The sequence below is a fragment of the Pelophylax lessonae genome (genome assembly GCF_965119305.1).
Source record: "Pelophylax lessonae genome assembly, chromosome: 7".
In the NCBI taxonomy this organism is placed as follows: Eukaryota; Metazoa; Chordata; class Amphibia; order Anura; family Ranidae; genus Pelophylax; species Pelophylax lessonae.
In genome coordinates this window covers 294936866-295008954 of record NC_138774.1, presented here as the reverse complement: position 1 = coordinate 295008954, position 72089 = coordinate 294936866, and the positions used below count along the sequence as shown (strand labels likewise).

At 47.4% G+C, this 72089-nt stretch overlaps 1 protein-coding gene across 1 annotated transcript; it reads right to left on the bottom strand.

Moving 5' to 3' along the window:
- Positions 1-25292: 25292 nt before the first annotated feature.
- On the bottom strand, positions 25293-56751 carry LOC309560135 (uncharacterized protein). The gene is made up of 7 exons (XM_082263681.1): positions 56048-56751; positions 47387-47464; positions 43291-43402; positions 38854-38993; positions 36901-36986; positions 36671-36822; positions 25293-25764 (listed from the first exon to the last, which is right to left on the bottom strand). Exons 1-7 carry the CDS (start codon positions 56744-56746, stop codon positions 25598-25600), a joined length of 1434 nt encoding a protein of 477 aa, XP_082119807.1. The 5' UTR covers positions 56747-56751; the 3' UTR covers positions 25293-25597.
- Between the last annotated feature and the right edge of the window lie 15338 nt (positions 56752-72089).

Below are 72089 nucleotides of genomic sequence, written 5' to 3'. Positions count from 1 at the left end.
ATTTGTAGAAGATGATTAGGAGAAGAGCAGGGACTGGGAAAAAGAGAAGAGCGGTATCTGATTATCAGGAAACAGCAGGGACTGATGGGTAGAGGAAATGCTGGCTGATGAGCAGGAGAGTGGAAAACAAGTACAAGAGAAGAGCAAGATCTAATAATCAATGAATAGTGGGAAATTATGGGTAGAGGAAACGCCAAGAAGACAAGAGAGAGCCTTAAGCCCCGTACACACGAGTAGAAATTCGGCAGGGAAATTTCGTCCGACGACCAATCTGCCGATTTTCGGCTTGTTAATATGGTGTTTCCGACAACCGACTCCGACTTTTCGGCCGAAAAAATCCTGGTGTGCAGGCTATATAATTTTTGTCGACCGTCAAAACACGTCCGATTTTCGTCTCATTAGTACAGATTTCGATGGGGAAAAATCTTATGAGCAAGAATAGGCATGCTCAGAGTTGAAAGAACACAAAGCAATCCAACACATGACGTCACTTCTGAAGTAGAATTCTGTCGTGCGGGAAAATCTGTGTGCAGTCTAGAGCACATTCCAACCAACAGACACCACTCTGGACAAAAGACGGACGACCGGTTGGCGGAAATTCGTTGCGCGTGTACGAGGCTTTAATGGCCACAGGCCAACAGCGAGGTATAGGAAGGGAAGAAGGGGAAAAAGAGGGACTATTGACCCAAACTAGTATTTGTCATGAAAAGCATCCCCACTGATTAGGGTTGAAGTAATCCATGTCGTCAATACTCTGCAGCCATATGGCATGAAATCTCCGCTCAGATCTTAGTAACAGTTCTGTTCGCATCAATTGTTTTCAGCTCAATTTTCAAACCTAGTTCCGAAAAAGGGGGCTTGAAGACCCTCAAAACACAATGACATGTTTTATGGCCACTAGAGCAATGAAAAAGATGGAAGTTTAAAAAAAAAAAAAAAAAACCTTCCTCCAGACATTTGCATTCACGGCTCTCAAACATAGATGAAAAATCTTTTAAAAGAGTTGCAGGAGGCAAGTGTATTATGTTAATTAAATCTACCACCATGCAGTCATCCTAAAACTTTGTCTGAAGCACAGTGATACCAACAGCTCATTTTTTCCGGTCCCTTCATACTTCTGGATAGACTTTGTTCCTGCAATCCACGTAGACTTATATTGCGCTCCAGGCATTATTTTGGGAGATCCTCATCTCCGAATGGTCACCAAGGAGGTTAGTTTAATTAACATATTATATTGCTGCAATTTTATTTTTTCTGCAAGTGTCTATGACTTTTTGATAACGTAAGGCACATTTTTTCCAAATCTTGCCAAACAGCACAACAAAAATAAGTATGCTTACTAAATTTTGGAATCTTACTGTACGATCGCTTTACCAGAGGATGAAAGGTATGGCCAACTTTCCTGTTGCTGCATTCCAAGCTGACCACGCAAACTTAGTGGAAAACTAACACATAATGCCAGGTTACTGCTAATGACCTGAAGGAAATGGGACAGACTGTACTATTGCTGAGATGGTAACTACAGATTGATCATTACAAAAAAAACCCTGTTTGATCAGTATACAATTATCAGTCTAAATCACATGTGCAAACACAGGGCCCATAGGCCAAATACGGTCCGCCAGGCTATTTCATGTGGCCCTTTCATCTCTTCTGCAGCTGCCGCACCCCCTCGTCTCTGCCCCCAGCTTGCGCCCTTCTGTGCAACAGCAGAACCCCCTAATTTCCATCTCCCCTGATCTCAAAATTTAGCGGACCCTGGCAGCTGACTCCAACCATTCTCTGGTCATCCTACAGACCCTGCACTTTCTGCTTCCCAGCACCAGCCCCAGCACAATTAATTATGAAGAGCATCTGCAATCGCTTGATTTATTCTCCCTGGAGAAGAGACGCCTGAGAGAGGATATGATAGCAATTTATAAATACCTCAATGGTGATCTCAGCATAGAAAAAAAGCTATTCAGTCGAAAGGATTGCATGAGGACTCGAGGACATACAATGCAGAATAGAGAAGCGTTTTAACCTCAGGCAACGCAGGGTTTTTTTTACTGCTAGGGCTACAACATTGTGGAATTCTCTACCCCAAGAGGTGGTTTCTGCGGGAAGTATGGCTACTTTCAAAAGACTCTTGGAAGTACATCTCAAGGATCAGAACATTCAGGGGTATGGGAGATGATTACGGCCACACACACCTACACGGGTTGAACTGGATGGACTATTGTCTTTATTCAACCTCAACTACTATGTAACTATGTAAGGTAAGGGGGGGATGCATTGTGATGTAAGGGACAGTGGGGGGCCTCACTTCTGATGGTGGGGGGCTCTTGACATCCAATATAAGGGGGGGGGGGGATGCTCTGGACATCTCGTTTTGCATACATTACCAGGCCTTTGAGGAAAACCATAATGCTGATGCGGCCCGCAATGAAATAGAGTTCGACCTCCCTGGTCTAAATAATTCTGAAAAGGGGCCTCCTTGGCAAAGCACCCGCTTTTAAACCCCTTGAGAAATAGACAATGAAAAATCCCCAAGTGAAAAGAGAAAAAAATTGCGCTAAAATAATATAGACCCACAAAACCTAAAGCAGCAACTCAGCTGTGAGATATGCGCAGTGTAAAGGTAAACAGTTGTGTAAAGAGCTGCGCTGGACACACATATGAATAGTGTTATATTAAAAAAGATCAGCAAATCTAGGACATTCAAAAAGTAATCTGATCATCCCAAATAAAGGATAATCAGTCCTTGTAGATGAACACAAATAATTAACAACACACCCGTGAAAGAAATGTTGAAAAAAATATAAATGTAGAAAAATAATTCCTCCAGTGTTAGGATATTAAATCACCACAAAACAAGTGCAACCTCCACCTGATAAATTGCACACTTACCGCATGTTATGGACCTTCACAGAGGGTCAAACGCACTTGTGGCTAATGGCCAGCCGGGGCCTTTGATAGTGCCGTCTGGGTGGATGGCCTCATAACCTCCTCAAGATTCCAAATGGATCAACACAGCAAGGAAGGATGTCCGGATTATCCACAAAGCATTGAGGGCGAGGATCTTCCCACACATAGTAGATCTCATTTTTGGTGCCAGGATTGTCCAGTACAGCTCTATCTTTCGCGTGAGAAGTAACAATCACTCAAACAGTCAGACTTCCTCACACGGGGCACCAAATGTTATGGCTAAAATACAGCTAAAATACAATCTCACTTATTCCTTTATTCCAGTAAATCTGCCATTTTATGCTTCTAGCCTTCTCCTTCAGAGGAAACTTCAATTACGTAAACCCACTTACTACAATTCCCCACTTGAAAATGAAAAATCCCTACTTGAACATCAAGGTCTGCTCATATACCACCATATCTCCACAATTTTTCCTTTTTCTTGGAGGACACATTCTACAATCCCTCTTCACACTACCTACACCAGTGATTGTGGATACCAGGAGACACGACTTTACACACTTAGGTCATACCCACACCCTACCTCCTCCCAGCTGGGTGTTGTTGGTCCCGTTCCTTCAGCTCCCGGACCAGGCTTTCTTGCCGCCGCTGGATGGGAGTGTTGTTCTGCTATCCAGGCTCAGCCAACCTACATGCATATGCGCATCTACCTCTGAAGAAGTGAGAAGTTCGCTTGCGAAACGTGTCGTTATTAAAAGATGCCTATTTTCAATCATGTAACAATATAACTACAATTTTTAAGCATGTATAACATTATGCCTTTACCATTGATTGGTCTGGTATATGTTTATTTATTTTGTATATATGATGATCTTTTCTACGCTTTAAATAAATTGATACTACTTTTACTTTTCATCCATTGGCCACGTGTTCGCCTCATTTAAAGTGGAGTTGCGGCCTATTTTGCAACTTTAGTGATTCCTGGAGTGCTCGCTATGCTGATCAACAATTGGGCATTTTCAATATTTTTCAGGGGTCCCTTACCTTATTTTCAGGGCATTTTTTATTGTACTTCCTCCTTCTCCCCCTTCTGTGGCCACGGCCACCGACATCACTTCCCCTTTTGCATTGCATCCTGGGAGCTGTTTGTCTTCACTTCCAGGAGGCTGGAATCAGGAAGAACTCCCAGAACACTCCCTGGAATCAGGAAGGAGGACACAGCGGCTTCAGATGCCAACGTCTAAGATGGCCGCGCCCAGACAGCGTTTTTAAAAGTAAGATTTTGACTAAAATCCAATACTGTACACCATGCAAGTATGAGAATAGCTGTTCTCTAAAGGGCGATGGATTAGTATTATAGGGGTATTTTTAGTTAAAAAAAGGTATTTGAGGCCGGAACTCCGCTTTAAAGTCCCAGGGCAACTCTCTCCTTTGTATATATGTGTATTTAGGGATGGAGGTCTATCACTCTAGGAAATACCGGATCTTTTTAATATTGTTGCTCATATACCACAGCCACAATGCACAGCTCTCACCTTCATTAAGCATCAAGATAAGAAATATGTGGAGATCTCACCATTGCCGTGGCCAGGGTACTGAGATTACCAATTTTGAGAATCAACATAATGTAAAAGGACCAGTAAAGAGGTTTTTAATTCAGGTTTACTTTAGTAAAAGACATTTACAAGTAATAGAGTGTACTTACTTTAAAATTATTTTCTCCGTGTTCACTGAGAGAGACAACTGTTGATTGAAGAAAAACAATATACAAGTGGGTTATGCTGCCACTGCCAGGAGCAGAAGAAATGAGAAGTCACCAGCACTCCAAGCAATATCCATTTCACTAATTTGTCCTTATTCTAATATGATGGCCAATATTTCGGGGCCTCAAGGCCACATGGTGACCACGTGTACTAAAACCATGCATCTTGTAAATTCCCCAAAAAATCCATAGCAACCAGATGACGATCTGCGATGATGTTATACTGTAGTTCAGTGGTCTCCAAACTGCTGCCCTTTGCTTGTCCTTATCTAGCCCCTTGGGTACTACTCCTCCCACTGACACTGCCCCATTCTTCCTAATGACACCGATGGTGAGGTATAACTCCTCCCTATGACTAGGCAATATTTCTCCCACTGCCACCAGCAATGGGGCACTTCTCCTTCCACTGGCACAAACAATGGGGCACTATTCCTTCCACTGGCACCAACATTGAGGCACTATTCCTCCTCTTACTGACTACAGGTGCTATGTATTTTTTATTCTTATTTTGTTGTCTCCCTCAGTTTGTAAGTAGGAGTTGTTTGTAAGTTGGATGTTCGTAAACCCAGGGACCGCCTGTACAATCAAAAGGCTAATGCCTCGTACACACGCAACGATTATCGGCCGACCGATCGGCTGTCTTTTGTCCAGTGTCGTTGTGTTGGTTGGAATGTGCTCTAGAGTGCACACGAATTTTCTCGGCCAACAAAAATCTACTTCAGAAGTGATGTCATGTGCTGGTTTACTTTCCGTGTGTTTTTTCTTCTCTGAGCATGCCCAGTCTTGCTCATCAGATTTTTGTCTGCCGAAATCTGTAATGACTGACGGAAAATCGGCCGTTGTGTTGACGGCCAACAAACATTTTATAGCCTGCACACCAGATTTTATTCGGCCGAAAAGTCGGAGTCGGTTGTCGAAAGCATTATACTAACAAGCCGAAAATCGGCCAATCGGACGTTGGCCGAAAATTCACGGCCAACTATCGACGCGTGTGTACGGGGCATAACAGTCTTATGGGGGGTGCTAAGCCACTTGAGCACGATACCAATACTGGGTCAGGCTTCCTTTTGAAAGACCCTCGATTCTTCATGGCATGGATTCCACATTCTATAGACATTCTTTTTCTGGGCCTCATTGACAAGATTACACCAAGGTATTCTATTGAATTCAGATCCAGTGACTGTCCTATCTTTGGGTTTCAGCAGATTTTCTCATAAATGGATTGTTCGCAAGCTTGATAAGAAGGAGACAGTTGAGGGGATTATTGTGAAAATGTAAGAAATACAAAATAACCATCATTCCCCTTCGGTCTGGAGCTCCATGCAAGATTTTGCCTCATGGGGTAAGGATTTTAATGAGAAAATTGAGGAATCAGTTCATAACTACACGGGAGGAGCTTGTGAATGATCTCAAGGCAGTTGGGACCACAGTCACCAAACAAACTATTGGTAACACAATACGCTACCATGGATTAAAATCATGCAGCGCCCACAAGGTCCTCCTCCTCAGGAAGGCACATGTACAGTCATGCCAATAAACATCTAAATGATTCAGAGAATGATTGGGAGAAAGTGCTGTGGTCAGAGGAGACAAAAATAGAGCTCTTTGGCATTAAGTCGTATCGCCGTGTTTGGAAGAAAAATATTGACTATGACCCCAAGAACACCATCCCTACAGTCAAGCACAGAGGTGGAAACATTATGCTTTAGGGCCATTTCTCTGTAAAGGTACAAGTGGAATTTTCCACGTTGAGGTGCCAATGAATGGGGCCCATGTATTGTAAAACCTTGGATGAGAACCTTCCCTCAGCCAGAACACTGAAGATGGGTCGTGGATGGGTTTTCCAGCATGACAATGACCCAAAACATGCCGCCAAGGCAAGAAAGGAGTGGCTCAAGACGAAGCACATTAAGGTCATGGAGTGGCCTAGTCAGTCTGCAGATCTTAATGGAGTCATGGTCAATGGTCATGGAGTGCCCTAGCCAGTTTCTAGACCTTAATCCTATAAAAAATTTATGGAGGGAGCTGAAACTTCGAGTTGCCAAGTGACAGCCAAGAAACCTTAAGGATTTAGAGAAGATCTGTAAAGAAGAGCGGACCAAAATCCCTCCTGAGATGTGTGCAAACCTGGTCACCAACTACAAGAAACGTCTGACCTCTGTGCTTGCCAACAAGGGTTTCTCCACCAAGTACGAAGTCATGTTTTGCTTGGGGATCAAATACTTATTTTACTCACTGAACTGCAACTCAATTTATAACATTTGTATCTTGTGTCTTTTCTAGATTTTTGGTTGATATTATATCAATAAATGGAGCCACCTATGATAAAAATTATAGACCCTTATTTCTTTGTAAGTGGGCAAACTTACACAATCTGCAGGGGATGAAGTCATTATTTTTCGCAATGTATTGTAACCAGTGGACGCCCCCCCCCCCTATCCATGCGTCCAGCCCCCTAATCTACATGCAGGGTGCTGGACACATGGATTCCAATGGGGGTTTTTTTTTTTTTTTTTCTTTCGAAGCATGCGATTAGAGCCAGAGGCTCTAATAGGCTTCAAAAAAGGGTGGGCTCGGGGTACAGAGCACTGCGCCCTGAGCCCACCCAGTTGTGTGACAATAGCGAATGAATATTCGCTACTGTCACATGGATTCTCCTTCTGGCCAATCAGGAAGCGGGTCCTGAGACCAGTTTCCCAATTGGCAAAAAGGAAAAGCCATGCCATTGGCCAAGGAGGAGGAGGATGGAGGAGACTGAGGGGGAAGCTGCTGCCGCCGCCTGCCCTCTACATGTCCAGGGTGAGTGAGCCGGCGACCGAGGGGGTATGGTGTGCAGGCTGGTGTGGTCCAGGAATGGTGTGGTCCATCTGCCGCCCCCCAGTCCATGGAGCACCAGCCACCACTGATTGTAACCCTGATGAAGGGGAATGTTTTATCACAAACGTGTTGGCTGTTTATATGACCAAATTAGGACTCTTTCATCCTTGGGGTTGGTGCTCTTTTTTATACTCCTACTCTTATACTTTATACTATGGTATGAGCAATATGAAAATGGGTTTTGCCAAAATACTACATGCAAAGCGAGAAAAAAAAAAAATTTCCGATAGTTTCAGATATACAGTAATTGAATGCTAAATATGTTACCACATTACTAATATCCCTCTACATCAGCCTGTTGAAAGCTGTGGATAATATGATGAAAGAGAACAGACGCGCAATCAAGGAAGTAGTTTGGTCTTTTATTAAAAATTAAAACAACCTCCCTTACGGGAGAAAAAAAACTTTTTTTTTTTTTTATTTGGAAAATAAAAAAAGGAAAAAAAAAACTGCAAATAGTATTGGATTAAAGAGGCAAGGAATAAGCATTTAAAACACCATAAGGCTACATCATACAACATAGTAAGGGGTCTATATAATAAAGAAATAAACCACACGCATTACTCGGAGGGGCTGGTTGTGGCCCTGGTATACAACATACACACCCTCTAAATAAGCAAACTAGAAATAGTTCTGTAAATGGAAGATCGGCAAGAAGTAGAGGCTGCTAATCTGCAGCCACTCAGAAACCATGATAGGATGACACGGTAGAATTATAATGCAATCGTTATGTAATAGGGCCACTCATGATGCAAGAGTTCTGTAAAGGGGCCACTCATGATGCAATTGTTCTGTAAAGGGGCCACTCATGACGCAATGATAAAAAGAGATCACTTGTTTTAAAGAATAAGTGCACCTTTGAGGAAAAAAAAAAAAAAAAAGTTTGTTGCTGTGAAAATAAAGCAACTTTCCTAATTCTTATAGCAATGATCGAAACAGGACCTTTCGCCCCCAAACTGGTAAATTCTCTTACCCCCCACCCCTCCTCCTTTTTCTGAAAAGCTATGTAAAAGTAATTAGGACTGCAGCATTTAAAGCTGAATTCTGCTCCTTTGTAAAAAGGGAAGGCGCAGTCCAAGGAGGTGCATGGCATCTCCTGGGCTCATCTATATTATATTTACATCGGACAGATTTATTGTCCTCCCAAGAGACGGCCATCTCTGTATTTCCAGAAACCTATGTCTGATGCTTCAGGTCTAAGTATCTTCAACATTAAAGTCGTGCAACTGCAATGCTTACAGCTCTCCTGCCCAATCACAGAAGCCTTTGTATTATGTGAACTCATCACTCTCTCAATCAACATGGACTATTTCTAATCCTTATGCTGCTAGCATCCCAGCATCCCAGGAGAGGGTTCACAGCTGAGCCAATGCCTGAGACAGATTCCAGGCAGTAAATGATACATGAATCATCTGCCCTTACTCAAAATGGCCACAGCCAGAAATGCCAGGGGGCATTTTTCAAAATGATTTCTCAGAAAAATAAAGCATGGAGACATGGATAAATGGGGGTTTGTTTTAAATACTAAAAATAAATAAAATAGCGTTTTTGATTTGTGGTGCCCAGATGCAGTGCAAATCCTCTTTAACAAAATACAAAGGCTTCTGTGAATGGGGAGCAGAGCTGCTCTATGTGTTTCACTTCTCTCAGATCCCCGGAGTATCTCTCCAGCAGAGCCATAAACCTGTCAGATATAAACAATAGAGATAAGTTCAGGAGGTGTTATGCACCTCCTTGGACTTAACTCATAGTGTGCCTTCACCCCCCCCGGAATTCAGCTTTAATAATGCAGTAAGGGCTACTTTCACACTCGCGGTGGAGTGCGGTGCCCTCGTTCGGATCACTTTTCAGAGAGCATTTAGCAGGTGGCGAGGAGGTGTTATATCACCTCCTCATTGCCCGATTTGACCCCAAAATGCTGCTGAACTCAATGGGAGAGTTTGACAAGCGGTGCTGCTGGTCAAACTCTGCACCCAGAGTTAAAAATGCAGCAGCTGCAGCACGTGAACAGCCCCGTCCAGCTATTATATACAGTCTAGGTGCGTGGCCAATAAAATTAACTCAGCCTCCCATCTAAAAAGAAAACCCAAGGCTTCGCTCACACATTTAGCTGAGGGGGCATTAAAACCAGGTGGTTGAGCCGCAGTTTTCCTGCCAAGGTTGCCCCCCCTGTAAACTAACCTACAGCTGCTCACACGCCATGGCCACGAAGCTGTGCTTTTAAAAGTGCACTTATTTCTTAAAATCTGTAATGTACATGAGTGACAATGGCCATTCACTCTTTTTTAGGAAAAAATTTCAGTATTTGTTAACAATAAAGGGTACGGATTTGGAAGACTCTACATTGCGATAAAATAAATATGGTCTGTAGGTGTCAATATTACAACCTAACCCCTAGGGGGCTGCAGTTTTACAAAGACACAGGATCCTCAGGGGCGGAGTTTTCTTAATTTTTCATTTACAGTAAAAAGCACGCCATTCCAAAGTGCCTGCACCCCACCTCTGCTTACTGGTTGTGTGCCCTGGGATCCACAAAACTGGGGCATCCTGTAAATCTACACGATGTTAAAAGTTTTTTTGGTCCATGATCCCTCCCCCTAGGTACTTTACTATCAGCCTATCGCTGCGACGTGCAGCCCTACTAACCAAAACACATAAAAAGGAAGAAGGGTGCAGAGCCAACAACCAGAAAGCATGGCCAGCACTGTAGAACTTGGTTTTGGTCTTGGGAGGCACAGTGGGGTGCAGTGAAGTAGAGGCAGGGTGCAGGCATCAGGTTTTTATATTAGCTACAACTTTAGACATTTCCCACCACTGCAGGTTTGCTTTAAGATATAAGACGCTCCTAAAGTATATATTTGAGAATGTTACAACTTTTAGCACACATGAAAGAATTTTAGTTGCGATTGCTGAGTGCGTGAACTACCTGTATATAACCTCAGCTACATACGGTATACAGCACTGTGTTCTGGTAGTGGGACAGGGACTTCCCGTTTCACTCCCAGAACAAAATAGAGAGTCAGGCCGATTGTTGCTCAGCCATTCACAGGCAGCTTTGTATTCTATGAATGAATACAAAGCTTCCTCTAGTTAGCTGAGGCAGACAGTGTGACGTCATCCGTCTGCCTCAGCCAATCAGAGGAAGCTTTGTGCTCATTTATAGAATGCCATGAATGGCTGAGCGGGACAATTTTTGGTTCCGGGAGGGACTACTGCCGAGACACAGTGCTTCAGCAACACTAGGTGTCCCTAGCTCCGCCTCAGTCCCCACCTGCAACCTCCTCGATGACGTTACACATCCCAGGAGGCTGCAAGACCAGTCACACAGTGCCACCCCATCTCACAGTGGGGAACCAGCTGTGATTCCTCAGGAAGTCATAGCTGGCTTCTTCCATATACAAGATGGCTGTGTCCAGGACCTGCAGCGGTAACAATAACTGGTTGCTGGAAGACAGTGCTTGTCTCCAGGGACTGGTAAGATCCTGGATTTTTAAAAGTCAGCAGCTATGCACAGCACCAGGCGATCTCGCACATGCGCAGCGGTGACCCTGCCGTGATTCCTCAGGAAGTCACAGCTGGCTCCCGTATTCCAAGATGGCTGCGCCTGGGACCTGTAGCGGTAACTAGAACTGGCTGCGGGAGGACAGTGCGCAACTCCAGGGAGTGGTAAGTTCCTGATTTTTAAAAGTCAGCAGCTACAGTATTTGTCACACAGCACCAATCAATCTCGCACATGCGCAGCGGGGAGCAAGCTGTGATTCCTCAGGAAGTCTTGGCTGGCTCCAGTATCCAAGAGGGCTGTGCCTGGGACCTGCAGTGGTAACCAGAACTGGCTTCAGGAAGACAGTCCTTGACTGACTCCAGGGACTGCTAAGCACCCTATTTCCTCTAAAGGAGAACCCAGCAAAAATGGTAAGTGTGGGTTATAAAAAAAAAAAAAAAAGAAGGAGGGGGGGGGGGTGATTTTCCACTTTAAAAAGGGGTTGAAGGTTTCTATTCTATACACGAAGGTAAAAAACCTTCAGTGTGCAGCTCCCCCCTCATACTTACCCGAGCCCGTTGGCTGCCCCTGCTGTCAATCACAGCTAGTGAGGAGGGAGCGGGGGGCAGAGTCAGACGAATCTCTGAGTGGCTTGGGAGCGAGTATGCACAAGCTGCTTGCTCTGGGAGAACTCGGCAGGGGGAGGAGCCACGAGAGACGGGAGGGGACCCCGAGAAAAAGAGGATCGGGGCTGCTCTGTGCAAAACCATTACACAGAGCAGGAAAAATAAAACCTTTAATATCACTTTAAGTTTGAATTAGGATCCAAAAATAATCAAAACATAAAATAATAAATACATGTATAATAATTTGCATTTGCAAACTGATACTTTTGTGCGTTTGAAGCGGATTTTGCATGTAGACCACAGATTTATCCCCCGTTCACACCCAATCCGACTTTGAAATCGTGCAGCTTCACTTTAAATAGAACAATTTCAAAGCCGCATGTCAGTGCGACTTTGGCTGACATCCCACGTTTAATACAGGACTCATCGGACCCCCCCCCCTTTCCCTAAAGCCTATAGTGTACAACACATGTGTCAAACACAAGGCCTGCAGGCCACCAGGCCATGTCATGTGGACCTCGAACCCAGGAAAAGAGGTGGAAGTGAGATGTGGACATTCAGTGAGAGAGATGAACCGTGCACACCCCTAAGCCTTGTACTCTGTATGTAGCGTGCTCCTCAACCCTGCACTCTGTACACAGCACACCCCTAAGCCTTGCACTCTGTATGTAGCGTGCTCCTCAACCCTGCACTCTGTACACAGCACACCCCTAAGCCTTGCACTCTGTATGTAGCGTACTCCTCAACCCTGCACTCTGTACACAGCACACCCCTAAGCCTTGCACTCTGTATGTAGCGTGCTCCTCAACCCTGCACTCTGTACACAGCACACCCCTAAGCCTTGCACTCTGTATGTAGCGTACTCCTTAACCCTGAACTCAGTACCTTACGCACTCATGGTATTTATTCCCCCGTTGAAATACTACCATTGTTAGTGCAATTTGGCCACACCCACTTAGTGCGGTTCAGAGGGGGGTTGGTTGGTTGAGTTCCTGCACCTATTCTCTAAGAAAAACAGAGCCCTGCATAAATTTATATAGTCTTACAGAAACAACCAGGCCCTTTGAAAAACAACCATAATGCTGATGCGGCCCGCAATGAAATTGACTTTGACACCCCTGGTCTACATCATGAACCTCAACACCTTTGTTGTAAATTTATTATGAAGGAAAAGCCTAATAGTAGAGTAGAAGATCAGACTCCTGGCCATACTACATATGGCGACCAAGAGACAGGAATGACATTATAATCAGCAATGGAACCTTGCTTTATATTTCTGATCTGCAGAATTCCTCTCCATATGGGATTAACCTGCCCATCAAATGAGAGCGGCTTTCTCCTTAGAAGTCATCTTACCCCCCACTACCCCTCCCTCATCCTAATGATAGTATTCCGGTAGGGAATCCTCCCCTGAGAATCTGCCATCTGTTGCTCTGTGCAGGGTCTGGATATAGAACGTCAGGACCTTTGCCGATCGCTACTTGGATTTCCCCGATGAGGCCGACACGCAGCAGAGAGGCTGATAGGGGAAGCTTGTGCTCTCTAGCAGTCGTCTCTCACATACAAACAACGCATGCACTACAATGAAGGTGTATCTATTCCAAAATGTGCAGATTCCACTTCTGCAGACTTTTGAGGCTCCTTATTGTGGATGCCGCAGCAAATAAGGCGATAAAATATAAAAAAGATGGGGGGGGGGGGGGGTCAGTTCCTCTTTAGGACTTGACAGGTTCAGTTGGCTTACTGCGAGTCCTGCTGTGCAGAGAGACACAGGAGGCCAATATAAAGACAGATTCGTCTATGTACAACTAGAATTTGTTTTTAATGAATACATAGCTGGGATTTATTGACATACCTAGATTTCATACAGTAAACGGTGCCTATTTGGCCAATAGCTAGGCCTGTGCACCATCACATGGGATGCACGTAGGGTCAATGTAGGGGGCCCGGGGATTCTGAGGGGCCTGGCCACCCAGGCCCCAATCAAGATTGAGTTTTTGCTGTTGTCGCAACTAGCAATTGCTAAAGCAGGGCAGCAGCAGAATAGGCCGATGCAGCCGAAGGGATGGCTCTTTGCTGGATTGGGCTCTTTACTGAATATTTGAGGCCATCTATTTGTTGGATTGGGCTTTCTCTTTGCTGAATATTTGAGGCTCTGTGTTATATTGGGATATCTCTTTGCGGAATATTTGGGGCTGTATCTTTGTTGGATTGGGATATCTCTTTGCGGAATATTTGGGGCTGTATCTTTGCTGGATTGGGATATCTCTTTGCTGAATATTTGAAGCTCTGTGTTATATTGGGATATCTCTTTGCGGAATATTTGGGGCTGCATCTTTGCTGGATTGGGCTTTCTCTTTGCTGAATATTTGAGGCTCTGTGTTATATTGGGATATCTCTTTGCGGAATATTTGGGGCTGTATCTTTGCTGGATTGGGATATCTCTGCTGGATATTTGAGGCTGTATCTTTGTTGGATTGGGATATCTCTTTGCTGAATATTTGGGGCTGTATCTTTGCTGGATTGGGCTCTTTGCTGAATATTTGAGGCTATGTGATATATTGGGATATCTCTTTGCTGAATATTTGGGGCTGTATCTTTGCTGGATTGGGCTCTTTGCTGAATATTTGAGGCTCTGTGATATATTAGGATATCTCTTTGCTGAATATTTGGGGCTGCATCTTTGCTGGATTGGGCTTGCTCTTTGCTGAATATTTGAGGCCATCTCGTTTGAGGCCATCTCTTTGTTGGATTGGGATATCTCTTTGCTGAATATTTGGGGCTGTATATCTTTGCTGGATTGGATTCATTTTCATATATTAAGTTGTAAGAGTGTTAAAATAAAAAACAGCGTGCGTTCTGAAGGACTCGGTGGGATGGCCAGTGGGCGGATTCAGTGGGAGAGCCAGAAGGCGGGCCCTGGGGAATATTGGTGGTCAGGCCCAGAGGGACCCAGGCCTAAAGCTGTGCGATTTCTGATGGCTGCCCTGTGTAGGGTGCAAGAGTCAGGGAAAAGGCGGTTGGGTTTCAGTACAAGGTGAGGTCTCCCAAGTCCCAGTTCACACCAGTGTGGCTCTGAAATTGCGCTACTTCAGCGCAATATCAGTGCGATTTGCGCTGCCGATTTTATTGCGGCTTGTGACTTCATTTAACCTCTTCAGCCCCAGAAGGTTTACCCCTCTTCAATGACCAGGCCATTTCTTGCAATACTGCACTGCGTTAATTTAACTAACGATTGCACGGTCGTACGACGTTGTACCCAAATTAAAAAAAATGGTATTTTTTCCCCCACAAATGGAGCTCTTTTGGTGTTAGTCACCTCTCCGGTTTTTATTTTTTTGCACTATAAACGTTTCTGGAATCGCAGGCAGAATTGCGCAATTCCAAAATGCTGCGGTGTGAACGGGGCCTCAATGGCAACAACGGAATTCTAGATCACACACACACACAGGTGACAGCAGCTTCAGACTCTTAACTCGACTGGCGCACATGGAAGAAAAATATATTTAAAAAAAAAAAAAAAACATTAATTTATTTCTCCCAAATATATTGGAAATATATTTGAAATGCTACAATTTTGGCCATATTCAATATATTTCTAAAAAATTTTCCCTAAATATATTGGAAATATATTTTTCCTCCATATGGGGGAGAAGCCATTTAAAATGATTAACAAGGAACGGCGCCCAATCAAACCATTTGGGGGTCAAAGGTCCTGTAAACAAAATACAATTTATTTTTTTTATTTTTGAATAACATTCTCAAACAAATATTTTGGGAGCTCTTTAGATGACGGTCTAGAAATCCCATAGAAGACCTTTCCAGCCACTACCCGTGGGGTAACCTCAGTCTACAGAGGGCCGATTATTTAGTATAACGTCATAACTGTACATGGTCCTACAACAGTGATGGTGAACCCTGGCACCCCAGATGTTTTGGTACTACATTTCCCATGATGCTCCTGCACTCTGCAGTGTAGTTGAGCATCATGGGAATTGTAGTTCCAAAACATCTGGGGTGCCAAGGTTCTCCATCACTGTCCTACAGCCATGGCTGCTTTATGCAACCAGATCCTACAAATAATTTCGGTTTACAGATCCTTTTGTTGTGTACGGAGATGTGTCCGGCGTATCGCGCCCCCCAATTCAAAATGCACCCTATAGGTGGTCTGACCACAACGGCACGCCAAAACATCTGGGGGGAGCCAAGGTTCTCTGTGACGGGTCGCACCGTCACTGACAGTGAAAAAACTATGTGACAGGGAAGCCGTATACTGACGGAAGACCACAAGTACAGTGTGGGTCAGAGGTTCCGTTACATTCTCCATCACTGTCCTACAACCATGGCTGCTTTATGCAACCAGATCCTACAAATAATTTTGGTTTACAGATCCTTTTGTTATGTACGGAGATGTGTCCGGCGTATCGCGCCCCCCAATTCAAAATGCACCCTATAGGTGGTCTGACCACAACGGCACGCCAAAACATCTGGGGGGAGCCAAGGTTCTCTGTGACGGGTCGCACCGTCACTGACAGTGAAAAAACTATGTGACAGGGAAGCCGTATACTGACGGAAGACCACAAGTACAGTGTGGGTCAGAGGTTCCGTTACATTCTCCATCACTGTCCTACAACCATGGCTGCTTTATGCAACCAGATCCTACAAATAATTTTGGTTTACAGATCCTTTTGTTATGTACGGAGATGTGTCCGGCGTATCGCCCCCCCCCCCCCCCCAAATTCAAAACGCACCCTATAGGTGGTCTGACAACAGCAGACGCTCTTTGTCTATGAGAAGCCCAGGGTCTTTCACCTTCCTTCTCCTCAAGTGGGCCTACTAGCTAATAGAGCGAATAAAATGGAATAATAAAAAAAAGAAAACAATAATAAAAAGGGGAAGTTTGTCTGAGAGGGTCATCAGTGCACTAAAATCCTGAGCATTACACTGCCAAGCAGTAAAAAAAAAAAAACAAAGCACCTCCCCCCCCCCCCACACACGCACACAAAAATACACACTCAAGCATCTCTATTTACATAGGACAACCATAGGGGGTTGCATGAATAAAGCAGAACTCCAGGGAAGTGAAAATAAAAAGTCGCCTCTATTGAGGTGTATGACAGCTCCAGAATGGCCGCCATTCATAAAACTGCGCACGTTCCTTCATGCCGGCTACCTCTGGTCTGTGTACTGTTGTTTATCCGCCCCCTTCCCCCCCATTCACAGAAATCTTTGCATTCTGCAAACCAACCACGATAGCCATACATGCTTCAATAAATGATCGATTTCTTCCAGACAAACCCGTTGGACTGATATGCCACACACATTGACATGGACTTCAATCAACAGTCAAGATACGAACGTAACTTACAATCATAAATCATCGATTGCATCTAAGCTTCCAATAAGCAATCTTATAATCTGATTAACTGAAATATAATCGTTTATCAAAACGATCGATTTGCAAAAGATGGAATCTTATTAAAGTGTTACTAAACCCACAACGGTAAAATTAGTCTGTGTATGCGGTAAAGCATGCTTGTTATACTCACTGTGGAACCAAAGGGTTGAGTAAAAAAAAGCGGCTTGATCCTGTCTTCTCTGATCCTCCCCTTCTCCAACAAGCTTTAACCAGACACTGACAGAAATCACAAGATTGCTATATACTGCCAATAAGAAAATGTATTTAGCAATTTATATTTACTAAAATAATTGCATTTCAATGTTCTGTGTACTGCGGGAAACCAAATATAGTGACTGCAGGCTCCTGGGGAGATCAGATATAGTGAATGCAAAGTTCTGGGGAGATCAGATACCGTGTCTGCAGGCTCCTGGGGAGACCAGATACCGTGTCTGCAGGCTCCTGGGGAGACCAGATACCGTGTCTGCAGGCTCCTGGGGAGACCAGATACCGTGTCTGCAGGCTCCTGGGGAGACCAGATACCGTGTCTGCAGGCTCCTGGGGAGACCAGATACCGTGTCTGCAGGCTCCTGGGGAGACCAGATACCGTGTCTGCAGGCTCCTGGGGAGACCAGATACCGTGTCTGCAGGCTCCTGGGGAGACCAGATACCGTGTCTGCAGGCTCCTGGGGAGACCAGATACCGTGTCTGCAGGCTCCTGGGGAGACCAGATACCGTGTCTGCAGGCTCCTGGGGAGACCAGATACCGTGTCTGCAGGCTCCTGGGGAGACCAGATACCGTGTCTGCAGGCTCCTGGGGAGACCAGATACCGTGTCTGCAGGCTCCTGGGGAGACCAGATACCGTGTCTGCAGGCTCCTGGGGAGACCAGATACCGTGTCTGCAGGCTCCTGGGGAGACCAGATACCGTGTCTGCAGGCTCCTGGGGAGACCAGATGCCGTGTCTGCAGGCTCCTGGGGAGACCAGATGCCGTGTCTGCAGGCTCCTGGGGAGACCAGATACCGTGTCTGCAGGCTCCTGGGGAGACCAGATACCGTGTCTGCAGGCTCCTGGGGAGACCAGATACCGTATCTGCAGGCTCCTGGGGAGACCAGATACCGTGTCTGCAGGCTCCTGGGTTTAGTAACACTTTAAAGTCCATCTTTATTCTCATTAAAAAAAAAAAAAAAAGCAACAAAATTCAGCAAACACCGGATGAGATGAGAAAAGTCAATGTGTTTCGCCCAACTCTAGCGCTTAATCATGACTTCAAAATGATCGATAGTTTTCTTCCCTGGCCAATTGACCCAGTTTGATCGAAATTAAGTCTAAAGCGATCGGAGAGGAAGTAATGGATATTTAAATTGTTTGCAAATTTGATCGTTTTCATCTAATTGCACATCGAAAAGAAAAAATTAAAGTGGGTGTGGCCACCATTAAAATACAAGGCAATCTGTGAACGGGAAAGAGGAGAGGGGAATGGATAAACAACATCACAGCTTCCAAGTAGGAGAGACGCAGCCCTAATATCCACAAAGGGCAGGAAATAAACCCAAAGCCATACTGTCTATATAAGGGACATTCACCTCGTTATAGGTAAGAGGCGGTGGTCCTAGGCGTGGCATACACCTTGTTATAGGTAAGGGGCGGTGGTCCTAGGCGTGGCATTCACCTCGTTATAGGTAAGGGGCGGAGGTCCTAGGCGTGGCATTCACCTCGTTATAGGTAAGGGGCGGAGGTCCTAGGCCTGTCATACACCTCGTTATAGGTAAGGGGCGGAGGTCCTAGGCGTGGCATTCACCTCGTTATAGGTAAGGGGCGGAGGTCCTAGGCCTGTCATACACCTCGTTATAGGTAAGGGGTTGAGGTCCTAGGCCTGTCATACACCTCGTTATAGGTAAGGGGTGGAGGTCCTAGGCGTGTCATACACCTCGTTATAGGTAAGGGGCGGTGGTCCTAGGTGTGGCATACACCTCGTTATAGGTAAGGGGCGGAGGTCCTAGGCGTGTCATACACCTCGTTATAGGTAAGGGGCGGTGGTCCTAGGCGTGTCATACACCTCGTTATAGGTAAGGGGCGGAGGTCCTAGGCCTGTCATACACCTCGTTATAGGTAAGGTGCGGTGGTCCTAGGCGTGGCATACACCTCGTTATAGGTAAGGGGCGGTGGTCCTAGGCGTGTCATACACCTCGTTATAGGTAAGGGGCGGAGGTCCTAGGCCTGTCATACACCTCGTTATAGGTAAGGGGCGGTGGTCCTAGGCGTGGCATTCACCTCGTTATAGGTAAGGGGCGGTGGTCCTAGGCGTGGCATTCACCTCGTTATAGGTAAGGGGCGGTGGTCCTAGGCCTGTCATACACCTCGTTATAGGTAAGGGGTGGAGGTCCTAGGCCTGTCATACACCTCGTTATAGGTAAGGGGTTGAGGTCCTAGGCCTGTCATACACCTCGTTATAGGTAAGGGGTGGAGGTCCTAGGCGTGTCATACACCTCGTTATAGGTAAGGGGCGGTGGTCCTAGGTGTGGCATACACCTCGTTATAGGTAAGGGGCGGTGGTCCTAGGCCTGTCATACACATTACAAGTAACTTTTCTTTCTTCTATAACAGTGGAGACAAAGTGGATTGACCAGAGTTCTGCTTTAAGGGCTCATTCACACCATGTGCCAAAATCTGCCTTTTGCCTCGGCACCTGTCGGTCTCCGCAGCGCCACATAGAAAACAATAAAATATCACTTCAGTCTCTTTCAGACTGGCAGTAAAAAGCGTGCTACAGCCGCAACCTTTTTTAAAATCGGGGTGCAGAATTGGACAAGCAGCACCGCTTGTCAAACTCACCTGTTGAGGTTCAATGGGGTTGCGCTGTATTTGTAACGTGGTAGTGCGGGACTACTAGGTTAAATCAGGTGGTGAGGAGGTGTCATGCCCCCTCCTCACCGTCTGTCAAATGCTCTCTGAAAACGATCAGAACCTGGATGGCTCTTCAGAGGGCACCGAACTCCAATGCGAGTGTGAAAGAGCCCAAAATAACATTTCAAAGTTGCAACATAAAAAAAAAAAAAAAAAAGGCAAAACGGTGCCTTGGCAATGCGCCTTCTCTCCGCTCCCACACAATAAACAGATCATAGAATAGGATAGGATTTAGCATGCAAGCTGGTGTGAACGAGCCCTAAACCCTGGTTCACACTGATGTGATTTCTGATGTGTTCCAGAATGCATGGAATCGCATGACAAGCACACAGGCAGTGCGATTCCGATATGATTTTAAAAAGGGTCCTGTGTGAGTTTAGTGCATTTGAAGCTGCATAGAGTGGAATTGGAAATTGCATGCAGATCACTTCTCTGATAACACACTTCCAGTAGATTTTCCGCAAATCTTTGCTTGGTTCCTCATCTCCCATCCCTGGTCCATGTCCAGAGAGAGAGCGAGAGAAAGGGGGGGGGGAGAAAATGGAAAGAGGGGAGGGGAGGGGGGGGGGAAATGGAGAGAGAGAGGGGAGGGGAGGGGGGGGAAATCGAGAGAGGGGAGAGGGAGAGGGGGGGGGGGGAAGAGACAGGGAGACAGACAGAGAGACACACTGATTGTGCCCAAATCGCATCAAACACTCATTAGAATTGCTTCTGAACCGCATCACCTCGCACTGGAGCTGCTCCTTGAAATCGCACTGCAACACGGATCCAAGTCGCACCGCATCAGTGTGAACCCAGGCTAAATGCTGCACTTGTATATTACACCGGGGTTCAGCTTTTCTTTTTCTGAACCCCCCTTTTGAAGTTAAATCCTAACAAAGCCAAAAGCAGAGACCTTGCAGCACAGCATTATCTGCCAACACAGTACAGTTGCCCCTTCTGGTGGGATTATGCGAAAGGGATGAGCAAATCCTACCGAGCGCTATGCATATAGAAGAATAGGTATCGCGTTGCTGAGAAATGCGGCTCCAATGCCAAGTTCCTTCGCTCTGCCGTACCACAGAACTACCAGTAGGGTGCAGCGTGATCACGTTAAGGTCTTTCTGCGCAGCTCTTGCTGGAGAGAACAAGGCAAAGCCGCTAAAGCAATTATTGCAACATCATTCGATTTAAACAAAAAGGTCAAAAAAAAAAAAAAAAAAAAAAAGACAAAAACACAACAACAAAGGTAGTCTCGGGACCAATGGTGTGCATCTGTTAGCTATTATGTATCGACGGATCTTCAGGATTATTTACAGCGCTGGCAGTACGAATTGTAGAATGCAGAGAGCATGTATCGCATAGTACTACGCAATCTAGCAGGATGGCTTTCCAAGTTCCTGTGCAATCACCTCTCTCTCTATAAATACACGCACACACAGCGAGCCAGTGTACACACTATTGTGCTGGAGGGAGACAGACGCCTTCCAGAGGAGGGGAATGGAAGGAGATGGCAGGGAGGTTGGTCCCATTGGGGCAGACTGGAAGAGGGGAGTGTAAACAAAGATCGCTATTGGCTGGCCAGACGGGGGGGCCTCATATAACCTGCCCTTCTTACAGTGAACACTCAGCATGTGCACAGTGAAAGGGCAGCTAGGTGAGGTCACACACACTGGCGTCGGTTTGTATAAGAGAGGTGTGTATGGCAAAGCTTTCAGCAACTTTTCTAGGGCTCATTCACACTACTGGCTGTCCGCGGGGCGGTAAAACCCTGGGGGGTTAAGATGTTGGATTTAGCACCCCCCAACAGCTTCCCACGGCAGGAATTTCACTTTCAAGTGAATGGTGCTGCATTGCAACCGCCCCGCAAACGCGTGAAATGCATTGGGTCCAAGGTAGGGATGCACCGATCCGATATTCGGATCGGATATCGGCACCGATATGGCCATTATAGCTGGATCAGGGGGTTCGGTAACATTGACCGATCCACTGGCCGATCCGGTTTTTGCTCAGCCATCCTTTACTTGGTGTAGTAGTAGTATTGGATGGGAGCCGCTACTTCCTGTATAGTCCCGGCTCACAGGCGGAGTGATATCAGATGCACTCTGCCTGTGAATGGAGGAGCCACACACATGATGCAGCGGTTTTGCTCTGTAATGCAGCCGCTTGCTTTGTGTGTAGCGCCGGATCGGTTGCGGTATCGGTGATTTCACAACGCCAGATATCGGTATCGGGTCCAAAAAAGTCGGATCAGTGCATCCCTAGTCCAAGGGGTTAAAGCAGAGCTGTCAAATGGTCTTTAAAAAGCGATCTGAGCACAGACCGTAACGCTAGTGTGAATGAGCCCCCAAGCTTTTAAAAGGAACTTTCAGCTCCGGGATGCTAAACACAGGTCATATAGAGGCGCCGGATGTTCAAACTGACAGCCAACACTCGTCCAGCCCCCTTCAAAAGGACAAGTTCACCAACTTATAAACCCCCCCCCCCCCCACCCAGCCCCCTCAATACAGCTGGGCTGCTCATGCATTACCATCCCATAGCTTTGTATTGGATGTCACCCCTGAAGCACAGGCACTATGGGACATTCGTGTGCGGGCAGTTTTTACTAGGCGGCTGCAGATAGCACAAGTTTGCAGCCAGAGACGGAGGTAATGCCCTGCAGGGAAGCATCCTGCCATTGGACTTTCACTGGCATGGCTGCATATAGAGGCAGCAGCCATAGAAGAAAGTAAGGATCTGCAGGGGGGAGGAACATAGTAGAAGCAGGGCTGCAGCCACAGAAGAAATCAAGGGGTAGTATTCCAGGTACTGTATTTTTACCACAGGTCTGCAGACAGTACAGAGGGCTACAATCCATAGAAGGAGGTGGTAACGACCGGCGGGTATGCAGTGGCATAGTAGGGAGGGGGGGGGGGGGGTTAGAGGGAAGCAACCTGGCACTAGATGTTTGCCAGCAGGGCTGCAGCCATAGAAGGAATCAGGGACCAGCAGGGCTGCATATAGAGGCCGCAGCCATAGAGGAAAGTAAGGATCTGCAGGGGGGGAGGAACATAGTAGAAGCAGGGCTGCAGCCATAGAATGAATCAATGACCAGCAGGGCTGCAGCCACAGAAGGAATCAAGGACCAGCAGGGGTAGTAGGCCCTGTACTTTATTTTTAATCGGAGGGCTGCAGACAGTACAGGGAGGCTACAAGTCATAGATGGAGGAGGTAACGACCTGTGGGTGACATAGTAGGGAAGGCGGCTGAGAGGGAAGCAGCCTAGTGCTGGATTTTTACCAGCAGGGCTACAACCATAGAAGGAATCAAGGGTCAGCAGGGGTAGTATTCCAGGTACTTTATTTCTACCGGCAGGGCTGCAGACATAGAAAGAATCAAGGACCAGCAGGGGCAGTATTCCAGGTACTTAACTTTTACCGGCAGGGAAGCAGACTACAGGGGGCTACAAGCCATAGATGGAGGAGGTAACATGCGGGTGATGTAGTAGGGAGGGCGGCTGAGGGGGAAGCAGCCTGGTACTTTATTTTTACCGGCAGGGCTGCAGACGGCACAGGGGGGTACAGGCCATAGAACAGTGATGGTGAACCTTGGCACTCCAGACGTACTGGAACTCATTTCCCATGATGCTAATGCACTCTGCGGTGTAGTTGAGCATCATGGGAAATGTAGTTCTAAAACATCTGGACTGCCAAGGTTTGCTATCACTGCCATAGCAGGAGGAGGTAACAACCTGCATGGAGGGGGTGCAGTGGCATATTAGGGAGGTTTGGAGGGAAGCAGCCTGGCTCTTGATTTTTACCAGAAAAGCTGCAGATATAGAAGGCATTAGGGACCAGCAGGGGTAGTGATCCAGGTACTTTATTTTTACCGGTAGGGCTGCAGACAGTACAAGGGGCCATATATGGAAGAAGTAACGACCTGCAAAAGGTAGGGTGGCATAGTAGGGAGAGGGGGGCTGGGGGTGAAGCAGCCTGGCACTTGCTTTTTTTTTTTTTTTTTACCAGCAGGGCTGCAGACAGTTGAGGAGTCCGCAGCCATAGAAGGAAGCAAAGACCAGCAGGGGTACCAAGTCTAGCATTTTATTTTTACCGGTAGGGCTATAGCCATAGGAGGAGGAAGCAAAGACCAGCAGGGGGGGCAGCTTAGTAGGGAGCGGGGCTGGGGGGGAAGCAGCCTGGCACTTGCTTTTTTTTTTTTACCAGCATGGCTGCAGACAGTACAGGAGTCCACAGCCATAGAAGGATGCAAAGACCAGCAGGGGTACCAAGTCTAGCATTTTATTTTTACCGGTAGGGCTACAGCCATAGGAGGAAAAAATGACCTGCGGGGGGGGAAGCAGCCCAGGATTTGAATTTTTACCAGGAGCTGCGGACCGCTCAGAAGGCCGAAGCTGTAGGAGGTAAGGATCAGGAAAGGGGGAGGTTTTAAAAATTCATGAACTCGTCCTTTTAAAATATACAAACCAGAACTGAAGGCTGCTTAAGAGGCTTCAAAAAAAAAAAAAAAGCTGCTCAAAACTTACAAATGCTTTCTAAAAGCTTGCTGTACATATTACCCTTATTACAGCCCATAGAGTTGATTTACTAAAGGCAAATAGACTGTGCAGTTGCACTCTTCAAGTGCAGTCGCTCCAGAGCTTAGCAAATGAGATTAACCTTCGCTTTGCAAAGAATACCCAATCACCTGTGAGGAAAAAAATAAAAAAATATTTTTTGATTGCACATGATTGGATGCTGGAAGTCAGCTAAGCTTTTACTCATTTATTAAGCTCTGGCGCAACTGCACTTGCAGAGTGAAACTCCACTTTGCAGTCTATTTGCCTTTAGTAAATCAACCCCTAAATGTCAAAGTGATTGCACAGCATGCTGAGAAATGTATGCAAACCACCCCCAGGCTCTGCGTTGGTTGCTTCATGTCCACTGCACAGCCCGATTATCGGCAATGATGCGTCACTACCACACACACACTGGCGCTGTACAACCAGATGCAGAAAATAAAAGATTTGAAAGCTAAAACCAACAACAAAAAACTGGAATGCTTTAGTATGTACTGGGAACAAAAAAAAGATGAAACCAACCCTGTATTCAATATTTTTTCTCAATTTAGTTACAAAAAAGACATTTCTGTAATGAATCGGCAAACATAATGCCCCCCCCCCCTCCCCCTCCTCACAAAGCGGCACAAGCAGTGTTTAGGTACCACTCTTGCAACTACAAAAAAAACACAAAATAATGAAACACCAACACCTGAATTATAAAACTGCAAGTAAATTACTAGCTAAAAAAGCTCTTCATGAATAAAAAAAAAACAGAACAAAAAACAAAGATTTTTTTTAATTAAAAGTTGTTAAAGTTTGGCTCCGGTGGGCCTAAGTTGCAGTGCAAAATGCTATGGGGAGCCTGCAGTGGGTAAGAATCGGAGACTCGCTTCCCCACTCTATGATCTAGAAAAGCTTTTAACATGGGGCTGTCCCTGACTGAATGTGCTGTGGAGCTGGGCGAAGGAAGCCCCTCACATTTCTATATTCCTATGACAGTTGCACTCACTGTGTTTCCAGAACACCTCTATCTTTCTCCCTGCAGTGCAACTCGCCTTCTAGTTGGGGTGGTGCGGCTTTCCCCTGCACCTCCTAATATCAGCTAGATGCCATCATCTTCCTCCTACTCAGAGTCTCCTTCTTCCGATGATGACGACGACGACGACTCTGCAGAATCATCTCCATCCACCACAATGTTCTCTGACTCTTCTTCCATGGTGGACTCCATCAAGTCTTCGGGTACAGACTCTTCCTCCGCATCCTCATCCTCCTCCTCCTCATTATCGGTACCTAAAAAGGAGGACAGAGATCAAAGATCCACTTAGCAGTATTAACCACTTTAAGGACCGGGCCTATTTCTGACACGGTGTTTACAAGCTAAAAACTGAATTTTTGTAAAATCTTACCGTAAAATTCCTTTCTCCGAGTCCTCCGACAGTCGCCGCCACCTCTAAGTCATCACTATTGGGTATTAACTTCCACTCCGCAGGAGTAGCTTGGCATAAGATTTAGTCAAAAGAACAAAGCATTTAGCATAGACACACCCATGGGGGCTGTCCCACTGGTCAATACCCCCCCTGCAGTGTGATCCCTCCCAACTCAGTTTGGTAGAATAGCAGTAAGTGTACAAGAAAAAACCCCAAAAGAGGGGCGGGGGCAGCGACTGTCGGAGGACTCAGAAAGGAATTTTACGGTAAGATTTTACAAAAATTCCGTTTTCTCTTACGTCCTCCAAGTCATCACTATTGGGAAGTCCCAAAGCAGTGTAGACATAAGGGGTGGGAGACGCAACCGCAGAAAAGGCAACGCAGTACCCACATCACAGAAAGAGAACCTTCTAGGCAATAGAAAAGGCTCAAGAGGGAACAACAACCCAGGAAAACAAATATCCAGGGGATAAACACCCGAACAGCCAGGGACCCACAAAACAACAAGGGTCCCCTATGACACTGCCGCACTGAGAACTTTGCGGCCAAAGGAGGCATCAGCTGATGCCAGAACATCCACCTTATAGAATTTGGAAAAGGTGTGCACTGACGACCAAGTCACAGCCTTGCACACCTGGGCCACCGAGGCCTGATGCCGGTAGGCCCAGGACGTACTCAATGATCTGGTAGAGTGCGCCTTAACAGGGAAGGGTGGAACCCATTCCTTCAAAGCATAGGCCTGTTCAATGGTCTGTCTGATCCATTTGGCAATGGTCGCTGCAGACGTGGCCATGCCCTTCCGAGGTCCTTCAGGAAGGACAAAGAGGGAATCAGATTTCCGAAAGGACTCAGTGGACGACAGGTATACCCTAATCGCCCTGACAACATCCAAGGAATGCAATGCAACCTCCTTAGGATGCTTGGGCTTCGCACAGAGCGAAGGCAAAACAATGTCCTCATTAAGGTGAAAATCAGAGACCACCTTAGGGAGAAAAGACCAATGAGGTCGCAAGACCACCTTATCCTTGTGAACCACCAAATAAGGAGAGCGGCAAGACAACGCCGCCAATTCTGACACCCTGCGAGCCGAAGTGATCGCCACTAGAAAAGCAACCTTTTTAGACAGCAGAGGTAACGATATCTCCCGGATGTTCTCAAAGGGAGAACGCTGTAATACGGACAGAACCAAGTTCAAGTCCCATGGAGGCAAAGGCTCCCTCCGAGGAGGAGCCAAACGTCGCACACCTTGAATAAAAGGTTAGAATTAAGGAATGAGATGCCACAGGGCGTTGAAAAAGAACAGCCAGTGCAGAAACCTGGCCCTTAATCGTGGCCAGCGCCAAGCGCTGGTCCACACCAGTCTGAAGGAAAGCCAACACTCTCGTCACCGAGTATGAGCGTGGGGAGAACCCCCTGGACTGAGACCAGGCGAAATAAGCTTTCCAGATATGGTAATAGATTTTACCAGATGAGGCTTTACTAGCCTTGATAAGAGTAGGAATGACCTCTGAGGAGAGACCCCTGTCTCTCAGGACCTGGGTCTCAACAGCCAGGCCGTTAAAGTCAGCGACTGTAAAGCAGGATGGAAGATCGGTCCCTGAGACAGTAGATCTTCCCGCATTGGCAGCCGCAAAGGAGGCTCGACCGCCAGGTGAACAACGTCGGCGTACCAGGACTGACATGGCCAGTCCGGTGCCACTAGAATCACCAAGTTCGGTTCCAAGGGTAACCTGCGAAGGAACCTGGACAACAACTGAATCAGAGGAAAGGCATATATCAGACGATACTGATGCCAAGGGGCCACCAACGCATCCGAGGCGCCCGCCCATGGATCGCACGTTCTTGCCACGAATCTTTCCACCTTGTGATTTAGCCGAGATGCGAACAGATCCACGTCCGGGGATCCCCACTTTGCACACAGCATTTGGAAGACCTCCGGGTGTAGGGACCATTCCCCCTGGTCCAGGGTCTGGCAGCTCAGATAGTCGGCCTGCCAATTCTCCACACCCGGAATGTGAACTGCTGAAATAGCCAGAACATGAGTCTCGGCCCAAGACAGAATGTCGGTCACCTCCCGGGCCGCCCGGGCACTCCTGGTGCCCCCTTGGTGGTTGATGTAAGCAACCGCGGTAGCATTGTCTGTCTGTACCCGAACAGGACGGCCCCGAAGTTGATCCGACCACTGGAAGAGACAGAGTTTGATCGCTCTCAATTCCAATATGTTGAGCGGAAGGGAGGATTCCTCCCCAACCAAGTGCCCTGGGCAGACAGGTTGCCCAGGACTCCACCCAAGCCCGACAGGCTGGCATCCGTGGTAATCACCGTCAACAGCAACGGACGGAAGGATTTTCCTTCTGACACAGCCGGGGACTGAAGCCACCACAGAAGATCCATTCTGGCCAGGATCTCCGCTTGAAGAGACCGTGTGTGAAACTGAGCAAAGGGTATCGCCTCGAAAGCCGATACCATCAACCCTAGGGACCGCATGCAGGTCCTGAGTGACGAGGATGGCTCGTCCCTGAGGGACCCAATCTCGTCCTGTAAGGTCCGGAGCTTGTCCTCCGGCAAGAACACCTTTGCTTGAGAAGAGTCCAGAACCATTCCCAGATAGGGAAGACGAACCGAAGGAGACAAGGTCGACTTGTGTACGTTGATGGTCCATCCGAACTCCTGGAGCGTCTGTACTGTAGTGGACAGATCGCGCAGTAGGTCCTAGCTGGCACTCGATCTTAAGAGGAGATCGTCCAGATATCCCAAGACCGCAATGCCCTGAGCCCTTAGCAGGCCCAGAACAGGTGCCAACACTTTGGTAAAAACCCTTGGAGCCGAAGCGAGACCGAAAGGTAACGCCACAAACTGATAGTTCCTCCGCTAATGCGAACCGAAGGTACCTCTGGTGACCCTCGAAAATGGGGATGTGTAGGTACGCATCCTTCAGGTATATAGAGGCCAGGAATTCCCCTGGACTCAGGGAGGCCACCGAGCAGAGGGATTCCAATACGGAACTTTCGAACGCGCATGAAGCGGTTCAGCGCTTTCAAGTCCAGAATAGGACGCACCTTGCCCTCCTTTCAGGGCACAGTGAACAGATTGGAATAAAACCCCGGAAACCTGTCCCCATGAGGCACCGGGACAATCACCCCCTGGGCAAGGAGGTCCTGCACTGCTTGACGCAGGTCCTGCAGACGCCCTGGGGTCAAATGAAGATTTGAGGGAAAGAATCTGTCCGCCGGCCGGGAAAGGAATTCGATCTTGTACCCTGATCGATTTCCTGAACCCACCTGTCCGGAATTCGGAGCAGCCAAGGTTGGAGGAAACCGCGCAAACGTCCCCCCACCCCTGAAATGGGTGAGGGCGCCCCTTCAGGCAGAGGCGGATTGACCCACCGCACTGGCATTGCCCGACTTCTGCTTGCCCGCCCAGGGCTTCTTCTGGCTACCTTGGCCCTTGAAGGGCTTGCCCTTGGTTTGATTCCTAAAGGCACGAAAGGACCCTTGATTGGGTCGAGAGGCGGAACCCTGCTTGCCACGAAAGGACTTGTTCTTCGGGTTCTGGGGCAGCATGGTGCTCTTGCCCCCCGTGACGCCTTTTACCAAGGAATCCAACGCCTCGCCAAAAAGGCGTGAACCAGCATAGGGAAAATCAGCAACTGTTTTCCGTGATGTCTGGTCAGCCGACCAGCTCTTCAGCCAGATCAGTCGACGGTTAAGCACAGCAACACTAGATAGGCGTGCTACCAAAGGGGCCTCATTTAAGGCCGCATCGCACAAATACATGACTCCTTGGTGAATTTGGTCCACCATAGCCAGCGTGGCAGAATCAGACGCGAGGTTGAGTCTAAGCACCTTAGTCCAATCAGCCACCGCCTGAGCCACCAGGACAGACGCGAAAAAAGGTTTGAGCAAGGAACCCGCCACTGTGTAGGAATGGCGGGCTAGAGACTCCAACCTTCTGTCCGTGGGATCCCGAAAAACCGGGGTCTCCTCAGTAGGAATCAAGGTAGTCATGTTTAACACGGCCACAGTGTGATCCACCTGTGGAGGCACACACCATTGCGATTCCGTAGCCGGCGCAAAGGGATAAAGCAATTTAAACCGACTAGGTACCGTGAATGGACGTTTCAAAGTGCGCCACAGTTCATTCACAGTGTAATGAAACTCAGCGGGGCAGGGAAAAACTTGCGGGTCCTGTGTGTACCAAAAGAGGACACAATGCCCGGAGGACTGGGCTCATCCTCCAAGTGTAGGGTTTCTTTCACAGAAGAAATCAACTCATCCATGGTCGCGCGTTCTTCAGGCGACCTCGGGGGAGAATCATCAACCCCCTCCGCCTCCGCCTCCACCTCAGACCCCAGAGGGTGCAGGGATGAGCGAGACCCTGAAAAGGGCACACCCGCCGCAGCAGCCACATCACCATCTGAATTAGAGGAGATAGATAATCTGGGCCTTTTCCTAGCAGCACGTTCAGCCATCAGCCCTCCATTTTGGACACTAAAGAAGCCACTACAGCAGCCAAATCAGGTATAACAGGGGCCACAGCAGGACTGGGGTCCCCCACCAAGGCTGGAGGGAATTTGCTGTCCTGAGATTCCATTGCCCAAGTTAAAAAACAACAACAGTGCAATAAAAGGTACTGGCCCTTTAAAATCGCTGCAGAGTGCGCAGCCCACCGTTATATGTACAGTGACCAAAGACCCCCAAAAGGAGAAGAAACTGAGCCAGGAAGGACAAAACAGAGAGTTATGGAAGAGACAGTCTGCAGAGCCCCCACAGAGTGTTACCACATTGATCGCTGCTTCAGAGGAAAAGGAAGTGAGGTCATCAGAGGCTGAACTATAAGCTGCAAGACCCAGGGAAAATGGCTGCCCATAGAACTGAATGGGAGGCTTCGGCAAGTTGGCCGCCAAACATGTGCTTGGAACATCGTTTTGCCACACATAAGATGGCGCCAAAACAGCATGCAGATAAGCCCACAGTGAAGCCAGACATGCTTGCCCATACTAAAAATGGCGGACCGCGCGGTTTTTACCCGCTGCGGCCGCCGCACACGCAGTCTGCAACCCTAAAAAAAAAGAAGTGACACAGGGGAAGGGGCCCCCAAAAACACACAGCAGCGCATGTACAAGCGACCCCCACAGGGATCGCATCAGGGAGCCCCACACAGGCACAGACATGGGGAACACACAGCAACACAGGACTGCCACCCCAGACAGAGGCCCCACACAGAAAGTACTTACCTGTACCAGATGGCGTGGGGTGCCTCTATGAACGGAAAGCCGATGTCCTCATCTAACAGGGAATGCCGTTAGCCAAGAAAAGGACACTGCAGCACTGTAGATGTGTCCAGTGAGGTAGCCACCTCACAGGCTGCATCCCTGCTGCGAGCAGGGATGGGTCGTTCATAATGCCAGGACGAACACATGGCCGAACGCTCGATGGCGGGCTGGGGATCCCTCTGACCCTCTGCCCTGGAGAGCCAGGGCGGCCAGTCTGATTCCCAGCTCCGCAAAATCCATCTTCATCTGAAGATACGACTAAACTAAGCTGACAAAATAAACAGCTAGTAAAGCAAAGAAAAAATTGACATTTTAAAAATAAAATCAAAAGAAAAGATTAGAAGGCTGAGGCTGTAGCCCCAGCACAGGGAAGCCTGACTACTCCCGACGCTAGGCAGAGACAAACTGAGTTGGGAGGGAATCACTGCAGGGGGGTATTGACCAGTGGGACAGCCCCCATGGGTGTGTCTATGCTAAATACTTTGTTCTTTTGACTAAGTCTTATGCTTAGCTACTCCTGCGGAGAGGAAGTCAATACCCAATAGTGATGACTTAGAGGTGGCGGCGACTGTCGGAGGACGTAAGAGAAATCCTTTTTTTCTTTGCTAGAAAACTACTTAGAACCCCCAAACATATATATATATATATATTTTTTTTTTTTTAGCAGAGACCCTAGAGAATAAAATGGAGATTGTTGCAATATTTTTTTATCACACCGTATTTGCGCAGCGGTCTTCCAAACACAATGTTTTTGGAAAAAATTCTCTTTTTTGAATTAAAAGATAAGAAAAACAGTAAATTTAGCCCAATATTTTCCCATAATGTGAAAGATAATGTTACGCCGAGTAAATAGATAGCCAACATGTCATGCTTCAAAATTGCGCACGCTCGTGGAATGGCGACAAACATTGGTACTTAAAAATCCCCATAGGCGACACTTTAAAAATTTGTACAGGTTACCAGTTTAGAGTTACAGAGGAGGTCTAAGGCTAGAATTATTGCTCTCGCTCCAACGATCGCGGCGACACCTCACGTGTGGTTTGAACACTGTTTACATATGTGGGTGGGACTTGCGGATGCGTTCGTTTCTGTGCGGGAGCTAACGCGACCGCGTGCTTTAGTTTTTTTTTTCCCCATTTTATTATTTTTTCAGTTTAAAAAAAAAAAAAAAAAGTTTGATCATTTTTATTCCCATTACAAGGAACGTAAACATCCCTTGTAATAGAAATATGCAGGACAGTACCTCTTTATTGTGAGATCTGGGGTCAAAAAGACCTCACATCTAAAAAAAAAAAAAAATAAATAAAAAAAAAAAATCAGCCCTTTAAACCGGTTGCTAAGCAACAACGTTTGACGTCGCTCCGGTCCTCCAAGACCATCTTGCCCTCACTCGACTTCCTGTCTGTAAGGAGCCGGGACCGAATCGTTTTCCCCGCTGCCAGCGGGTCCGGTAGGCGGGGAAAATGTCCGGGACGCGGCAGGAGGGCACTTCTTCCGCCTAAGGGTGATCCCGCGGTGAATCCACCGCTGGGACCACCCTGATCTCAAGCCCACCGCCTGCCGTTTAAAAAAATACCAGGGTTATGGCAGCCATAATCCCAGTATATAGCGTCAAAGGACTGACGTAAATACACGGTGGGCGGTCGGTAAGTGGTTAAGCTAAATCCATCCTAAAAAAAGGGTAAATAACGAGCAGGTTTGAAGGATACCATAAAAGGCCACACACCGAAGACTTTCAACTCCAGGCAAGGTTGATTGCAATGAAAGCTCACTGATCCCCTTAAAAAAAATACCCTACGACGAAACACGCAGGGGCGGAGCTAGTGCCGATGTCATCACGCTGTCGGACCAACTGCCGGTCTGTTTGTATACTGTTCTGTGTTACATTGTACAATGCAAGTACCTTTTTTATTAACAAATAAAGGATTTACAGTGCCTTCAAAAAGTATTCATACCCTTTGAAATTTTCCACATTTTCTCATGTTACAACCAAAAACTTATATGTATTTAATTGGGACTTTTTGTGATAGACCGACACAAAGTGGCACATAATTGTGAAGTGGAAGGAAAATGATAAATGATCCAAATAAAAAAAAAAAAAAAAAAAAAAAGTGTGGCTGCATTTGTATTCACCCCCTCCCGGAGTCAATACTTTGCCTTTCGCTACAATTACAGCTGCAAGTCTTTTTGGGGATGTCTCTACCAGCTTTGCACATCTAGAGAGGACATTTTTGCCCATTTTTCTTTGCATAATATCTCAAGCTCTGTCAGATTGGATAGAGAGCGTCTGAACAGCAATTTTCAAGTCTTGCCACAGATTCTCAATGTGATTTAGGTCTGGACTGTGACTGGGCCATTCTAACACATGAATAGGATTTGATCTAAGCCAGGGATATGCAAACTGTGGCTAAAAGTCCCATCGTGCCCCTGCGTGTCATGCTTGTGGCTGTCAAAGTCTTGCTATGCTTCATGGGACTTCCGTAACATTTGGAGGGCCAGTTTGCATATCCCTGATGTAAACCATTCCATTGGAGCTCTGGCTGCATGTTTCGGGTTGTTGTCCTGCTGGAAGGGGAACCTCCGCCCCAGTCTCAAGTCTTTTGCAGACATGAACAGGTTTTCTTCTAAGATTGTCCTGTATTTGGCTCCATTCATCTTCCCCATCAACTCTGACCAGCTTCCCTGTCCCTGCTGAAGAAAAGCATCCCCACAACAAGAAGCTGCCACCACCATATTTCACAGTGGGGATGGTGTGTTCAGGGTGATGTGCAGTGTTAGTTTTCCCCCACACATAGCGTTTTGCTTTTAGGCCAAAAATTTGAATTTTGGTCTCCTCTGAGCAGAGCTCCTTCTTCCACATGTTTGCTGTGTCCCCCACATGGCTTCTCACAAACTGCAAACAGGACTTCTTATGGCTTTCTTCCACCAATGGATTTCTTCTTCTCACTCTTCCATAAAGAGCAGATTTGTGGAGCGCACGACTAATAGTTATCCTGTGGACAGATTCTCCCACCTGAGCTGTGGGCCTCTGCAGCTCCTCCAGAGTTCCCATGGGCCTCTGGGCTGCTTCTCTGATGAATGCTCTCCTTGCCCGACCGGTCAGTTTAGGTGGACGGCCATGTCTTGGTAGGGGCCTAGCCGTCAGTTTAGGTGGACGGCCATGTCTTGGTAGGGGCCCGGCCGGTCAGTTTAGGTGGACGGTCATGTCTTGGTAGGGGCCCGGCCGGTCAGTTTAGGTGGACGGCCATGTCTTGGTAGGGTTGCAGTTGTGCCAAACGCTTTCCATTTTCCGATGATGGATTGAACAGCGCTCTGTGAGATGTTCAAAGCTTGGGAGATTTTTTTTATAACCTAACCCTGCTTTACACTTCGCCTGTCAGTTTATCCCTGACCTGTCTGGTGTGTTCCTTGGCCTTCATGATGCGGTTTGTTCACTAAGGTTCTCTGACAAACCTCTGAGGGCTTCACAGAACAGCTGTATTTATACTGAGATTACATTACAAACAGGTGGACTCTATTCACTAATGAGGTGACTTCTGAAGGCAAATGGTTCCACTAGATTTTAGTTAGGAGTATCAGAGTAAAAGGGGTGAATACAAATGCCCCCCCCCCACACTTTTCATATACAGCATTTAAAAACCATTTAATGCATAGAATGCACGTTCTGCCTTACAATCTCTTTAACACAGGTCTGGTAAAGAAAAGCTACATACATGCTGGTACTCATGGGGTTAATTTACTGGTATATTTCTTATCTCTACGCACATGTGGCTTTCAGCACATAGTTAATCATACTTACATACTGTGAAGTGAAGGACGGCGCAAACAGCCAAAATGTAGAGTAATGGGACTAGGATAAAGTTCTCAAGGCATTATCTGTAAAGGGGGGGTGGGGAATAAAACATTGGGAAATAAAACATTGCTGTGCTCAATTCACACCACACACACGGAGGGAGGGACTGGCTATGAAGGAGGCTGCAATACCCTGAAAAGGGGGGGGGGGGGGGGGACTCCAAAATTAGAACCCAAGCTAATGAGCGAACTGGTCATAATAGCCAGAAAACACTGCGACCTCAAAGGCGATCCTATCAGGGAATTTAATTATATGTCAGAGTATAAAGATAAAAAAATAAATAAAAACACCACAACAACATGCAGTATCTCAGTATTCTCACCCCCCCCCCCCCAGTTTTATCCCTGTAAAGACTCTTAAACCCTTCCGGACCGTCCCATTGCAGATATACTGCTAGCTACAGGGCGGCCCTCCTGTGAAGAATCATGTATATATACTCGTGATTCTGCACTTCCCACCTAGGGGGCGCCTCTTCTGCTGGGACTCCTCCCAGCAGAAGCTGATAAGCGGGTGTCGGGCACTGGATGTCTGCCGGCATCCACCAATCGGGCAGAGGCACAGAACTGAGGCCCGTCTACGTAAAACAAGGCAGAGCTCTGTCCTGTCATCCGGAAAGTCAAGGCTGTTATGTCCCTGCAAAGCAGGGAACAAAATCCCTCACTTCCCTTAGTAAAAGCAGCACACACAAACACTGGCTAGGCAGACATTTAACCCTTTGATCGCTCTGCTTAACCAATTCCAAGTCAGTGCCATTAGTACAGTGACAGTGCATATTTTTTAGCACTGATCACTGTATTAGTGTCACTGGTTCCCACAAAGCGTCACTTAGTGTCCGAATGTCTGCTGCAACATCGCAGTCACGCTATAAGCTGCTGATTGTCACCATTACTAGTATAAAAATAACAATAAATAAATGTATTTATTTTATTGTTTAAATAAATCTAAACAATAAATGCAACGCTGTACCCAAACAAAATGTATATCATTTTTTACAAAAAAAAAAAACTTTCTTTTGGTGGCATTTGATCACCACTGGGTATTTTATTTTTTTGGCTTTAAAGGAAAGAAGATCGAAAAATTAAAAAAAAAAAAAAAAAAAGTGTATGTAAAAAATCAAATTTTCATAAAATTTGAGCCAATATGTATTTTGCTAAAAAAAAAAAAATCCCAATAAGCGTATATTGTCTATGGTCTTTATAGTGGAATTTTATATGTAATACTAGCAATGCCCACTATCAGCAACTTATAGCGGGACTGCAATTTTGCAGTTAGACAGTAACTGACACTTTGTGTGAACCAGTGACACAAATACAGTGATCTGTGCTAAAAATATGCACAGTCACTGTACTAATAACACAGGCAGGGATGGGGTTAAGCATCTAGGGGCGATTAAAGGATTAAATGTGTGCCTAGCCAGTGTTTGTGTACTGTGGAAACTTTTGGTCTGTACTGTATGTATGTATATATAACATACATACACACATGATTTTGCACAGCCGGCCCAGACTGTAGCAGTAAAGCTTCAGTGCGCAGTCAGGAGGTGGTTAAGGAACCCCTATGCAACCTTATGGAGGAGCCCTCGGGTTCCAGAGAACCCTGGTGGAGTACGGTTGCTCAAAAAAAAACATTTGTAATATTTACCTTCTGCTTGCTTGTCGGCATTGTCAGAAATTTCGTGTACTTCATTTTCATCTTCATCATCTTCTTCTTCATCTTCCTCCCCTTCTTCATCGTCGTTGTCCTCATCATCATCGTCCACTATGACCACACAGTCATCGGTGTTGTCGGGGTCGCTGTTAAAAACACACAGAACCGTTACCACCAGAACAAAACACGCAGGTGGAAAAGGACAACGCAATCAACTCACTGACCTGTCCTCAGCCGCGTGGTCATCACTTTCACCTTCCCCCATTAGGTAATATTGCAAAGGATTTGGCCAAAGGTCTTCTTTGATGATCTGCAGAAATGTCATGTATAGTAGACCGAATAGAGGACAATAGCAGCACACTCACATGAATAGGTGTGTCTCTAACATTCTACCAGGTGATGTCTGTTTGTTTTTAACTACTTCAATACCGGCACTTTCTCCCCCTTCCTGCCCAGGCCAATTTTCAGCTTTCAGCAGTGTCACACTTTGAATGACAATTGCGCGGTCATGCAACACTGTACCCATATGAAATGGTTTTATTTTTTCCACACAAAGAGAACTTTCTTTTGGTGGTATTTAATCACCACTGGGTTTTTTTCCTGTTTGTTTAGCAGAATATAAAAGATCGGGAAACAAAAAAAACAACTTTTTCTTTGTTTTTGTCACAAAGTTTTGTAAAATAGGTAATTTTTCTCTTTCTCACTGATGGGCACTAATGAGGCGGCACTGATGGGCGCTGATGAGGCAGCACTGATGGGCACTGAATGAGGCCGCTCTAATGGGCACTGAATGAGGCCGCTCTAATGGGCACTGAATGAGGCCGCTCTAATGGGCACTGAATGAGGCCGCTCTAATGGGCACTGAATGAGGCCGCTCTAATGGGCACTGGATGAGGCCGCTCTAATGGGCACTGGATGAGGCCGCTCTAATGGGCACTGGATGAGGCCGCTCTAATGGGCACTGGATGAGGCCGCTCTAATGGGCACTGGATGAGGCCGCTCTAATGGGCACTGGATGAGGCCGCTCTAATGGGCACTGGATGAGGCCGCTCTAATGGGCACTGGATGAGGCCGCTCTAATGGGCACTGGATGAGGCCGCTCTAATGGGCACTGGATGAGGCCGCTCTAATGGGCACTGGATGAGGCCGCTCTAATGGGCACTGGATGAGGCCGCTCTAATGGGCACTGGATGAGGCCGCTCTAATGGGCACTGGATGAGGCCGCTCTAATGGGCACTGGATGAGGCCGCTCTAATGGGCACTGGATGAGGCCACTCTAATGGGCACTGGATGAGGCCGCTCTAATGGGCACTGGATGAGGCCGCTCTAATGGGCACTGGATGAGGCCACACTAATGGGCACTGGATGAGGCCACACTAATGGGCACTGGATGATCATTTTTTAAGTCGGTCATTTTTCTTCTTCTGATGTGCGCTGATGAGGAGGCAATGATGAGGCTGCATTAATGGGCGCTGATGAGGGAGCACTGATGGGACAATAATGGGGCTGCACTGATAATCAGGGCACTGATGATCACAAGGGACGCCAGGGTGGTTGTAAAACGTTTTTGTGTTTAGTAAAAGTCAGCAGCTACAAAAAGTGTAGCTGCTGGCTTTTAATAAACACACTCACCTGACCCAGGATCCAGCCACTTGAAGCCTCACTCCTCTCGCATTACAAGTGTGGGCAACCGGCTGTGACAGCTAGCGACTTCACAGCTGGGTATGCGCTGCGCGAGGTGAATGGCCGGGCAACCTTCCAGGACCTCTGACATGTCCCAGAAAATTGCAGGGAGGGAAAGGGAGAAGAGAACTTCTGCCCGAGCTGCCTAGCGGAAGTAGGAGCGGGTACCTGTCAAATCTAGTTACCAGCCCTCCCCCAAAAAAAAATATTACATGCTTAATGTGGAATGTCAGGTCAGGAGGATTTAAAGCAGAAGTTGCACTTTTGGGTGGAACTCCGCTTTAAATTCAGTCTGACCATTTAGAATAAATTCAGAATGTGAACTGCTATGACAAAATTCATAAAGAGCCTAAACTGAACGCACCTTGTCTACTGCATGCTATCCTGACAATTTATTACAAAATCAGTCCGTTCTGGGGGTGACTTAGCAAAAACACAATACATTATGGCTATATACACACATATCCTAAATACATACATACTGGGAAACTTACCGTGGCTATACGGTCAGCTGCTGGAAAGTTGTGATCATTGAACCAGCTGAAAAAACTCGGTGTGGAGTTGCCAGATTTGTACGATTCTGGGTTTTGCCGCCGCCACCATCGAATGGGAGTGGAGTGGGAGGTGAGGCGCCCTAAATTAGAAAAAAGAATTAAAAAATGTTATGAATATAAAAACACACACATACACGGAATTATTTCAACACTAAGTAAACCAATATGATAAATGTCAAGAAAGCAATAGGAACATGGCTATGCAATGGCATACTACTCCTTTTTCCTTGTTCACACAGAGCATAGTATAGCATACGCCCAGGCAGGGCCGTGTCCCATGCATCCTATCCCGACGACACACATACATTATATATATAATATTTTAATTAACATGATGAAATTTAAATGAATATGAATTTATTGTACGCCGTTATTGGCACCTTTAGCACAAGAAAAGCTCAAGAAAAATGCATCTCTTAAAATTCTATGTATATCTTCACTCTGGTCCGTTGCGTTTCCGTTGTGGTGCTAAAAATCCTGCTTGCTGCATTTTTGGTCAGCAAAAAAAAAAAAAAAAAAAAACACACATTGCCGTTGAAATGCACTTAATCGGCTGCCGACCGCCGCAAGTACATATACTGCGGCGGTCAGCCCCGGCCAGGCAAAGCGACGTATGGGTACGTCACTAGCTTGTGAGCCAATAGCGGGCGAGCGTGCGCGCGCCCACCCCGGCTCGTTCTCTAACAAGTCAGTGCGTGTGACCGGCGGACCCGATGTCCGCCGGTCACTCACGATCGTCCGCCGTGAAGGGAGAAAGGCAGGCGGCTAATGTAAACAAAGCCGCCTGTCATTCTCCCCTGTGTAAAAATGGAGATCAGATGCTTCTACTATGTAGGACCGTTGATCTCTGTTCTTACACCAGTAGCCATGTCCAATCACAGTTAGAAGCACGCCTCTAGGGACACACTTAACCCCTCCCTCTCCAATACAGTTAACTCCTTCCCTGCCAGTGTCATTTTTACAGTAACAGTGCATATGTATAGCACTGATTACTGTAGTAATGTCACTGGTACCCCCAAAAGTGTCAAAAATGTCAGTCAAGGGTCCGATCTGTCCACAAAAAAAAAAAAAAAAAAAAAAAAAAAAAAAAATCGCAGATCGCCGCCATTACTCGTTAAGAAAAAACAAAAATCTTTCCCTTAGTTAGTAAATGCAATAACTTTTGCACAAACCAAACAAAATACGCTTATTGTGATTTTTTTTACCAAACATGTGTAGCAGAAAACAAATTGGCCAAAAATGTTAAAAAAATTTTGATTTTTACATTTTTTTGGGGGGAATTTCATATATAAAAAAAATGTGAAAAATATTGTTATTTTTGCAAAATTGTCGCTCTTTTTTTGATTATAGCGCATGATCAAAAAAAAAAAAAAAAAAACAAGTGATCAAATACCACCAAAAGAAAGCTCTGTTTGTGGGAAAAAAAAGGACGTCAGATTCGTTTAGGTACAGCGTCGCACAACTGCGCAATTGTCCGTTAAAGTCACGCAGTGCCGAATCACAAAAAAAAAAAACCCTGGTCAGGAAGGGGGTAAAATCTTCCAGGGCTTAAGTGGTTAAAAACGCAGCAAGAGCGCATCAATAACGCACCCGTGTTACGTTTTTGATGCGGGTTTTTAAGTCACATGACCTATGAAAAAAAAAAAAAAAGCCATAAGCACAATAAGGCCCCTTTCACACTTGTTCTGCGATTTGGGACAGCAAAGTCACATGACAAGTCGTACTCCATGATTTCCAGTGAGTACCGTTCATATCTGTGCGACTTCAAGTCGCAACGACTTCAAAGTAGTTCCTGCACTACTTTGGGCCGATTTTATTGCATTTTGAGATCCATAGACATTGGCATTGCTTCAAGTCCAGTCAAAATTATGGCAAAAGTGCGGTAAAATCTCTGCAAAAAACAATTGCGGTAAAATCGCGTGACTTTTAGGTCACATAAGTGTCAAAGGGGCCTAAAATAGTGGCAGTTTTCAGCACCTTTTACTCTTTTTTTCGGCAAAATGCTGATAACGTGGAGAAAATTTCAGTGCATCTCTAGTTCCTTTTTAAAAATTATCTTAAGGCCCCTTTCACACGGCTTTCCAATCCGGTCCCTGTCAGTTTTTCAGGCGGACCTGATCAGATGCTCAATGCACCCCTATGGAGCAGCGGATGTCAGCGGTGACATTTGTGCTGACACCCGCTGCTATCCGATGTGGTCCGTGAAATCCAGATGGATGGAAACCCTATTTTCCATCTGTCTGGAGGATTGGATCGGAAGGGATCAAATAAGAAAGGACAGGCGGTCTGCTTTCATCCGATCTCCCATAGAGGAGAGCGGGGATCTGACAGCTTCGTCTCTGCAAAGTAAGCGGAGACGGAGCTGTCATTCGCGGTAGATCGATCCCCGGCCCGCTGAACAAAAAGTCCAACAGGCAGAAAACCCGTGTGAAAGAAACCCTAAATCTACAGCCGTTATATCAGGGGTGGGGAACCTGCGGCCCACAAAGTCATCTGGTCCGGGCCCCTGTGCAGACGAGTCTGTGTCTCTCAGCGGATCTGTCAGAATGGAGCCGATGCTTCCTGTATAGTTCCGATTCCGTTCTGACAGTCTGAGTGAGTCACAGGTGGAGTGATATCAAATGCACTCCGCCTGTGACCAATACAGGAAACATCAATTCTTCTTCTTCCAGCGCGGTGCCACTACACTTCACCTAAGCAGCATTTACCGCCTGCAGCACACACAGTTGTACCAGAAATACTCACAGCAGTACCAGCTAGAACCAGCAGTACCCACAGCCAGCAGTACCAGCCAGAGCCAGCAGTACCCACAGTAGAACCAGCAGTACCAGCCAAAGCCAGCAGTACCCACAGCTGAACCAGCAGTAACCACAACAGCCAGAGCCAGCAATACCCACAGTAAAACCAGCAGAACCCACAGCAGTACCACCCAGAGCCAGCAGTACCCACAGCAGAACCAGCAGTACTGACCAGGAGTCATCAGTAACCACAACAATAATAGCCAGTAGTACCCACAGCAGTAAAAGCCTGAGCCAGCAGTACCCACAGCAATACCAGCCAGCAGTACCCAAAGAAGTACCAACCAGCAGTACCAGCCTGAGCCAGCAGTAACATCCAGCAGTACCCACAGCACAGTACCAGCCAGCAATAAAAGCAGCACAGTACTAGCCTGAGTCAGTAGTACCTACAGCACAACACCAGCCAGCAGTACCAGCCTGAGCCAGCAGTACCCACAGCACAATACAAGCCAGCAGTACCCGCCTGAGCAAGCAGTACCCACAGCACAGTAGCAGCCTGAGTCAGCAGTACCCGCCTGGGCCAGCAGTACGCACAGTACCAGCCAGCAGTACCTTCAGCACAGTAGCAGCCTGAGTCAGCAGTACCCAGAGCAGTACCAGCCTGAGCCAGCAGTACCAGCCAGAGCCAGTAATACCCAGAGTAGAACCAGCAGTACCCAGAGCAGTACCAGCCAGAGTCAGCAGTACCCACAGCAGTACCAGCCAGAGCCAGCAGTACCCACAGCAGTACCAGCCAGAGCCAGCAGTACCCACAGCAGAACCAGTCAGAGCCAGCAGTACCCACAGCAGAACCAGCAGTACCCACAGCAGTACCAGCCAGAGCCAGCAGTACCCACAGCAGTAACTACAACAGTAACAGCCAGCAGTACCCACAGCACAGTACCAGCCAGCAGTACCTACAGCACAGTACCAGCCTGAGTCAGCAGTATCTACAGCCCAGTACCAGCCTGAGCCAGCAGTACCCACAGCAGTACCAGCCTGAGCCAGCAGTACCCACAGCACAGTACAAAGCAAGCAGTACCAGCCTGAGCCAGCAGTACCCACAGTACAAAGCAAGCAGTACCAGCCTGAGCCAGCAGTACCAGCCAGCAGTACCCTCAGCAGTACCAGCCAGCTGTACCCACCAGCAGTACCAGCCAGCAATTCTTTTCAAAATTTACCATCACAAAGAGTGGACTGCGCTCCAGACTGACCGACGCAAACCTGGAAAACCAGTTGCGAGTAGCAAGATCATCAATACCAGCTAACATCACACACCTCACCTAAGAGAAGCAGTTCCAGCCATCACATTAGGGCGGAGTTAATTAAATGTTTGACTAAATATAACAGGCACATTTTTAAGTTGATAATTTTGTACGGCTCCCAAATTATTTTATAAATACCCAAATGGCCCTTGGCAGAAAAAGGTTCCCCACCCCTGCGTTATATTATCACATCAACCCAAACATACACAGATATTCACAGCAGCTGCAAAGGAAAAAAATTGAGGTGTGAAGCAGAAGTGAAAAACAACAAAATATAAGATCACATGCTCTGAAAGCCTGCAACAGACGTGAAAGAACGCAGACACGGAACTCACCGGAGGGGCCAAACTGGAACTCTTTGATGATCATGTCGTTCTTGAAATAAGGGTTGGAGTTGAAATAGAATTTGATTTTACAACTTGACTTCAGGTGTGTGATGTCCTCCACCTATGGTAAACAGAAAGAGGTTTAGCAGGTCTGACGCTGAACATCAAGGCTCAGCTGAGTGACAGTGAATGAAGAAGAAGCAACTTCTGGTGACAAGCACCACTATCCCAAGAGGTTGATTTACTAAAACTGGGGTTTACTTAATCTGGGTCTATTAGACCCCAGATCTCTCCTTTGCCCTCAAAAGCATCTGATCAACCCGAGATCTGGTTGATCAGGTGCTCTACAAGTCGGGAACAGCTTGTAAGCATCAAACTGAAACCGGAAGCGACTAAATTCTCATCGCTTCCACTTTGTGACGTCCCCATCACCACTTCCACTTTCCGACGTCCCCCTCACCACTTCCACTTTCCGACGTCCCCCTCACCGCTTCCACTTTGCGACGACCCCCTCACCGCTTCCACTTTGCGACGACCCCCTCACCGCTTCCACTGTGACGTCCCCCTCACCGCTTCCACTTTGCGACGTCCCCCTCACCGCTTCCACTTTGCGACGTCCCCCTCACCGCTTCCACTTTGCGACGTCCCCCTCACCGCTTCCACTTTGCGACGTCCCCCTCACCGCTTCCACTTTGTGACGTCCCCCTCACCGCTTCCACTTTGTGACGTCCCCCTCACCGCTTCCACTTTGTGACGTCCCCCTCACCGCTTCCACTTTGTGACGTCCCCCTCACCGCTTCCACTTTGTGACGTCCCCCTCATCGCTTCCACTTTGTGACGTCCCCCTCATCGCTTCCACTTTGCGACGTCCCCCTCACCGCTTCCACTTTGCGACGTCCCCCTCACCGCTTCCACTTTGCGACGTCCCCCTCACCGCTTCCACTTTGCGACGTCCCCCTCACCGCTTCCACTTTGCGACGTCCCCCTCACCGCTTCCACTTTGTGACGACCCCCTCACCGCTTCCACTTTGTGACGTCCCCCTCACCGCTTCCACTTTGTGACGTCCCCCTCACCGCTTCCACTTTGTGACGTCCCCCTCATCGCTTCCACTTTGTGATGTCACAGAGGAGGAGCGAGTAAAGATGTACTTGCCCTTTCTCTTTGTGCAGCTAGACAGATATAAAGGGACCCCCTTCCAAACCTTGTAGGAGTGATCAGACAGCTGTACAGACGCTGTGATCTCTTCTACAGGAAAGCAGATTCACCGGCTGCACATTGCGATACTGGGAACATGGCTACAGCTGCAACCATGATCCCAGTATAACCACTTTACCCTGAAGGTGTGATGTGAAGTAGTTAAAGGATAACTCCACTTTCATGGGAAAAAAACAAAAGCAAAAAAAAAAAAAGCAATATAGCGTATAGAATTGCGATACAAATCATATTGTAATTGAATGTTATTAAAAATGACCTTTCCTTTTTAATCTGCAGCTGCTGTAATTTTCTGAAAACACAATACAATATGGCCGCCTAGAGCTGTTCTGTACACAGAATGTATACTGACCACACCCCCAGAAACATTTCCTGCTTGTATGATTGGCTCACCAATTTTCCCAGAAGTCTGCACTAAGATACAAGTCAGATTTCTGGCATCCCCTGCAACAGAAATGTCATTTTTGGTGAGATCCTCCCAGCCCCAGCAGATTCACTCATTAGAGCCCTGCAACTGCACAGCTGATAGGCAATTATGAAACCACTACCATTTGACCCACTCAGCACCGAGGAACAAACAATGATTTCTTCAGAATAACAAAAGTTAGGAATCTGCAACAATTCATCCCTAAGGTGTTCTATCGGGTTGAGGTTAGGACTCTGTGCAGGTTAGTCAGGTTCCTCCACCCCAAACTCACTCATCCATGTCTTTATGGACCTTGCTTTGTGCACTGGTCCAACTCATTTGGTGGAGGGGGGATTATGGTGTGGGGGTTGTTTTTCAGGGGGTTGGGCTTGGCCCCTTAGTTCCAGTGAAGGGAACTCTTAGTGTCCATTCACACTACCACGACTTGTCAGGCAACTTGTCAGCCTGACAAGTCGCGGTCCATTGTGTGCTACAGGAACCGTTCTAATAGGAGCGACACAAGTTGCTCCGACTTAGAAAAGGGTTCCTGTACTACTTCGGGGCGACCTGCATAGACATTCATTATATGAAGTCCGTGCAAGTAGCGCCGAAGTCGTGGTGCACGGGACTTCACAGGTCGCCCCGAAGTCGTGCCGCGGTAGTGTGAACCGGCACTTAAGGTGTCAGCATACCAAGACATTTTGGACAATTTCATGCTCCCGACTTTGTGGGAGGAGTTTGGTGATGTCCCCTTCCTGTTCCAATATGACTGCACACCAGTGCACAAAGCAAGGTGCATAAAGATATGGATGAGCGAGTTTGGGGTGGATGAACCTGAATGGCCTGCAGAGTCCTGACCTCAACCCCATAGAACACCTTTGGGATGAATTAAGAGCAGAGATTACGAGCCAGGCCTTCTCGGCCAACATCAGTGCCTGACCTCACAAATGTGCTTCTGGAAGAATGGAGAAACATTCCCATAGACACTCCTAAACCTTGTGGACAGCCTTCCCAGAAGAGTTGAAGCTGTTATAGCTGCAAAGGGTGGGCCAACTCAATATTGAACCCTATGGACTAAGACTGGGATGCCATTAACCACTTAAGCCCCGGAAGATTTTACCCCCTTCCTGACCAGGCACTATTTTGCGATTCGGCACTGCGTGACTTTAACGGACAATTGCGCGGTCGTGCAATGCTGTACCTAAACAAATTTCACGTCCTTTTTTTCCCACAATCAGAGCTTTCTTTTGGTGGTATTTGATCACCTGTGCGATTTTTTGATCATGCGCTATAAACAAAAAAATAGCATCAATTTTGCAAAAATAGCAATATTTTTCAATTTTTTTTTTATGAAATTCCCGCCAAAAAAAATGTAAAAATCAAAATGTTTTAACATTTTCGGACAATTTGTTTTATGCTACATATGTTTGGTAAAAAAAAAAAAAAATCACAAAAAGCGTATTTTGATTGGTTTGCGCAAAAGTTATCGCGTTTACTAACAAAAGGGAAAGATTTTTGTCATTTTTGTTGTTTTTTTTTTTAACGCGTTAATGGTGGCGATTTGCGAGGTTTTTTTTGCGGGACTGCAACATTGCGGCGGACAGATCGGACCCTTGACTGACATTTTTGACACTTTTGGGGTTACCAGTGACATTTCTACAGTAATCAGTTCTATATATATGCACTGTTACTGTAAAAATACACTGGCAGTGAAGGGGTTAACTGTATTTGAGAGGGAGGGGCTGTGTGTGTCCCTAGGGGCGTGATTCTAACTGTGATTGGCTGTGGCTTGGGCTGTAGGAACAGTGATCAACGGTCCTACATAGTAGAACTGTATGATCACTGTTTCTACACAGGGGAGAATGACAGGCGGCTTGTTTACATTACCCGCCTGCCTTTCTCCCTCTCCCCTCGAGGATCGTCGAGTGACCGGTGGACATCGGGTCCGCCAGTCACAAGCGCGCGGGGGGGGGGGGGGGTCAGTGACCGCGCGGGAGCTCCCCAGAGCCTCACAGGCTAGCGACATAGACATACGTCGCTCTGCCTGTGAGGGGCTGACCGCCGCAGTAAATATACTGTGAGCAGTCGGCAAGCGGTTAAAGTTCATGTGTGTATAAAGGCAGGTGTCCCAATACTTTTGGTAATGTGGTATTATCATGCGACTTAGCCCCCTGACAAGTCGCGCTCCATTCAGTGCAATGGAACCGTTCTTATCTGAGCAACTCAAGTCACTCCGACTTAGAAAGAGGTTCCTGCTCTACTTTGGGGGCGACTTGCATTGACTTTTCTATTATAGAAGTCACTTTGCACGCCCCGCTGAAGTCACGCTGTACGGGGCGGTTTCAGAGTCGGGCGACTTTGAAGCCACCCCAGCCTAAGGGCTACAGCGAAACGTTTATTTTTTTTTTTTCTTCACCTCCGGTTATTGGTAAACTTTCACATCTGAAGGTGAATAAATGGCATCCTATCATATCCAGGACACTTACCTGTAAGTTGTTCATGTAGCTCAGCGTGTCCTCATCCCGATCGTTGATCATCGCAGACAGCTGAGGATGATTGAGAAACTGAAGAGCGTTAAGGAAGATCAGCGCTGGCTTTGTGTTCATATTATACAGTTCATCAATGTACACTCACCGCCACTTTATTAGGTACACCTCTTCAATTGCTTGGTAACACAAATTGCTAATCAGCCAATCACATGGCAGCAACTCTATACATTTAGACATCTAGACGAGGTAAAGACGAATTGCTGAAGTTCAAACCAAGTATCAGAATGGGGAAGAAAGGGGATTGAAGAGACTTTGAAGGTGGCATGGCTGTTGGTGGCAGACGGGCGGTCTGAGTATTTCTGGGATCTCTCGGGATTACAGAGAATGGTGGGAAAAAGAGAAAATATCCAGTGAGCGGCAGTTATGTGGAGGAAAATGCCTTGTTGAGGTCAGAGGAGAATGGGCAGACTGGTTTCAGATGATAGAAAGGCAACAGTAACTCAAATAACCCCTCGTTACACCCAAGGTATGCAGGATACCATCTCTGAGCACACAACACATCCAGCCTTGAAGCAGATGGGCTACAGCAGCAGAAGACCGCACCGGGTGCCACTCCTGTCAGCTAAGAACAGGAAACTGAGGCTACAATTCTCACAGGATCACCAACATTGGACAATAGAAGATTGGAAAAACGTTGCCTGGTCTGATGAGTCTGGATTTCAGATGGTGGGGTCAGAAATTGGCACATGGATCCATCCTGCCTTGTATCACTGGTCCAGGCTGGTGGTGGTGGTGTAATGGTGAGGGGAAAGGGGGGGGGGGAGATGGATGATGGGACACTATTCCTCCCACTGACACCAATGATGGGACAATATTCCTCCCACTGATACCAATGATGGGGCACTATTCCTCCCACTGACACCAATGATGGGGCACTATTCCTCCCACTGACACCAATGATGGGGCACTATTCCTCCCACTGATACCAATGATGGGACACTATTCCTCCCACTGACACCAATGATGGGACACTATTCCTCCCACTGACACCAATGATGGGGCACTATTCCTCCCACTGACACCAATGATGGGGCACTATTCCTCCCACTGATACCAATGATGGGACACTATTCCTCCCACTGACACCAATGATGGGACACTATTCCTCCCACTGACACCAATGATGGGACACTATTCCTCCCACTGACACCAATGATGGGACACTATTCCTCCCACTGATACCAATGATGGGACACTATTCCTCCCACTGATACCAATGATGGGACACTATTCCTCCCACTGATACCAATGATGGGGCACTATTCCTCCCACTGATACCAATGATGGGGCACTATTCCTCCCACTGACACCAATGATGGGTCACTATTCCTCCCACTGATACCAATGATGGGACACTATTCCTCCCACTGATACCAATGATGGGACACTATTCCTCCCACTGACACCAATGATGGGACACTATTCCTCCCACTGATACCAATGATGGGACACTATTCCTCCCACTGACACCAATGATGGGACACTATTCCTCCCACTGATACCAATGATGGGACACTATTCCTCCCACTGATACCAATGATGGGGCACTATTCCTCCCACTGATACCAATGATGGGACACTATTCCTCCCACTGATACCAATGATGGGGCACTATTCCTCCCACTGACACCAATGATGGGGCACTATTCCTCCCACTGATATCAATGATGGGGCACTATTCCTCCCACTGACACCAATGATGGGGCACTATTCCTCCCACTGATACCAATGATGGGGCACTATTCTTCCCACTGACGGGACACTATTCCTCGCACTGACACCAATGATGGGGCACTATTCTTCCCACTGATGGGACACTATTCCTCGCACTGACACCAATGATGGGACACTATTCCTCGCACTGACACCAATGATGGGACACTATTCCTCGCACTGACACCAATGATGGGACACTATTCCTCCCACTGATACCAATGATGGGACACTATTCCTCCCACTGACACCAATGATGGGACACTATTCCTCCCACTGATACCAATGATGGGAAACTATTCCTCCCACTGATACCAATGATGGGACACTATTCCTCCCACTGATACCAATGATGGGGCACTATTCCTCCCACTGATACCAATGATGGGGCACTATTCCTCCCACTGATACCAATGATGGGGCACTATTCCTCCCACTGACACCAATGATGGGTCACTATTCCTCCCACTGATACCAATGATGGGACACTATTCCTCCCACTGATACCAATGATGGGACACTATTCCTCCCACTGACACCAATGATGGGGCACTATTCCTCCCACTGACACCAATGATGGGGCACTATTCCTCCCACTGATACCAATGATGGGACACTATTCCTCCCACTGACACCAATGATGGGACACTATTCCTCCCACTGACACCAATGATGGGGCACTATTCCTCCCACTGACACCAATGATGGGGCACTATTCCTCCCACTGATACCAATGATGGGACACTATTCCTCCCACTGACACCAATGATGGGACACTATTCCTCCCACTGACACCAATGATGGGACACTATTCCTCCCACTGACACCAATGATGGGACACTATTCCTCCCACTGATACCAATGATGGGACACTATTCCTCCCACTGATACCAATGATGGGACACTATTCCTCCCACTGATACCAATGATGGGGCACTATTCCTCCCACTGATACCAATGATGGGGCACTATTCCTCCCACTGACACCAATGATGGGTCACTATTCCTCCCACTGATACCAATGATGGGACACTATTCCTCCCACTGATACCAATGATGGGACACTATTCCTCCCACTGACACCAATGATGGGACACTATTCCTCCCACTGATACCAATGATGGGACACTATTCCTCCCACTGACACCAATGATGGGACACTATTCCTCCCACTGATACCAATGATGGGACACTATTCCTCCCACTGATACCAATGATGGGGCACTATTCCTCCCACTGATACCAATGATGGGACACTATTCCTCCCACTGATACCAATGATGGGGCACTATTCCTCCCACTGACACCAATGATGGGGCACTATTCCTCCCACTGATATCAATGATGGGGCACTATTCCTCCCACTGACACCAATGATGGGGCACTATTCCTCCCACTGATACCAATGATGGGGCACTATTCTTCCCACTGACGGGACACTATTCCTCGCACTGACACCAATGATGGGGCACTATTCTTCCCACTGATGGGACACTATTCCTCGCACTGACACCAATGATGGGACACTATTCCTCGCACTGACACCAATGATGGGACACTATTCCTCGCACTGACACCAATGATGGGACACTATTCCTCCCACTGATACCAATGATGGGACACTATTCCTCCCACTGACACCAATGATGGGACACTATTCCTCCCACTGATACCAATGATGGGAAACTATTCCTCCCACTGATACCAATGATGGGACACTATTCCTCCCACTGATACCAATGATGGGGCACTATTCCTCCCACTGATACCAATGATGGGGCACTATTCCTCCCACTGATACCAATGATGGGGCACTATTCCTCCCACTGACACCAATGATGGGTCACTATTCCTCCCACTGATACCAATGATGGGACACTATTCCTCCCACTGATACCAATGATGGGACACTATTCCTCCCACTGACACCAATGATGGGACACTATTCCTCCCACTGATACCAATGATGGGACACTATTCCTCCCACTGACACCAATGATGGGACACTATTCCTCCCACTGATACCAATGATGGGACACTATTCCTCCCACTGATACCAATGATGGGGCACTATTCCTCCCACTGATACCAATGATGGGTCACTATTCCCCCCACTGACACCAATGATGGGACACTATTCCTCCCACTGATACCAATGATGGGGCACTATTCCTCCCACTGACACCAATGATGGGGCACTATTCCTCCCACTGATATCAATGATGGGGCACTATTCCTCCCACTGACACCAATGATGGGGCACTATTCCTCCCACTGATACCAATGATGGGGCACTATTCTTCCCACTGACGGGACACTATTCCTCGCACTGACACCAATGATGGGGCACTATTCTTCCCACTGATGGGACACTATTCCTCGCACTGACACCAATGATGGGACACTATTCCTCGCACTGACACCAATGATGGGACACTATTCCTCCCACTGACACCAATGATGGGACACTATTCCTCCCACTGATACCAATGATGGGACACTATTCCTCCCACTGACACCAATGATGGGACACTATTCCTCCTACTGACACCAATGATGGGGCACTATTCCTCCCACTGATACGAATGATGGGGCACTATTCCTCCCACTGACACCAATGATGGGGCACTATTCCTCCCACTGATACCAACGATGGGGCACTATTCTTCCCACTGACGGGACACTATTCCTCCCACTGATACCAATGATGGGGCACTATTCCTCCCACTGACACCAATGATGGGACACTATTCCTCCCACTGACACCAATGATGGGACACTATTCCTCCCACTGACACCAATGATGGGACACTATTCCTCCCACTGACACCAATGATGGGACACGATTCCCCCCACTGACACCAATGATGGGGCACTATTCCTCCCACTGACACCAATGATGGGACACGATTCCCCCCACTGACACCAATGATGGGGCACTATTCCTCCCACTGACACCAATGATGGGACACTATTCCTCCCACTGACACCAATGATGGGGCACTATTCCTCCCACTGATACCAATGATGGGGCACTATTCCTCCCACTGACACCAATGATGGGGCACTATTCCTCCCACTGACACCAATGATGGGGCACTATTCCTCCCACTGACACCAATGATGGGGCACTATTCCTCCCACTGATACCAATGATGGGGCACTATTCCTCCCACTGACACCAATGATGGGGCATTCCTATTGACCACAGGCTATTTAATTATTTTTTACTCTCACTATCCACCAACCCTGGGACATTTTCTACTCCCACTGGCTCTAGTCCTGCCCCCCTAAAGTCTGAAGGACAGTAAACTGGCCCTATGTTTACAGTTTGGAGACCCCTGTTCTTGGGTACCGAACCCCTCTCTGCTGCCACATTCCCCTGGTTTTGGAGCCTATGACAGAGGACCCGGCCACTGAAGTGTCGCCTCCACCAATAGGAGTTGTGCACATCAAAAAGGCAGTGATGCGGACACCAGAAAAGGGACCCCAGGAAGTAAACAAGAGAGAAAGATCGTCATGCGACTCTGGCTTCAGGTACGTAAAATGGGCATTTGGAGAGTTTTTTTTTTTTCAAATTTCTTCAAAAAAGTGGGAAACTATATATTTACTCAGACATCAGCCTGCAACGCCGGGCACCAGACCTCACTCAGCCTGCAACGCCGGGCACCAGACCTCACTCAGCCTGCAACGCCGGGCACCAGACCTCACTCAGCCTGCAACGCCGGGCACCAGACCTCACTCAGCCTGCAAACGCCGGGCCCCACACCTCAGCCTGCAAACGCTGGGCCCCACACCTCAGCCTGCAAACGCCGGGCCCCACACCTCAGCCTGCAAACGCCGGGCACACACATTACCACCTCTATCGCAAGAACACTAAAATAATAAGCCTACAACAGTCCGTAATAAAAACAGCATTCTGTTTAAACAGGACAATAAAATTGAACCTCTGGGATGAGCAGTCACATCCGCACAGCAGCGGCATCTGTCAGCCTGTCATTGATTTCTACAGGCTCCTGGCTGCAGCTGTACAGATGTGACCACTCAATCCAGAGGTAGCTGCATACAGGGATGGCTGAGCGGTCACATCCATACAGCTGCAGCCTCTATCAGCCTGTCATTGATTTGTAAAGGCTCCTGGCTGCAGCTGTACAGATGTGATCCTTGTGGTTACATGCATACAGTGATGGATAAGTGACCACAACATTATGTAAGCCTGTCATTGATCTGTACAGATGTGACTGTTTGTCCCAGGGGTCACATGCCTACAGGGAAGGGCAAGCGGTTACATCTATAGTGCCACAACATATGTCAGCCTGTCATTGATCTGAACAAGTAGATATACAGAGGTTACATGAGTACAGGGATTGGATCAGCAGTCACACTTGTAGCGCTGCAGCATGTCAGCCTGTCATTGATTTGTACAGGCTCCTGGCTGCAGCTGCACAGATGCTCAGCTCGTCTCAGAGGTTAAATGCATACAGGGATGGGTAAGCACACGCATGTATACAGCCGTGCCATATTTCAGCCTGTCATTGATATGTACAGATGTGGCCAATCATCCCAGAGGTTACATACATAAAACGATTGTTAAGTGGTCACATTTAAAGAGCTGTATGTGTCAGCCTGTCATTGATCTGTACAGATGTAAATGTTCGCCCCATGGTTACATGCATACAGGGATGGGGTAAATAGTCTGGGATGGGTAAACCTCTGGGATGAACAGTCACACCTGCACAGATCAATGACAGGCTGACACATGCTGCAGCACGTGTCAGCCTGTCATTGATCTGTGCAGACGTGACCGTTCATCCCAGAGGTTACATGCATACAAGGATGGTTGAGTGGTCACATCTATAGAGCTGCAGCATGTGCCAGCCTGTCATTGACCTATACAGATGTAAATGTTCACCCCAGAGGTTACATGCATACGGGGATGGGTAAACAGTTACATCTATAGAGACACAGCATGTGTCAGCCTGTCATTGATCTGTACAAATGTAACTGTTCGTCCCAGAGGTCACATGCACAGTGATGAGTAAACTATCACATCTAAAGAACCACAACATGTCAGCCTGTCATTGATCCATACAGATGTGACTGTTCATACCAGAGGTCACATGCACAAAGGGATGGGTAAAACAGTCACATCTATAGAGCCACAGCATATGTCAGCCTGTCATTGATCCTGTTCGTCCCAGAGATCACATGGACACAGGGATGGGCAAGCGGTTACATCTATAGAGACACAGCATGTGTCAGCCTGTCATTGATCCGTACAGATGTGACTGTCTTAGAGGTTGCATGCATACAGAGATGGATGAGCACTCACATCAGTACACCTGCGGCACCTATCAGCCTGTCATTAATTTATACAGGCTGTACAGATGTCACTTCTCATCCCAGAGGTTGCATAAATACAGGGATGGATAAGCAGTTACATTAACAGGGCCGTGGCATCTGTCAGCCTGTCATTGATCTGTGCAGGCTCCTGACTACAGCTGCACAGATACAATGGTTTGTCCCAGAGGTTGCATGAGCACAGAGATGGGTGAGCCATCACACCAGCGGCCCCTATCAGCCTGTCATTGATCTGTACAGATGTGACCATTCATCCCAGAAGTTGCATGCATACAGGGATGGATGAGCACTCACACCAGTACTGCCGTGACCCCTATCAGCCTGTCATTGATCCGTACAGATGTGACCATTCATCCCAGAAGATACATGCATACAGGGATGGATGAGCACTCCCACCAGTACAGTAACGACCCCTATCAGCATGTCATTAATCTGCACAGATGTGAGCGTTCATCCCAGAGGTTGCATGCATACAGGGATGGATGAGCACTCACACCAGTACAGCCGCGACCCCTATCAGCATGTCATTAATCTGCACAGATGTGAGCGTTCATCCCAGAGGTTGCATGCATACAGGGATGGATGAGCACTCACACCAGTACTGCCGTGACCCCTATCAGCCTGTCATTGATCCGTACAGATGTGAGCGTTCATCCCAGAGGTTGCATGCATACAGGGATGGATGAGCACTCACACCAGTACAGCCGCGGCCCCTATCAGCATGTCATTAATCTGCACAGATGTGAGCGTTCATCCCAGAGGTTGCATGCATACAGGGATGGATGAGCACTCACACCAGTACAGCAGCGGCCCCTATCAGCCTGTCATTGATCCGTACAGATGTGACCTTTCATCCCAGAGGTTGCATGCATACAGGGATGGATGAGCACTCACACCAGTACAGCCAAGGCCCCTATCAGCCTGTCATTGATCTGTACAGATGTGACCGTTCATCCCAGAGGTTGCATGCATACAGGGATGGATGAGCACTCACACCAGTACAGCCGCGGCCCCTATCAGCCTGTCATTGATCCGTACAGATGTGACCGTTCATCCCAGAGGTTGCATGCATACAGGGAAGGATGAGCACTCACACCAGTACAGCTGTGATCACCATCAGCCTGTCATTGATCTGTACAGATGTGACCGTTCATCCCAGAGGTTGCATGCATACAGGGAAGGATGAGCACTCACACCAGTACAGCTGTGATCACCATCAGCCTGTCATTGATCCGTACAGATGTGACTGTTCATCCCAGAAGATACATGCTTACAGGGATGGATGAGCACTCACACCAGTACAGCCGCGGCCCCTATCAGCCTGTCATTGATCCGTACAGATGTGATCGTTCATCGCAGAGGTTGCATGCATACAGGGATGGATGAGCACTCACACCAGTACAGCCTGTCAATGATTCATACAGGCTGCGGCTGTTTGCAGACCCCTGTGTCTCCCAGGCTGGGTACGGGCCGGTATGTGTGACCCCAGAGGAATAATCGGCCCTGACAGACGTATTAGGATACAGCGGTGACCCAGAATCCGGGGATGGCGCGTATGATGGAATTGCGTTTCTGGATGTGCGGCTTCCTTAGCTGCCCGTAGCGTCTTTTGAGCTGCAGCAGCGCCCGGTCGGCCCGCTCGTTGACGGCCCTCAGCTCCTCCTGCACCGTCTCCAGGGCCTGCAGGGAGCGGTCGGTGCTGGACGGCTGAGTCCCCACGCTGACGATGCAGCACTCATCCCCCTCGCTACAAGAGTTCCGCTCCCCCGCCTCCCCCCCGGAATCCGAGGACAGGGGCGACAACACGGCGGGCTCCTCCAACTTCTTCCCGTCCCGCTGCCCGTTCCTCCTGTGCGGCTCCACCAGTACTTTGTCCGCCGGTTTCCGCGGCGCCGGGTTCTTCTCGGCGGTCTCGCCGCCTTCGGGGACGTGCGGCATCCCTCGGGCGCTCTCACCGGTGTCGCCCCTCTCCGGGGTGCAGACGGGGAGCCCGCCGTTGGGCTCCTCGGGGTTCCTTTCTGCGTTTTTCTCCTCCGGCGGCGGGGGCGGGTCGCCGGAATCTCGCCAGTTGGTCATTTCGCACAACGCCTGGGCGGCCTGCGCCTCCTGACTGGCCGGCGAGTCCAGGGCGCCATCTTTTCTGCCGTTCTCCTCCGTCTCCGCCACCCGGGGCTGCTTGGCCGGGGGAGGGGCGCACTCCTCCTTGTTGTCCGGGCAACTCATGGCTTGGCGCGGTTTTCAGGGCAGGCGTAAGCGGTCAGCGGGGCTCCGCCATCTGGAATAATAAAGCTGGGAAAAAAAAAAAAAAACCATTAGACCCAATTTTACCTCATAAAACCCCACATACCCCTCCCCCCACAGGGTCACCCACTCACCCCACAGGGGGCCACCTCGAAAAACTTGTCACCCCCTCCTCCACCCGAAGAAGTGCCACCACGTGACGTCAGGAATACCCTCCTTCTCAGCGCCACACCGCCAAGCACGTGACTGAACCGGACGTCACCGACGACAGCTCGGGCCCTCTCGCGGCCGCATCTCCCGCCCGATACGAACCGCGGTCACGTGAGCTGGCCGCTTCCTCCCCCCTTCCACAGCCAGGCGCGCCCTTCGGCCCGTCCATCGACGCGCCTCAGCCAATGACTGGGCGGCCAGCTTGACGTGGGCCCCGCCCCGAAGCTCCCGGCGACCAATCGGGTCTCGTTTGGGCGAGAGCGAGGCGCGAGACGCAAACTCTGGAGTGGGCGGGGCTGTTGGCGTCTCCCCTCAGACTCTGAGAGGATTCCCTGTTTCCCAGAGTGCAGCGCTCGGGACGTCGCTGTGTGTGTGTGTGTGGTTCTGGTCACGTGGTGCCGTTTATGTGAAAGCCCCAAAATAAAAAAAAAAAATAAAAACTTTATTATCCAAGTTCAGCTGACACACCTGTACACAATAAAGATTTCCACCATGGCACTGTGTATCCAGCCATAACCTGTTACCTCAGATAAAAATGGAATACGGCGCTTCTGGCGATCTCGCCACGTTGAGCGCAGCGTTTACTATCCCCCGTACTAATACCCCAATAAAGATTTCCACCATAGCACTGTGTATACCAGCCATAACCTGTTACCTCAGATAAAAATGGAATACGGCGCTTCTGGCGTTCTCGCCATGTAGAGCGCGGCGTTTACTATCCCCCGTACTAATACCCCAATAAAGATTTCCACCATAGCACTGTGTATCCAGCCATAACCTGTTACCTCAGATATAAATGGAATACGGCGCTTCTGGCGATCTCGCCACGTTGAGCGCGGGGTTTACTATCCCCCGTACTAATACCCCAATAAAGATTTCCACCATGGCACTGTGTATACCAGCCATAACCTGTTACCTCAGATAAAAATGGAATACAGCGCTTCTGGCGATCTCGCCACGTTGAGCGCGGTGTTTACTATCCCCCGTACTAATACCCCAATAAAGATTTCCTCCATAGCACTGTGTATCCAGCCATAACCTGTTACCTCAGATAAAAATGGAATACGGCGCTTCTGGCGATCTCGCCACGTTGAGCGCAGCTTTTACTATCCCCCGTTCTAATACCCCAATAAAGATTTCCTCCATAGCACTGTGTATCCAGCCATAACCTGTTACCTCAGATATAAATGGAATACGGCGCTTCTGGCGATCTCGCCACGTTGAGCGCAGCTTTTACTATCCCCCGTTCTAATACCCCAATAAAGATTTCCTCCATAGCACTGTGTATCCAGCCATAACCTGTTACCTCAGATATAAATGGAATACGGCGCTTCTGGCAATCTCGCCACGTTGAGCGCGGTGTTTACTATCCCCCGTACTAATACACCAATAAAGATTTCCACCATAGCACTGTGTATACCAGCCATAACCTGTTACCTCAGATAAAAATGGAATACGGCGCTTCTGGCGTTCTCGCCATGTAGAGCGCGGCGTTTACTATCCCCCGTACTAATACCCCAATAAAGATTTCCTCCATAGCACTGTGTATCCAGCCATAACCTGTTACCTCAGATAAAAATGGAATACGGCGCTTCTGGCGTTCTCGCCATGTAGAGCGCGGCGTTTACTATCCCCCGTACTAATACCCCAATAAAGATTTCCACCATGGCACTGTGTATCCAGCCATAACCTGTTACCTCAGATATAAATGGAATACGGCGCTTCTGGCGATCTCGCCACGTTGAGCGCGGGGTTTACTATCCCCCGTACTAATACCCCAATAAAGATTTCCACCATGGCACTGTGTATCCCAGCCATAACCTGTTACCTCAGATAAAAATGGAATACGGCGCTTCTGGCGATCTCGCCACGTTGAGCGCGGTGTTTACTATCCCCCGTACTAATACCCCAATAAAGATTTCCACCATGGCACTGTGTATCCCAGCCATAACCTGTTACCTCAGATATAAATGGAATACGGCGCTTCTGGCGATCTCACCATGTTGAGCGCGGTGTTTACTATCCTCTGTACTAATAAAACTCACCCCTCTGACCTCCTCCGACATGTAGGAGTAAGGCTGGCCATACATGATACAATTTTCTTTCAGTTTTCTGTCAGATTTTCTTGAAATGTACCAAGTAGGCCTGCCTAATTGGATACAAGTGAATGTGTTGTTTAGCTTTGACCTCACATTATGTGGTTTGTGGTAGATCTGACAGAAAATTGTACAACAAAAGTTGAACATGTATGGCCAGCCTAATGCCCCGTACACACGTGCAGATTATCTGAAGACTTTTGTCTTCAGATTTACCTTTTCTATGTAGTGCAAGGGCCTGCCGGATTGCATACAAATTGAAAGTGTTTAGGTTTGACCTCATATTATATGGTTTTGGTAAGTCTGCAGACAAAAGTCTTCAGATAATCTGCACGTGTGTACGGGGCATAACACCTGGCAATTGGGAGCTAAAGAGCCATACACACTATAAGATTTTCTGAAGACTTTTTCCTTCAGATTTACCTTTTCTATGTAGTGCAAGGGCCTGCCAGATTGCATACAAATTGAAAGTGTTTAGGTCTGACCTCATATTATCTGGTTTTGGTAAATCTAAAGGAAAAAGTCTTCAGAAAATCTTATAGTGTGTATGGCCCATTATACTCTGGAGGAAAATATCCCAATCACTAAGGAGAGGGTCCAGGTTGACATATTGATTCCACCTGCAACAGAATTCACATCCCAGCCCACAAATCTGAGGAGATCACCCAGGGATACGCAGTGGATATCGGAGGAGATCTCCCAGGGATACACAGTGGATATCAGAGGAGATCTCCCAGGGATACACAGTGGATATCAGAGGAGATCACCCAGGGATACGCAGTGGATATCAGAGGAGATCACCCAGGGATACGCAGTGGATATCGGAGGAGATCACCCAGGGATACACAGTGGATATCGGAGGAGATCACCAAGGGATACACAGTGGATATCGGAGGAGATCACCCAGGAATACACTGTGGATATTGGTGGAGATCTCCCAGGGATACGCAGTGGATATCAGAGGGGATCACCCAGGGAATACGCAGTGGATATTGGTGGAGATCACCCAGGGATACGCAGTGGATATTGGTGAAGATCTCCCAGGGATGCGCAGTGGAAATCAGAGGAGATCACCCAGGGATACGCAGTGGATATCAGAGGAGATCTCCCAGGGATACACAGTGGAAATCAGAGGAGATCACCCAGGGATACGCAGTGGATATCAGAGGAGATCACCCAGGGATACGCAGTGGATATCAGAGGAGATCACCCAGGGATACGCAGTGGATATCAGAGGAGATCACCCAGGGATACACAGTGGATATCAGAGGAGATCACCCAGGGATATACAGTGGATATCAGAGGGGATCACCCAGGGATACGCAGTGGATATCGGAGGAGATCTCCCAGGGATACACAGTGGACATTGGTGGAGATCTCCCAGGGATACACAGTGGATATCAGAGGAGATCACCCAGGGATACGCAGTGGATATTGGTGGAGATCTCCCAGGGATACGCAGTGGAAATCAGAGGAGATCACCCAGGGATACACAGTGGATATCGGAGGAGATCACCCAGGGATACGCAGTGGATATCGGAGGAGATCACCCAGGGATACACAGTGGATATCAGAGGAGATCACCCAGGGATACACAGTGGAAATAAGAGGAGATCACCCAGGGATACACAGTGGATATCAGAGGAGATCACCCAGGGATATACAGTGGAAATCGGAGGAGATCACCCAGGGATACGCAGTGGATATCAGAGGCGATCACCCAGGGATATACAGTGGATATCAGAGGAGATCACCCAGGAATACACAGTGGAAATAAGAGGAGATCACCCAGGGATACACAGTGGATATCAGAGGAGATCACCCAGGGATACACAGTGGATATCAGAGGCGATCACCCAGGGATACACAGTGGATATCAGAGGAGATCACCCAGGGATACACAGTGGAAATCGGAGGAGATCACCCAGGGATACGCAGTGGAAATCGGAGGAGATCACCTAGGGATACGCAGTGGAAATCGGAGGAGATCACCCAGGGATACGCAGTGGAAATCGGTGGAGATCACCCAGGAATACACAGTGGAAATCTGAGCTGGATTTACACCCAAACGTGAGATTACACCAACTCAGGTGAGTTTATACCCTAATGGGCCACACACTATAAGATTTTCTGAAGACTTTTTCCTTTAGATTTACCAAAACCAGATAATATGAGGTCAGACCTAAACACTTTCAATTTGTATGCAGTCTGGCCGGCCCTTGCACTACATAGAAAAGGTAAATCTGAAGGAAAAACTCTTCAGAAAATCTTATAGTGTGTATGGCCCTTTAGAGCCGGTTCACACTAATCTGACTCAAAGTCGCCCGTGCAGCGCGACTTCATCGCGGATTGCAAATGACTTCTCATAATAGAAGTCAATGCAAGTCGCTCCGACTCCACCAAAAAACAGTGCAGGAACCTTTTTCTAAGTCGGAGCGACTTGAGTCGCTCTGATTAGAACGGTTCCATGGGGAGCTACTTGTCAGGTGACCAAGTCGGAGTAGTGTGAACCGGCTCTAAGGGGCAGCCACAAGAGGAATTCCACATATAATCCATTCATAGTATTGCAACATTGTATCGGGTGATTGCAGAGTGCCTGGGATTGGAATTAATCTGACGGTGGGGGGATTGGATGCACGCTTGAGACATTGTCACTTACTGTCGCAGCCGTGTCACACTGTTGCTCACGATTGTTCGCAGTTGTTGGAACGCAGTCACTATTATGTAGTCTTTATTTTTAACCAGTTCATTTTATCATACATGTTTTTTGATCGACAAGACGCAATTGTTTGGATATCTTTGCACGCTGTTTGCACTCTCACACAGTTTAGTGCAGTGATTCTCAACTCCGGTCCAGGCCAGATTTTAAGTATTGGTGAAAGATATACTAGTATATTTCCACGCGCCACTGGAAAAAGGTGAGTGGGTAAAGTGCAATCTGATATTGACCACTTAAGCCCCGGAAGATTTTACCCCCTTCCTGACAAGGGGGTATTTTGCGATTCGGCACTGTGTGATTTTAACGGACAATTGCGCGGTCGTGCGACGCTGTATCTAAACGAATTTGGCGTCCTTTTTTTCCCACACACAGAGCTTTCTTTTGGTGGTATTTGATCACCTGTGCGATTTTTACTTTTTGCGCTATAAACAAAAAAAGAGCGTAAATTTTGCAAAAATAGCAATATTTTTCACATTTTTTTATATGAAATTCCCCCCCAAAAAAAATTTAAAAATCAAAATTTTTTAACATTTTCGGCCAATTTGTTTGATGCTACCTATGTTTGGTAAAAAAAATAGCAAAAAGCGTATTTTGATTGGTATGCGCAAAAGTTATCGCGTTTATTAACTAAGGGAAAGATTTTTGTCATTTTTGGTGTTTTTTTTTTTTTTAACGCGTAATGTCGGCGATCTGCGATTTTTTTTTTTTTTTTTTTTTTTTTTTTTTTTTTTTTTTTTTGCGGGACTGCGACATTGCGGCGGACAGATCGGACCCTTGACTGACATTTTTGACACTTTTGGGGGTACCAGTGACATTACTGCAGTAATCAGTGCTATACATATGCACTGTTACTGTAAAAATGACACTGGCAGGGAAGGGGTTAATTTTATTGGAGAGGGAGGGGTTAATGTATGCCTGGTGCTTACTGACATGTAGGGGGAGGTGACTGAGTGACACAGGGACAGATCCCTGCAATCTGACCCTGCCTGTCACTTAGGAGATCCGCCCGCTTGTGTTTACACAAGCGGGCGGATCTCCACACTAGATCCCCGACGATCGGGGAAGAGCGGCTGCGATCGCCGCTGCTCCTCCCCTGGCCCGACTCCCGCTGTGACTGAAAACAGCGGGAGCGAGCCTCCGGCGGCGCGCGCACGCCGCCGAGAAAGGGGAGTGTCTGACGACGTAGTATTACGTCGTTAGGCGATAACGAGCCACTCTGCCGCAGCAATATTACGGTAGGCAGACGGCAAGTGGTTAATAAATATATAGAACTGGGAGCAAAGTAGGGAACAAGAGAGGCTAGCGATATAACCTTGCTCACCCGGCGCTTACAAAACCATATAACTCTCAGATGGAACGCACAGACAGGAAGTGATGTTACTGTCTGTCAGTATCTTACATCACTTCCTGTCTGTGCGTTCCCTCTGAGAGAAGTCAGGTCACCACCTTGCAGGCCATATTGTAAGCCTGAGGGACTGTTGCCATCCCATGGGATAACCTCTCGGGGAGATCCGTTGAGCCCAGGGGGCTTACTTAGCCTGATTGGTTCTGGTGCCGTACGGCATACAGTACCTACAACCATCTGGTAAGTGACCCGACCACATTACCCATTTGGGACAAGGAAGATTTTATATATCAAGTTTGAACACGAGCATTTTGTATGAACTTTGGACAACTAAAGGACACTAAATATTATTTATATTTAATTTTATTACCACTAATCACTATCCATTTTTCAAGATGCATGCACTTTTTTTATTCACAGGAATTTTGATCAACAAATTTATATACTTTTTATATCCATTTATTTATTATTATTACTTGTGGACTTGTATTTAACACTATTGCACTTTATAATCACTCGAGTCTTGTTTTAGATTTAACACTAAGCAAGCGCTGTATTTGGGCGCCCAGATTTTAACCACTTAACCCCCGAAGATTTTACCCCCTTCCTGACCAGGGCCTATTTTGCGATTCGGCACTGTGTGAGTTTAACGGACAATTGCGCGGTCGTGCGACGCTGTACCTCAACGAATTTGACGTCCTTTTTTTTCCCACAAACAGAGCTTTCTTTTGGTGGTATTTGATCACCTGTGCGATTTTTTGATCATGCGCTATAAACAAAAAAAGAGCGTCAATTTTGCAAAAATAACAATATTTTTCACATTTTTTTTTATATGAAATTCCCCCCAAAAAAATGTAAAAATCAAAATTTTTTAACATTTTCGGCCAATTTGTTTTATGCTACCTATGTTTGTTCAAAAAAAAAAGCGTATTTTGATTGGTTTGCGCAAAAGTTATCGCGTTTACTAACAAAGGGAAAGATTGTTGTCATTTTTGTTGTTTTTTTTTTTAACGCGTAATGGCGGCGATCTGCGATTTTTTTTTTTTTTTTTTGCAGTACTGCGACATTGCGGCGGACAGATCGAACCCTTGACTGACATCTTTGACACTTTTGGGGTTACCAGTGACATTACTACAGTAATCAGTGCTATACATATGCACTGTTACTGTAAAAATTACACTGTTAGTGATGGGGTTAACTTTATTTGAGAGGGAGGGGCTGTGTGTGTCCCTAGGGGCGTGATTCTAACTGTGATTGGCTGTCTGTTGAGCTGTAGAAACAGTGATCAACGGTTCTACAAAGTAGAACCGTGTGATCACAGTTTCTACACAGGGGAGAATGACAGGCGGCTTGTTTACACAAGCTGCCTGACTTTCTCCCTCTGCAGCGGCGATCGCAGAGTGACCGGCGGACATGGGGTCCGCCAGTCACACGCGTGCGGGGGGGTCCGTGACCACGCAGGAGCGGGAGGGAGCGCGCTCGCTCCCTAGACCCTCACAGGCTAGCGACGTAGACCTACGTTGCTTTGCCTGTGAGGCCCTGACTGCCGACGTAGATAGTCGTGCGGCAGTCGGCAAGTGGTTAAGTATTACCTTGAGGAGATGGAGACTAGAGTACTGCAATCACTGAGCAGTAAATGATATCACCTGTGATGTATTTCAGTTTTCTTGCAAACCTGGCCTGTTAGTGTGCCCTGAGGACCGGAGTTGAGAGACGCTTCACATTGGTTTAGTGCTTCACATTGCTTCCATTACACCTCAGATCATATCTGATCAGAGCACTTTTATATCTGTTTATCCACACAGTGAGGGTACCTGTTTATTATATATATATATATTTATTGATTTTAGCACTCCGATATATTTATCCACATTTGAATGCGCAGCACTCTTTAAATAGATTTAGTATTTCAGCTTTTCCCTGAAGGGAAGTGATCAGTGCGAGCTGCTTCACCATGATAGCTCTTCACATAGTAGAGCTCACGGGATCGCACATTATACCCTATTTTAATTTTAAAAGTTAAAAAATATTTTGTGTCTTAAGTTGTGCCAACCTGAGGACTTTTTCTTCTCTGTTATACAGAATAATAAAGAAGGTACTGGTAATGGCTACTGATGGCAGGTACTTCTTGCTGGTTCTGCTGGTGCGTACTGCTGGCAGGTACTGATAGCATGTACTGCTGGCGGGTACTGCTGGCAGGTACTAAGAACAGTTACTGCTTTCTGGTACTGCTGGCGGGTACTGCTGGTGGCTACTGCTAGCGGGTACTGCTGGCAGGTACTGCTAGCGGGTACTGCTGGAAGGTACTGCTTGCTGGTTCTGCTGGTGGGTACTTATGGCGGGTACTGCTGGTGGGTACTGCTGGCGGGTACTGCTGGCAGGTACTAAGAACAGTTACTGCTTTCTGGTACTGATGGCGGGTACTGAGAGCAGGTACTGCTGATGGGTATTGCTGGTGGCTACTGCTAGCAGGTACTGCTGGTGGCTACTGCTGGTGGCTACTGCTGGCAGGTACTGCTTGCTGGTTCTGCTGGCAGGTACTGCTGGCAGGTACTAAGAACAGTTACTGCTTTCTGGTACTGATGGCGGGTACTGAGAGCAGGTACTGCTGATGGGTACTGCTGGCAGGTACTGATAGCAGGTACTGCTGGTGGGTACTGTTGGCAGGTACTGCTGGTGGGTACTGCTGGTGGGTACTGCAGGCTCCTCTGAGACACATCAATGCCGGAGTGTAATGAGCGGCGCTGGAGAAAACATGCAGAGCCGATGCTTCCTGTATCACTCCTCTGATAGGAGGAGTGCATTTGATATCACTTCGCCTGTGACAGGGCAGAGCCGGAACAATACAGGAAGCAACGGCTCTGTTCTGACTTGGGGATGCGCTGATAGCCGGGCAGCCAGACATTGCGCGGCACTTGCAGGTGTCAGGGAGCCGAAGGAGACTCCCACACCTCGTGGGAGACTTGGAATGTCTGCCTTCATTAAGGGCAGTAAAGGGGCCTCCCCCCCCTGCACATGCCTGCCTGCATTTAACACCCCCTGGAGTGTAGTTTTCCTAGTCAGTGTATATACTGTCGGTGTGCATAGGTGGGGGCTCTAGAGAGGGAGCGGATACTCATCAATCACTTAAATTCTGTAACGTGCCACGCAATCATTTTTTAACATCAAGTTTCTAAAATGTGTCAATGTTCGGTAAAATGAAAGAGACCCTCCCGCCAGGCCATTCATTTCATCCACAATCTACCCCTGAGATGTGAAATTCTTTGTGTTTTATGCATGTTATTTACCTGGAAAGTCCTCCCTTGTGTGGACCTTCAAAAGCCCTGGGACTGCTGCCCGGTGCCGCCATCTTGGATGTGATGTCAGCGGCTCCGGCAAACTGGGTCTAAGCAAAGGGTGCACTGTGCTTTTTTTTTTCTAAGAGAGAATCCATCTTCGGATCAGAGGCGTAACCTAGAACCTTCAAGGTCCCAGTGGAAAAAACCATGAAGGGCCCCCCCCCCCCCGACCCCTGGCCTAGGCTCTTACCTCCAAGGCCAGTGGTGGAACATTAGGACCAGGTCCCAAGTGTGACCTTTGTGACCATGGCAGTGGTGTCAGCAGTTTTTTTTTATTTTCTATCATTCTTTCATTTATTTTTTACATTTTTGTTTTTTTTTTTGTTTTTTACAATTTGTTTTTTCTTTTTGTTTTTGTTTTTTATCATTTTTTTTTTTTTTTTAAGAGCCCCATTGGGAGGCTAAACAGACCTTTGACGTTCTACCTTTTGAGACAAAGAAAGACGATTGAGGACACAGCCCTCAATCTCCATCTCTGCAGCCTCAGCTGCACAGATTGAATGGACAGGAATAGCTCAGTACAGAGGCTTCCTGTTTATTCACAAATTGAAACATAATAAACATAGTTTACTATGCCTCAGTTATGAATGAACAGAGTCAGTGATCGATACTGATCACTGGCTCTATTCATTCAGACAAGGAAGGGACCCTGCTCTTTATCCTGACACATCCCCCACAGCAGCCAGTGGGAGAGGGGGGGATCCAGCAGGGGGGGGACAGGAGAGAGCACAGGGGGCCTGGAAAGTGGGGAGGAGTGGTGGGGATGGTTGCATATCAGTGGCGGCCGGTGCTCCGGGGGCCGGGGGGACAGCAGACGGACCACACCAGCCTGCACACCAATGCCCCCCCCCCCCCGGACCACACCATCTCCAGCCTTCACACCTTAAGGCCCCCCCGGTCACTGGCTCACTCACCCTGATGCGTGGAGGGCAGGCGGCGGCGGCTTCCCCCTCAGTCTCCTCCGTAGGTCGAGCTTCCCCTGCGTCTCCTCCCTCCTCCTTGGCCCCTGCACCCCCAATGGACGGGCCGCCACTGCTGCATACAGAGGAACAAATCTCTTCATTTTCCCCCTGCAGCCGCAGGTGGGAAAGGAGGAAAAACAGGCATTCAGCGAAGGAAAATTAAGATATCGGTTCCTTTTATATGCAATCACTCCTTCTGCTCCTCCAGGTGTACAGGGGGGGGCCACATGGGTCCTCGGCGAAATGAGGTCAGGTCACAATTGAAACCCCCGCAACCCCTGTATGTACACCCCTGCTCAGGATTTCCTAAGCAAAAAAAGCATGCAATATGATTGGGGTAAAAAAATAAAATAAAATATATATATATATATATATATATATATATATATATATATATTTTTTTTAATTATTTTCTATATATATATATATATATATATATATGTATGTATGTTACTGACCAAGTAACATTACAGAGAATTAATAATATTACATGTGCAAAGGATTTATTGAATAATAAAAGAATAACACAATGTAAAAATTATGCAGCGCATAAGAATAAACAACAAGCAGGCCGGCTTTGCACTCTGCCCGTTCCTTCTGGGTAGACGATGGTGACGTCAGCACGCCATGACCGACGCGTTTCGTCAGAGACCCTGGGATGTTATTCTTTTATTATTCAATAAATCCTTTGATGTATTACTATCACGTACCTGGTGGAGACCAAGCTGTAGAGAGGGCTTCTCTTGCACCTCCTGTCCAACACCCCTGGTAGAGATGACAGGCGATGTAGGACACAGAGTGGCACAAGGGCCGGTATAACAGGTGGTGTCTTGACAGAAGACTGATGGCTGTGGATCACCGGATGAACACCTGGAACTGGAACTCGGTGATGCTGGATGAGAAGGCAGGAGCGAAGCCGGAACACAAGCCAAGGAGTCGTCAACAGCCAGACAGCATGGGTACAGGAACGTGAGACAGGAGAGGAGTCAGGATACAAGCCGAAGTCGGTACACAGTCTGGCAGCGAGGTACAAAAGCATAAGGCAAAACCAGGGTCAGACACAAGCCGAGGTCACAGGTAGGCAGGCAGGAATCCAGAGGAGAGTCAAGGGCAAGCAGGGTCGGTACAACAGGTAATCCAGAAGCAGGTCAGGGCACAGGTAAACAGGAACAAGCTGAAAGACCACTCAGCAATATGCTCCTGGCTCAGTATAAATAGGCCGTTTGGCGCCAATTACGTGCGCACGTTGCGTACGCGCGTTCGCGCATGCACATACGCACATTCCTTCCTGTGTGCCTGGCCATGTGCACAAACGTCTGTTTGGGTCCAGCTTAGCGTCTCTCTTACATTTACACTATGGAGCATTTGTTCCCTTCTATGGTGCTTTCCCGGAGCCATACAGATTTTTAGATTTGTATGTGGAATGCCATTTCTGGGTTACATGTGAGGGGGCATTGGTTGTTTTTGACCCTCTGAATATCGCAGTCTGGATCTCCCTTCTTGGTGGCTATACCGTGGGACATCAGTCTCCATTGTGGCAATTTGGCTCCCAATATCTGCTATCTGGTAAGCAGAATCGCATGGTGTGATGGTAGTTGCACTGCGGTGGAGGACATTTTATCACAGGTTCACTCTCCCTAACTATTATTATTTGGACTTATGTTGTCCATTTGGACTTTTTATATTGATTTGTGATTGTGCACATTTATTATTCATTATTCACTTGACTTAATTTCACTATCATTTATGTTTAAGGTTCACATTTGTGCACGTCATTTCTTTCTTATTTATTTCAATTGATGATTATGTTGGTATTTTCCCACATTTTCAATTTATTAGCGCAGAATTTTATTAGCATTTTATATTTGTGTTATCTCACTTTAAGTTGCAGCTTACCCAATTTAGCGTATTAGCGCAGTTACTGTATATACTAATACAATTGGAAAATCCTCTGCCTGCAGCTCATTGGCCCAACAAGGACCGCCAACTTCTGGGTTCGTACCGAAGCCAAGCTCATCCCAACGCCTCAGTTGTCCATAAACCTCTATTAATGTTGAACTAAAGTCTGCCCATACCCTTCTCTCTAGAGATGCACTGTCCTTGAGCTACCTTGCCAGGGCCAACATCTCCACCTGGACTCCTTCCTGGTTTGGTACTAATTGCCAAGTTCAGACAAATCTGGGTTTGGGCCAAACCCAAGCCTGAAGCCAAATTCATCACTACTGAGGAGGTGAGAGGGAAACATCACTCCAAATAAGGGACAGTTGGGAGTTTTCTATTGTATTGCCAAAATCCTAGTTGGGTACCAACAATGACCGCCAACTTCTGGGTTCGTACCGAAGCCAAGCTCATCCCAACGCCTCAGTTGTCCATAAACCTCTAATAATGTGGAACTAAAGTCTACCTGTGACAGAACCATCTGACTTTGTATTATATTGTTGCTGCCTCCTTTCGTGTGTTTGTTCGGCTGTTCCACGGCCCGTACAGCCCCCCTTTGTTCCCCTATGTTTTAGCCGCTACGCTCCAAATTCACGGATCCCCCTGACTTTGTTCATTAGACGAACGATGAAGCGTTCGGCAGTTTTATATTATATTGTATTGGGTATGGGGAAACCCAGATAGCCATGCCATGGAACCTGTTCGTGAGATTAAAGACTTTGGCTCCATGGCAATTTGACTGTGTTTGTGGCATCTGAGCGCTGTTTGGATATGTTGAGCGCTCAGATCCAGGCTATATGGGTGATGGGTTAAATTGCTTCATATTTGTCAGCAAGGTCAATTGTTCCCTTTGCCATGAGGTTTCTGAGCAGGAAGTCCACTCTTAATATGGTCATCCCAGGAAGTTCTGAGGAGACGGACTGTCTAAGGTGGCTCCCCATTCACCTATTGTCAGGTGTGCTAATGACCTCACCTGTTGTCTGCTAAGGGAGGTATTGACACTCAGAGTAATGTGTATTGAGGGCTCGTTAGGGAACCATTGTTCTGTGTCTGACTATTGTGTACATTGATTGCCCCCTGGGGCTTCTGTCTCCTTGCATTGGTCAAAGCTATCTGACCAATCCCTGTTGACTCATTTTCAAGTCCTCATTTGCATAGCAGTCCTTCTGGTCAATCTATCTGACCAATCACTATTGACTCATTTTCAATTCCTCATTTGCATGTCTGGAGAGGACCTGATTGGGAACTGCAGGTACTTTGAAATTGACCAATGGGAAAGCGGTTGTTGGGGGAAGGATGTTCCAATTTCTGTATAAAAGTGTGCTGTGTTCTTCCAATAAATGTTGTTCCTGTTTTACCCTCAACTCGGAGCTTTGTCTAGTTTTTAGAGGGGGATTTATTATACAGAAAGCCGTTCGATTGTTTGGGGCTCTCTTTGGATGACTATTCGTATGCTGGTGTGCTACAGGGGTAATTCGTACCTGCTGCAAAGGTGGTACATCCACTAAACTGCGGTTTCCTTCCTTTTTACGCTGAGGTTCGTAACACTACCCATACCCTTCTCTCCTCTAGAGATGCACTGTCCTTGGGCTCCCTTGCCAGGGCCAACATCTCCACCTGGTCTCCTTCCTGGTTTAGTACTAAATGCCAAGTTCAGACAAATCTGGATTTGGGCCAAACCCAAGCCTGAAGCCAAGTTCATCACTACTGAGGAGGTGAGAGGGGAAAAATCACTCCAAATAAGGGACAGTTGGGAGTTTTCTATTGTATTGCCAAACTCATAGTTGGGTACCAACAATGACCGCCAACTTCTGGGTTCGTACCGAAGCCAAGCTCATCCCAACGCCTCAGTTGTCCATAAACCTCTAATAATGTGGAACTAAAGTCTACCCATACCCTTCTCTCCTCTAGAGATGCACTGTCCTTGGACTCCCTTGCCAGGGCCAACATCTCCACCTGGTCTTTTTCCTGGTTTGGTACTAAATGCCAAGTTCAGACAAATGTGGGTTTGGGCCAAACTCAAGCCTGAAGCCAAATTCATCACTACTGAGGAGGGGAAAGGGAAAAATCACTCCAAATAAGGGACAGTTTGGAGTTTTCTATTGTATTGCCAAACTCATAGTTGGGTACCCTAAAGATCACATGGTTTTCTGTTGTGTCAAGCCAAAGTATCGGCCTGCACTGTTGGCGCTTCTCAGGCCGTTTTGGCTAAGATCGAGTGTAGTATCTGTTCTTATCAGTGTCCAGTAGGGGAGTTTTCATTATATGGCTATTGCACTTGTGTGTCTCCCCCCCCCTTGGTGTGTTCCTGTGGATGTCTCTCCCCCCCTCTTTCCCCCCCTTTTTTTGTTTCCACCCCCTTCCTTTTTGTCCTCTCCCCCCCCTTCCTCCCCCACACTCCCCCTCTTCCTACCCCTCGCTCCCCCTCCCCCAGATCCACCCTGTCATGGTGTTGGTGTCTTATGTCCTTCCTTTGAGCCTGGGGATGTGTGTGTGTGTGTGTGTGTGTGTATATATATATATATATATATATATATATATATATATATAATCTCAGTACTCAGTTAAACTTGGAATGAATTATATATTTTTGAACAGTATATTTTGAATGAATTATGGAGTACAGTATATTGCTGTTATTAAGAATACATTTCTATACCATGAAATGTATGATCATTGTGCCATGTCTCCTAGAACCAATAGGATGTCCTGAGGAA

Excerpts from the sequence above, each read along its gene's own strand:
- LOC309560135 (XM_082263681.1), bottom strand. The coding sequence starts at position 56,746 with ATGAGTTGCCCGGACAACAAGGAGGAGTGCGCCCCTCCCCCGGCCAAG. Across the intron at positions 47,465-56,047 it reads CCGGATTCTGGGTCACCGCT|TTTCTCAATCATCCTCAGCT; the intron begins GTATCCTAATAC and ends AACGCTCTTCAG. Across the intron at positions 25,765-36,670 it reads TGCCGACAAGCAAGCAGAAG|GTACCGATAATGAGGAGGAG; the intron begins GTAAATATTACA and ends CCTCCTTTTTAG.